Consider the following 72,089-nt stretch of genomic DNA (forward strand, 5'->3'; position numbering starts at 1 on the left):
AAACAGAAATCTATAAATAAGTAAATTAGAAAATAATGAAGTACATGAAGATTTTCTAAATATACTGAATATACGGTTATTAAGAATGTCAATCTTCAAAATTCTTAGTAAATGTATTACGTTACAAAGATTCATGTAAACTCTTTTTGTACTGTGAAAATTATATCACTAAAACTTGCTGTAATTCTAGGTGGGTGTGAGACTACTAGGATTGTGTCCCAGTCCTAAATGTTATTATTAAGTATGGCCATAGAATCCGTGTTAGTGAAGTGTTATTGTTCAGTATGGCCATAGAATCCACGTTAGAGAAGTGTTCTTGTTAAGTATGGCCATAGAATCCGTGTTGAGAGGATTATTGGACTATGTGGCCAGGTCGTTCGTGTCAATACGGGTGTTGTGCAGCGGCTCACAACACCTTCCCGGCGTCTCACCTCTTAAAAAAGACGATCATTGAATAATAGATGATGCCTGTGTCACATAAGACCTGTTGACGTCATCCATTACAGATATATATTTTTTCCTTCCTTCGATGGATCTGACTTCAATAAGTACCAGTAGCTATGAGTCTAATTCCTATAAGAACCAATAACTGAGTCCAATTGCTATATGAACCAGTAGTATTTGATGGATAGATCATAAACCAGATTGCATTGATAGACGTGAATAAATATAAGACAGGTGAGTCAGTTGAGGGAAGGAAAAGGTTAGCCCTTCATGAGCACGATGATTTAAACACTCGAGCATGATGACTTGATGACAAAAGGGGTTATGTCATCATACTCAAGGTTACCAAAGATATTGGTAAACTGGTGTTCAACAAAGACGAGGATATCTTTAGAGAGCTGCGAGTGTTGGGTAAATTATCTTGGAAAACCGAGCTTCTGAAGAGTAGCCCCCCACAGCTTATTTCAACTGATAACTAAACACCCTAACGCTAACTGGGGGTTAGGCCAGGATGTTTAATCATTAAGGGAATAAAGTTTAAAAAAAATTATGGTGTCTAATATTCAGATCTGAAAAAAAAGGAGACAGGTCTTTCACATGTGTGAAGAGTCAGGTATAGGATTGGCTGAGCCTTGCCAATCATATCGCGGTAGAGGTCTGTACTGGCTCCCTCACTTGAGGACAATGAAGGTCGAGTGTATCCCGGGGAAGCCAAGCCTGTACATCGTGCAGGTGACGTCCGGGTCACCACAACTGTGTTTTTTACTGTGTGTACCATCACTGATTACTGTTTTATATGAGAGAGAGAGAGAGAGAGAGAGAGAGAGAGAGAGAGAGAGAGAGAGACACTCTTGTCTGTTTAATTAAGGTGGTCGTGTGATGTGATAAGTACGGTTCACACTAGCCCGTTTTGACAGCCACCGCTGACTTAGTACTGTCAAGCTATCGATGACGTCACGAAAACGGTGGTCCGTTTAGACGGGGGGAGTTAAAATGTAAACAAACATGGACGATGATAACCTTTACTGTGCCTACCTCCTCACACGCGGACCCCAGCCTGGGGATTAGGATGGTTACCACAGTTACTAATTGAGAGGCCACTTCGTGTTGAATTTTACCTTATTTGTCAAATGGCCACCCACAAGAGGTGGCCATGCCGAGGGAAAGAGGCCAGTGGCCTGTGTAGGATACCTCCATTGTTCCTGATATTTTTGTCTTGGGTAATAATGAAGCCCAACACTGTTCTTCACTCCACAGCTTAGGCTGGTAGAGGCTGTCGCTTTATGGAGGGAGAAGCAGATTGAGATGCTTAATTTTATTTATTTATTTACTTATTTAGTATATAGTATTTATTTATTATTAATTAAGGTTAGCTTGGATTAAAACTCATTTCCACATAAAAGGAGTACAGTATCACCTTTGGGAAAAGGAATAAAATAAACTGCAGAAAACATGTTTTCTGTTCAGTGGCGCCGTGCCTTCAAGATCTGAATATTATCATTATTATGATTTTTTAATTTCCTACATAAATAAATTTTAAGTGATTTTATTCATAAAACTGAATTTCATTATTTGACTAAATTTTAATGTGAATGACTAATTTCAACACCATACAGACTGGCACCACTGGTTTCCGTCTGGAGGAGATGAAAATGGTTATTCTCGCTTGTGTCGACGGGCATGTTAGAGACGGGCAGCAGACATTACCGGAGTCACACACTACATCCACCAAACGGGCCGGTATGACGTCATCGATGGCTATTTGACGTGAGACACGGAGGCAAAACGGGGTTTAGAGGAGGTGGAGTTGAGGTTACCACAGTGTAGTGATGGTTTGTCAGACCACAGCTTACATCTCAGAAACAGTCCAGACTTGACCCGACATTAGGGGGGTCAAAGGTGTAGGGTGGCTCGCGGCTGACCAAGGGTTATAGGTCAGCCAGGCTCCCCTCTCATATCACACGGCCCACCTGATGATTTCTCCAGAAGATACAACTTATAGTCTCTGAAAAAGACCAGACCTGACCCTACATTAGCGAGGGCAAATGTAAGGAGACCCTTCGCCGCCCCCCCCGATCAGCTCAACCTGACGGCTCGCCTCCCAATATATAGGACGTCCTAGTCCTCCCTCTGCCCAGACAGGCAGCCACAGAGAGAGAGAGAGACAGAGAGAGAGTGTGTCTTGTAACCAAGAAGGGCGAGCTACTACACCACCAGGCCTGCTCGAGAGAAGTCAGGGGCCGGAGGCAAGCCGCCTCCGGCCGCCTCCGGTCAGGAGCGAGTTGCCCTCAACACACCAGCGCCCAGCTAAGCAGTCTCCCATAGAGACAACCCAGGACCACCTGCTAGGCCTCCCCTAGATCACGTGAGTGTTTGTCAGAGCTTTCCATGGGATGAGTTACTTACGTGGGAAGTGTATTCATTTCATGTTCGTGTCCGAGAATCAGTGTCTAGTAACGTAATATGATGTCCTAGTAACGTAAACATAATGTCCTAGTAACTTCAATAGAAGGTGTTATTAATGTGTCCATGTCATGTTCGTAATTAATACAGAGTTGTAACGAAGCGGTGTTTGAGAAGTCGCCCTTAAGACGTAAGATAAGTGTATTGACAGTGTAAATAACTATCAAGGCCACGCTACCAAAATCTTCCTCTCTTTATACTCTTATACTATCAATATTCTACCTATATGTAATCTTCTTCTTGTGAGATTCGTCTCATTACAACAGCGACCAAGGGTAGTAGGTAAGGCAGGCACACAGCATCAACAAGCGGCTGGCAGCCGAAAGATAAATATGAATCTAAGGATCGTATATAAATCCCTTTCGCCTCGACCAACAACACGACTACAGTAACACGTGACAATGGTGTCATCCCACTTGGACGATTCCCAGAAAGACGATTATAGCTAAAAAAAAAAGTTCTTATAAATACTGTATTTATCACCAGCGAGAATGTGAACAGAATGACCACTTCACATATTATATTTATGAACGGCACATTCAAGTTAACACTAATCTTCTCAATTCGAAAAGATCATATGGCCAAAGAAGACATTGTATTTAATCCAATTAGTATTTGTTCGAAAAAAGGCTAACAAAGTACTTGGGCTCATACAAAGGAGTATTAGTTACAAGACTAGCGAGGTTATCCTTGCAAGACCTCACTTGGATTATACAGTTCACTTTTGGTCACCGTACTACAGACTTGATATCGAATTCCTAGAAAGCATATAGTATAGGAGGATGGCGAGACTAATCCCGGGCATTAGGAACCTTGAGGAAAGAGACAGATTAAAGCATCTGAATTTGCACTCCCTCGAGAGACGTAGAGTGAGGGGCGATATGATCGAGGTGTATAAATGGAAGTCAGAGTTAAACAAAGGTGATATGACAAAGGTACTCAAACTATTCAAACAGGAGCGAACTCGTAGCAATGGTGTTAAAAATGTCAAAATTAGATTTAGGCGCTAATAGGCCAGCTGCAGTTTTGTACATTCTTATGTTTTTTATGAGAGCGGGCTTATGGCTGCTCTACGTCTCATAACCTGAATAGTCGTATGTTGTTATTACTGATATAAATAACAATGAATTTCATTATTCCTAATAAAATTGATATTTTTTATTATTCTCTATAATAAAATATTCTTAATATAATTTATAATATACTCGTATTCCTGTAATTCATTCATCCTAATATAATTTTATATTCCTCTAATAAAAATGGTATTTCGAATAGAATTTGTGATGGATGGATGATCCTTATCTATAATCATACAAGTCGGAATCGCTTTTCCGAGAGTCGTCTAAGTGACATGTAATTGTGAGAACATCCACTAGCATATGATAAGACATTACCGGATAACATATGGCAGGATAACACAGGACACGACAACAACAGGTATTACAGAATGGATATAGAATCCTTGGAAAGAATTCAGAGGAGAATGACAAGACTAATCCCGGGCATTAGGAACCTTGAGTATTGAGACAGGTTAAAGCATCTTAATTTGCACTCCCTCGAGAGACGTAGAGTGAGGGGCGACCTGATAGAGGTGTATAAATGGAAGGCAGGGCTAAACAAAGGGAACATTACAAAGGTACTCAAACTATCCAACCAGGAGCAAACTCATAACAATGGTTTTAAATTAGACAAATTAGATTTAGGTGCGAAATAGGTAAACACTGGTTTGGTAACAGAGTAGTGGATGAATGGAACAAGTTAACAAATAACATCATTAACTCGAATGCGCTGGATAGCTTCAAACATAGGTTGGATGCTTATATGAGCAATAGGGGTTGGGTGTAAACGGGACTGCCCAGTATGGGCCAATAGGCCCACTGCAGTTTCCTTCATTCTTATGTTCTTATGTTAACAGATAAACACATAGCATGATAACACAGGACATGATAACAACAAATAAACACAAGACATGATAACACAAGGCATGATAACCGATGATTCACAGATTCTTTAAGACGCCACCATTATATCACCCTACACAGACCAGTCGATGGATCCAATGACTGTAAGCCACGAGTAGCCACCGCCCTCCCTCCCTGTAGTCAATGGGTGTTGTGTTCATATCGATATCTTGAATTCGTAATCACCTCAAGTCAAGAATGTTGCTTAAGTCGGAATATAGAGGAATTTCGTATAACAAAAGGCTGTAGGTAGAGATAATGTAGAGTCTTGACAAAAGGCCAATGTTTTTTTTCCGGATTATTAATAGTAGAGGAAGCTATCACTGGACCTCCTGATTCTCATATTCAGTCACACTTTACTTCCACACTCACCTGACTGTCACACTCGCCTGTATTCTACAATCTTACACCGGAAATGAGTAATCAAATCCTATTGTTTCAGTGTGTTTTGTTTATTCCCGTGTAGATGATAAAATACAGTAAATTAAAGTGACTCCCCTGTGGACAATCATCTTTGTGAAGGAGAGTAGCTTTCGTGCAGCGTTGGATGGGGTCGCCCCCACCAAGAGGGTCGTGATTGAGGAGTCAGCTGCCTAGTCCTTCAGTTCTGGTGCTTATATCGCTTATTTCAACATCTTATGACTTCTTCTGTCACTCGTATTATAAAGGGAAAAAGTCTGCTGTCTTTCTTTAACAGACACCAGAAGGAGACAAGAGGCCTTAATATGTGGTGCTACTGCAAAGTGCTTGAAATTAGTTTTACTAATTAAATGAAAACGTACTAAGATTGGCTAGAACAGCACGAAGAACAATGAAAGTTTATATAAAAAGAAAAGTGAGATACTTTGGTCATACAATTAGAGATGATGGTAGTGATGCTAATGAGTAAATTGAAGATATGAGGGAAATGCTGAGATAATATAAGAAAATAAGAATGGAGGAACCTGCAGCGGGTCTATTGACCTATACTAGGCAGCCCCGTTTACACCCATATCCGTCCAACCTATATTTGAAGCTATCCAGCGTGTTGGAGTTGTTGTTGATGATCGGTAATTTGTTCTACTCATCCACTACTCTATTTCGCGCTCATACCTAACTTTTTTTTATAATTTAAAACCATTGCTAAGAGTTCGCTCCTGGTTGGATAGTTTGAGTACCTTTGTTATATCACCTTTGTTTAGCCCTGACTACCATATATACACCTCGATCACATCGTCCCTCACTCTACGTCTCTCGGGGGAGTGCAAATTCAGATGCTTTAGTCTGTCTTCATACTCAAGGTTCCCAATGCCCCGAATTAGTCTTGTCATCCTCTTCTGTAGTACGGTGACCAAAACTGAACTGCATAATCCAAGTGAGGTCTCACAAGCACAAGACATTATTTTAGGATAACTTCGCTAGTCTTGGAATTAACATTCCTTTGTATGAATCCAAGTACTTTGTCAATCTTGTTTCGAGCAAATGCACATTGTTGTGTTGGTTTAAAATTCTCTATAACGCTGTTCATTTTGTATCTGGTTTCTCTGTTTACATCTCCTAGGCTAAATACTTTACATTTATCCACATTAAATTTCATATGGCATTTTTCAGACCATAAGATTTTTTTTCTTCTAGATTTTCCGGTAGTTTTGCAAAGTCCTCGTCAAATTTAATTCCACACCCTATTTTAGTGTCGTCAGCAAATTTACTTATGTTGGGATTTATGAATGAAATTGAAAGTTGTGGTCCTCAGAGAGATACAAAAACTAGGAAGATTAGCAGAGAGCCTGAAAGCCTTTGGAGTGGCGAACCATAGTCGCCAACCCTCAGACGTTGGGGGTGTCGCCTTGATGATTAATTCCTATAATGTGTTTGGATTTGGGGGGTTTCAGAAGTGGCTTATGATTCGACCTGTTCTAAAATCTGGAAAATCGCTGACCTTGCCACCCCTTTCAACTCACCTACACTGACGTCACCGACGCTGGCATCTCTACTGCCGATGCTGAGAGGCACTGAGGGTCTCCTAAAGTAGGTGATGCGTACCCAGACACACGCCGTCACCTGGGGTTTCGTCAGTTGTAGGTCCTCCTCGCTCACAAAGCTGCCGTTGTCGGACAGTAGGTGTGGGGACAGGCGGTAGTGGACCCCTTCCTCCCCCGACCCCGGCTCTGTAGACGAAACAAGAAGCGTGTGACTGCTGTGGGGATAAAAACAAACAAGACTTTTCAACTATTACATGGCCGAAGATAATCTCAGCAGTCTCCATCATACATGCATTTTAAATAATTGGGCAGCGTTGGGAAAATATTTTGACAAGTAAATATATTAAGCTGCGCAAGAAAGTAGAACCAGTTAATATAAAGTGCACCAGATATCACCATAAAGTATTTAGAATGTGTGAGAATGTATAGAAATTGTATGTTTCATTAATAGATATTCAAAATTTCTGAAAGAGTTCCAGTTGTTCCTCGTAGGGGTAGCGACAAATGGTTTCATTGGTACTGTACGCCCACGAGGCCACAACGCCTTCATTTTGGATTTTAAACTTCCTCTTTAATTGTCTTTCAACTTCACTTAATATTATCTCATTTTGATCAAATTTCATTAAGTGAATGACCACGATGAGACACCAGGCAGGTTCAGTGACATACCCGTAACATCCACGAGTCATTGTGTTACTCCTGTCACGTACTCAAGAGCCTCCTGTCACCGGTCTCACGTACAGTATATTGTCGCTAAAAAGTGATGGAACATATATAATATTGAGAAAATAATTAGATACTTTCTTTGAATAAATTATGAGATACTTTAACTACTCGAGTGTTTTCCTTTATAGTAAGATGAGACAGTTACCCGACACATACTGGATCCCATCAAAGTCCTTCACTCTCGTTATCCTGACTACTTAATACCTCATTACCTGTACTTGGCACCCCCCTCACCTGACACCCCCCACCTGACACCCCCCCACCTGACACCCCCCACCTGACACTTCCCCACTCTGACACCCCCCCCACCTGACACTCCCCCACCTGACACCCCCCCACCTGACACCCCCCCACCTGACACCCCCCCACCTGACACCCCACCTGACACTCCCCCACCTGACACCTCACCACACACACCCCACCTGGACACACCTCTCTAATTTGACACCCCCCACCTGACACACCCCACCTGGACACACCCCCCACCTGGACACACCCCCACCTGACACACCCTCACCTGACACACCCCCACCTGACACACCTCACCTGACACACCCCCCCACCTGACACCTCTCTACCTGACACCCCCCACCTGGACACACCCCCACCTGACACCCCCCCACTGACACACCCCCTCACCTGACACCCCCACCTGACACCCCCCCCACCTGACACCCCCACCTGACACCCCCACCTGACACCCCACCTGACACCCCCACCTGGACACACCCCACATCTGACACACCCCATCTGGACACACCCCCCACTCCTGACACACACCCCCCCACCACCTGACACCCCCCACCTGACACCCCCACCTGACACCCCCACCTGGGACACCCCCCACCTGACACCACACCACTTGACACCCCCCACCTGACACATTCCCCCACCTGACACATTCCCCACCCCACACATTCCCCACCTGACACATTCCCCTCACCTGGACACATTCCCTCACCTGACACATTCCTCACCTGACACCCTCATGTGACACACCACCTCATCTGACACACCACTGGCACACACCAACCTCAACTGACACACACCCACCTGACACACGCCCACCTGACACACGCCCCCAACTGACACACACACCACCGACACACACCTCACCTGACACACCTCACCTGACACACCCTCACTCTGACACACCCTCACCTGACACACCCCTCACCTGACACCCCTCATCTGACACACTCACTTGCACACACACCAATCCCAACCACACACACCCTCACTCTGACACACCCCATCACCTGACACACCCCATCACCTGACACGCCCCCTCGCCTGACACACCCTCGCTCTGACACACCCCTCGCCTGACACACCCCCTCGCCTGACACACCTCCTGCCTGACACACCCCCTGCCTGACACACCCCCTGCCTGACACACCCCTGCCTGATACACCCCTGCCTGACACACCCTCGCCTGACACACCTCGCTTCCACACACCCCATCACCTGACACACCCTCACCTGACACACTGACACACCCCCTCACCTGACACACCACCTCACCTAGTCGTCAACATTAGCCGACGGGTATAAAATATTTCTCCCCCAGTCCATTACACTCAAAAATCCAGAAATGTTCCAAACTAGTGCGTCATTGAGGGCTGTGTCGAGTTACCTTGGCATTTCCACATTTTGTAAAGGAGTTTGTGGGTTCACACATTCTAGTGAATTATTACGAGGATAATATACGAGGTGATGTCTCCAAAGGGGCCACTGTGCCTCGGGGCCATCTTTGTTCAATCGTTCCAGGGTGTGACGTGATGTTGATCTGACCTTAAGATGACATTATAAGCTGTGGCAATATGTTCGAAGAAGTTTCTTAGAATAACATTCTAAGCTGTGATAAGCTGTTAGAAGCAGCTGCTTAGAATTATATTGTAAAGTAAGTCCACTTGCCAGGATAAACTGCATTTGTTTATATTTGGTGGTCAGCCGACAGTTCCATAAAGGCATTAACTAGATAGGTGCTGTGTACGAGTCCCATCTTCGTACAGGTGTCATGGAGTCTTGGAGAAGATTTTGACAAACTCAAACACAGGATAAATGGTCTTTCTTTCTCTACGGGAGATATACTGTAGATTGAGTGTGTGGGGGTGATTGAGCTTACACATGCACACACACACACACACACACACACACACACACACACACACACAGTAAGTACCATGAGAGGCCATGGATGGCCCTCTGACTAGGTAAGGTCCCTGACCCAGATGCCACCGGTCAGTGCTCCACACTATCCGAAACCGATGACTTGCCTGTGTGCGCCCATGTGTACGTGTGTGTGTTTTTGTTTATTCGTTGATTTTCTTGTTTGTTAAGTTTGTATGTGTGAATGTTTTCTTTCAGGTTCGAAGGGTTTATGCATTTTTGGTGTTTTATATTGTGTAATTTTGTTTGTGTGAGTAAGATAATAATAATTAGTGGTTAAAAAATACAGCAGTCATAAACTGAATAAGTAAGATAAAGATGAGAAGGTCATTTAACAAGAAGTTTAAGCGTAGTAAGAGTCCAGAAGGAAGATGGGCAAGATAGTGACCACAATTTATTTACGAATTGTTGATGATTTTTACAATGATAAAAATTGGGCTGGTTGTGTTGCGATCAGTACGAAGTCTCGCGTGTGTGTGTGTGTGTGTGCGCGCGCCTCCAGGGACCTAGTGCGTGTAGTCATAGTCAACGCGACCGACCAACTGTGAACCAGATGAAGGTGGGAAGACCTGTGTGAGGAGATCAGCCGCGTCAAGAGCCATCGCGCCACAACCCTGAACCTAAACTAACCTACCCTAACCTATTTTATTCTGCACTACCCTAGCAAAACTAAAAAAAAATATAAGTTAACCTAATTTAACCTGTACTCGCATTAATCTAACCCAACATAACCGACTTAACCTAACCTAACCTAACCAACCTACTTACGTAACCTACCCTAACCAACATACCCTAACCAACATACCCTATTCATCCTAACCTATTCAGTTTATTGAACTTTAACCTTGCCAGTTTATCTACAGTGACTTAACCCTTCTACCTAACGTATCCTATCTATCTTCTCTAAATTAACCGAACCAAGTAACCATGCAGTCTACTTAACCTTATCTGAACAAATCTCCCGAAATTAATCTAAATAAATCTGTCATTAAATATAACTAATCTATCTAAATAAACCTAACCAGTCTACCTATCCTAACCAATCTAATTTAACCGAGTAAAGCTACAGTATATAATTTAACAAAACCAATCTTTCAAAATTAATTTAACCTATATCAACATTTAACGAACCTTAACCTAACCTAATCTGTGCTTCCAATACCGTACGACAATTCATTGCTTAAATTGCTAGGGAACATTAAACTGCTAGGAGATGTGAGCACGGGGGTCGAGGAGACTGCAGTGCACACGCTGAGACAAAACGAATGGTTATATAGAACTCGTGCTTGGAATGATGATAAAGCTAAACTAGTCAGAGAGTTAAAACCTAAATGCAATATTGAGAGGACTCGGTTTACGACAAAGTTAAATGTCTACTCAGCAAACAGTAAAAGTATGAACATGAGAAAATAAGAATGGAGGAATCTGCAGCGGGTCAATTGGCCCATAATGGACACCCAACCGCTATGGATTATACGGTATATCCATCCAACCTATGTGTGAAGCCATCCAGCATATTCGAGTTAATGATGTTTGGTAACTTGTTCCACTCATCAACTATTCTATTTCGAAACCAATGTTTACCTATCTCGATCCTAAATCTAAGATTGTCTAATTTAAACCCATTGCTACGAGTTGGCTCCGGGTTGGATAATTTGAGTACATTTGTTATATCACCTTTGTTACATCACCATTGTTGAACCCTGGCTTCAATTTATACACCTCTATCATATAGCCCCTCACTCTACGTCTTTCGGCAAGTTCTCTATAATAAAGGTTCCTAATGCCCGGGATTAGTCTTGCCATTCTCCTCTTTATGGTTTCTATGGATTCTATATCCACTCTGTAGTACGGTGAACAAAACTGAACCGCGTTATCAAGTGAGGTCTCGCAAGCTCAAGGTATAGTTTTAGGATAATCTCGCTAGTCATGTAACTAACACTCATTTTTATGAACCCAAGTACTTTGTTAGCCCTGTTTCGAGCAAATACGCATAATTGTGCCGATTTCAAATATATAATTATTATTACCCACTGAATCTTTCTCAAAGTCCGATTTCTCTATATCAACGTTGTTCATCTGATATCTGATTTCTCTGTTTACATCTCCTAGACTAAGTACTTCACATTTGTCCACATCAAATAATTTTCAACTGCCATTTTGATCTTCCTGTAGTTTTGCCGAGTTTTCGTTAGATTTAATTACACGTTCTATTTTAGTGTCGTCAGCAAATTTATTTATGTTGCTGTCTACGCCGATATCTATGTCGTTTATGTATACGATAAATACTAGTGGTCCAAGTACTGAGCATTGGGGTACTTCACTTGTGACGTTATCTCAATCTGATTTAGTGCCATTAATGCTGACTCTCTGTTTCATGTTCTGTAACCATGCCCTATCCAGTCTAGAAGATCTCCTACAATTCCATGAGCTTCCGATTTATATATTAGTCTCGTATTATTTTTCGTGTGGAACCCTGTCGAAGGCTTTGCTAAAGTCAAGGTAAACCACATTATAATCGTGTTCGTCATCCACTCATTACAAAACAGTTGAAAAGAATGATAATTATCATTTGAAAAAAAAATTCATGAGGTGCGGGGTTTCTTAGCTGATTCTTTATGAATTTTGCGTGCTGATTCCAAAAATGCCATTCATTTTGCCCAATCAGGTCAGATTTTTATGCTATGGGAATTAGGAAAAAATCGAAATTCTTAAATATGATTGTATGTATATTATGTATGCTGGATTATGTATTATGTATGTATATTATGTATGTGCTCCATTTATATTTATTCAGCCTAGCTAGCAGCGTGTGGCAATGTTATTACCATATCCCACACGCTTAATTAATGTGCCTGGCGATGTATGGAAGCTGCTAATGTATCACTTGCCATACGTCGTCTATGGTAGTTGACCAGGACCTTAGCTAGGGAGCAGTGCTACCCACCTCTGTGTACATACTCTTATCCAGTAAACCGAACCTACAAAACTATACAGGTGTTTGTGTTCTCTCCTGTATATAGAACTTATTACCCAGAACATCTAACATGGCGCAGTGCGTAGTTTTACTGGATTATTACGAGTGATTAGTGCAAGTTTGTGGAAAGCCGGCTGATGGATCCCCGCCTTGGGTCAACCCCGCGTCATCCCTCGAAGAATTTCGCAACTTTGAGCAGTGTCAGTGACAGTGATTTTCTGTGAAGTGTTTAGTGCATTGTGTGTTTCGTGCCATTCATGTGTGACCTTGTTCGAACGGATTTCCAAGGTATACGGCATGTTCTGGGCATTTGTGGGGTGTAGAGCTCAGCGCACCCTCCTCTGACCGTTTACAGAGAGCGACTGAGCTACTCCTATCTCCACCCCCCTCCCTCACAGCGCCGCCTCCACCCCCCCTCACAGCTGGGGCGAGACGCTCTGCCTGCCTGGGACACACACACATACATGTACTAACACTTGCTGACCGCGCGGCTTCATTATATATATTTTATATATATAACCTACTTATCTGTGTATTTAATTAAATTTTTCGTCTGAAATCTTGTTGATACGACGGGCTGACCGGTCAACACTGATTTAAGACACAGTACACAGATAAAGTAGTTATGTCTCATGCCTTACGTAGCCGTGGACCCAGCGCCTGGATGAGTCAAGCGGATGATAGTCCCCCAGAGATGGATGACCAGGCCGGCCCAGCTCCCACAACATCGCGCAGCCCTTCACCTCAACATTCAGCGTTATCTCCAGAGATAATTGCCTTAATGAAGTTTATGAGAGATGAGAGACGCGAGGATGAAGCTCACAGACGTTTGGCGGATGAGCACAGAAGGCAAGCAGAGGCAGAACGAGACCACCAACGGAGAATGGAAGACAGTGCACGGTTTGAAGCCTTGATATCTCGCCTCACTGTTAACCAAGCCCCTGGCTCTAACACTGCCTCGGTACTGAATGGTTCAGATACCTCATCCATGCTTCCTTCACGCCCCCCAGCCCCACCTAAAGCAGCAGCTCAAACACCGCCCATCTTGGAGCCTGATGTAAATTTCCAGACTTTTCGCGAATGGCGGCGGCGGTGGGCTGATTATGCTACAATGGTGGATCTCCAGAGTTTGTCACAGCCTAAACAACTCATCCAGCTGCGTATGTGCCTGTCCTTGGAAGTTCAGCGTGTCTTAGAACATACGTTGCAGGTACCCCCAACCTCTTCGCTGTCTGTAGAGGAGGTACTGGACGTTCTACAACGGCACATCAAAGGACAGCAGAATGAAGCTCTGCGCAGGAGGGAATTGTTTAGCTGCAGACAGATGGAGGGTGAGTCTTTTGACGCTTTTTATGTACGTCTTAAGAGAGCCTCGGAAGAGGTAGATATATGTTTAGGCCACCACCAGCAGTGCGAGGAGACCCAGTTGAAGCAGGTGATCCTGATGGGTGTTAAGGACGAGGAACTTGTCCAACGCCTCACCTCCCTCGACTCTTCCTCTTCTCTTCAGGATGTGTTGACGATATGTCGCTCCTATGAGGCTGCCAGGTGTGCCACCTCTGCCATCCGAGCTCCCCCTACAGCTGTACGCGCTGTTTCCCGGTACAAGAAGGACAAGAAGTCTGCTCCTACGCCTTCGCCCACCACGTCCACGCCCGGTTCATTTTGCAACAACTGTGGTAAGCAGCACGGAACACAGGTATGTCCAGCTGCTCAGTCTACCTGCAACAGTTGTGACCGTATGGGCCACTGGTCGCTCACAGTGCGGTGCCCAGCTAAGTACGTACAGTGCAATGTGTGCGGTCGTCTGGGCCACTATGACAAGTGTTGCCCTACCCACGAACCCAAGGGACAGCGTCGGCGGAAGCTTCGGCGCCCTTCTACCAGTGAGGGCCGCCCACAGTCGCCAAATCAGAGGCACGACGACCCTGGACAAAGCCCGACCCATTTTAGGAGGGTGTACTCCTCGCATCCCAGGACCAAAGTCCCCCAGTACATCAGCGTCATCGTGACCTACGGCGGTGTGTCATCCCGTCTTCAGATGTTGCCCGACACCGGCGCTGATGCTACAGTCATCGGTCCCCAGCATTTGCGATGCTTGGGGCTCTCTCCAAGCGATCTAGGACCGCCTCCCGAGGACCTCTGCATCATGGCAGATGGTTCACAGATGGCCCCAGCCCTGGGTTCACTCTATGCACATGTCACCTTTGGCAACAGGTCGTGTCAGGCCTGGATTGACGTGCATAATGGTGTCCCGACTCCCTTGCTGTCCTACAGACATTGTCAAGAGTTGGCCATCATCTCCCAGGACTTCCCAACACCGATTCTCGAGGTAAATTACGCCAACAGGGTGCATGAAGGGAGCAGCAACTACCCTGCTGCCGCCCTACCCCTACCTCTGGCCAGTGACACCTCTCCTTCGGTAGTTGTCCCTGCTGCATCACGTCCCCACGCCTTGGCTCGCCTTCACGACAGTCACCGTGGAGCTGAGGCCACCAAACGACGTGCACGACAGACTGTGTTCCGGCCTGGCATCGACCCCGACATCTCCAATGCTGTCCAGGTGTGTAAGCCCCGCCACGTATTACAACCCAGCCAGCAGCAGGTACCCTTCATGAGTGACGACAACCCCACCCGCCCCTTTGAGTCTGTGTCGGCCGACTTTTTCTGTGTGTCAGGAAAGTCCTTCCTGGTTATCGTCGACCGTCTCTCTGGTTGGCCGGTTGTCATCAAGGGCGGTAATGACACGACGTCTGCCGCCACCATCAGCAAGTTCCGCCACTACTTCCGTGACGTGGGCGTTCCTGTACGCCTGCGAACCGACGGAGGGCCTCAGTTCACAAGCCGGGACTTTGCTGTGTTCCTCGACCGATGGGGAGTCCGGCATGTGTTGTCATCGCCCCATTACCCGCAGTCCAACGGCCACGCTGAGGCTGCTGTCAAATCCTTGAAGCACCTCATCCTTAAGGTGGCCCCTTCTGGGAATATTGACTGCGAGGCCTTCGACCGGGGTCTTCTTGAACTCCGCAACACACCCAACTACACCGGACGCTCCCCTGCCCAGGTTTTGTATGGACGCCCCCTTCGTTCTTGTGTCCCTGCTCACCCTCAATCCTTCTCCAAGGAGTGGCAGGCCAAGACAGAGGATTGTGATCGCCGAGCCGCCGAACGTGTTCAGGACGTCGTCGCCCGCTACAACGACCACGCCCGTTCTCTCCCCAGGTTGAGTGTCGGCACCCAAGTCCGTGTTCAGGACCCGACCTCCCTACGTTGGGACAAAGTAGGCGTAGTCATGGGTCTCGGCAGGTCACGGGACTACCAGGTGCGGTTACCCAGTGGTCGTGTGTGGTGGAGGAACCGCCGTTTTCTCCGCCCCGTAACAATGCCTTCTGCTGGCCCCGCCACCAGTGTTGAGTCCCATACCCTTCCCAGTGATGAAGTCCCTCGACGCTCAGAACGGATCCAGAAGAAAAGGTCCGCTCAAGACTTTGCTATGAGCGTATAGGGGGGAGGGAGGTGTATGTATATTATGTATGCTGGATTATGTATTATGTATGTATATTATGTATGTGCTCCATTTATATTTATTCAGCCTAGCTAGCAGCGTGTGGCAATGTTATTACCATATCCCACACGCTTAATTAATGTGCCTGGCGACGTATGGAAGCTGCTAATGTATCACTTGCCATACGTCGTCTATGGTAGTTGACCCGGACCTTAGCTAGGGAGCAGTGCTACCCACCTCTGTGTACATACTCTTATCCAGTAAACCGAACCTACAAAACTATACAGGTGTTTGTGTTCTCTCCTGTATATAGAACTTATTACCCAGAACATCTAACAATGATGTCAAAATTTTTATGCAAAATATATCATAAGAAATGTAACCACAACACATAGGACCAAAATATGTCAACTACATAGATGCCTTTACAGTTAGACATGCATAAATGGCTGTCGCAGAGAATTTCTTTGGTGGTTGGTGTCTGGGGCGTCCCGTTTCAGACACCAACAGTAGTCGGCGAGCATGTTGATATCCCAGCGACCCTGGTACCGCTCCTCCATTACACGGATATCTTGATGGAAGCGTTCTCCTTGTTCCTCACTCACATCACCACAGTTCTCTGGAAAGTAGTCCAAGTGGGAGCTGAGGAAGTGCATCTTGATGGACATGCGTGCACCAAGAACTTTGTAGCTCAGAAGTAGGTCCTCAACAACTCGTTCATACTCTGGACTTCTGTAGTTGCCAAGAAAATTGGAGACAATAGACTTAAAGGTATGCCAGGCTTTCTTCTCATTTACATCCATGCTGCAATCAAACTTGGGATCTTTGAAAAGCTCTCTGATCTGAGGGCCATCAAAAATTCCTGCATTCAGCTTTGCCTCACTGACTTTTGGAAATTTATCTTTCAGAAAATTGAAAGCCTGGCTTTTTTTGTCCAGTGCCTTTACAAAGTTTTTGAACAGACCGAGCTTGATGTGCAGTGGCGGAAGAAGAATGTTCTGCGGATTCACCAGAGCATGGGCAACAACATTGTGAGAACCTGGAGTAAGTCCACTTCTTGCAGGCCAGTCACGTTGCATGTAGTGCTGCTTGTCTGCTCGACTATCCCACAGACAGAGGAAACATGCCATGTACCACCAGATGAAAAAGAAATTTAATTGTGAGAAAATATATGTAAAAAAACACGGACATATACTCTTTTCCTTTGCGTCACGGCGGACATTTAAATGGCCGGCGAGCACGTGGGTGTATTTAAATGCATCGTAAGGGCATTAAAACTGACCGAAATCTTTTCTGTGAGGCTTGCCAATGTCTCGGATGATTTTTTTAATGAACGAATATGAGGACCCCATTTTGAGCGAAAAATGCCAATATTTTACCTGAATCTCCGCTTAAAATGCTATAGCACAAAATTCTGACCTGATTGAGCAAAATGGATAACATTTTTGAGATCAGCATGCAAAATACACCCAGAAAAGCTTAATAATACACAAACCTCAAAAACTATGCAGGGCAGTGTAATAGATTTGTCAGACGTGAACGCCCACTTGTTAAGCCATGTTGGGAATCCTTGATCAATTTGTGTTTCTTGAGGTGATTTCGAATTAAGTTTGAAATTATTGCTTCCAGCAATTTACCTACAGTACAATGAAGTTAAACGAATTGGATGGTATAGTTAGATGATAGTGATCTATCTCCCTTCTTGAAAATCGGTATCACATTCGCTATCCGCCAGGATTCTGGTACTACACCCGATTTTAATGACATGTTAAACATGTTTACTAAGGGCATACTCAGTTCTTCCTTACATTCCTTGAATACTCTGGCAAATATCTCATCGGGCCCTGGTGACCTATTAGGTTTCAGTTTATCTATTATTTTACTAACATTTACTAGTCACAACTATCTCACTTAATCTATTTTCTTCATTGTCTCTGTATATAGCGCCTCGGGTATTGTGTTCAAACTTTCGTTTGTGAAGACTGAAGAAAATATCTTAAGATACTTGCTCATTTTTCCGCCGTTATCAGTTAGTTTGCTGGGTTTTTTTTTATGGGATTAGCCCACCAGGGCACAGATCAATGACCCACATCAGTACCTGGGAGCGAAATTATAATAATAAATAATAATAATAATAATAATAATAATAATAATAATAATAATAATAATAATAATAAAGGACCAATCTTGTCTCGCGTTTTAGTTTGATACATTTGGACGAATCCTTAGGGTCTGACTTCGTCTCCCTTGCTACCTTCAGTTTATTATTCTTCTTTGCTTTTCTTATCTCTGTCTTAACCTTATCTATAGCCTTCCTTTGTCCAATAACATTCTTTAAATAATTATTTATCCCAAAGAGTTGTTGATAATTTTTACACTGGTTGGGACTGGACTGTTCTTGTAGCCATCAGTACGTGCTCGTATGGGCTGGTTGTGGTTATGGTGTCGAACAACAATTCGCGGACGAGGGGGTTAGCGTGCGTGCTTGTTTAGGTTTGAGAGTATGAGATTGTAAGTACGTGCATGTGTATGTGCGTGTGTACGTGCGCGTGCGTGCGTGCGTGCGTGCGTGCGTGCGTGCGTGCGTGCGTGCGTGCGTGTGTGTGCGCGCGCGTGTGTGTAGATTAAGGCCCCAGGAGCCAGATACATCGTGTCCGGCGGGATGGCATCATTTATTCACGGTGTGGCTTCCGGTTGTGTAACACAGGAGCTCCTATCGTTAGTCAATACTGATAAGAGGCGGAGCGCGGATCTATATTCCTGTGGGGACTAGGGAGGGTGTGGGGGTTCTGTTTGAAGGGGGTCATGAGAGGTCGTCGTATAGTGGAGGAGGTGGAGTTTCATTATTTTATAGTGCTTAAACGTCAGGTAAAACAACCTGGGGAAGGCTAATTTTCAACTCAAATAAGATTGAGAAGGCGAATAAGAACATTAGACCGGGGGAAACTGCCCAAACTAGGCAGTCCCGTTTACACCCAACCTCTATCGCTCATATATCCGTCCAACCAATATTTGAAATTACCCAGCGTATTCGAGTTAATGATGATGTTTGGTAACTTGTTCCAGTCATCCACTACTCTATTTCCAAACCAGAATTTACCTATCTTACGCCTTATAATAAATTTATCGAATTTAAAACCATTGCTACAAGTTCGCTCCTGGCTGGATAATTTAAGTACATTTGTTATACCACCTTTGCTTAACCCTGCCTTCCTTTTATACACCTCGACCATATCGCCTCTCACTCTATGTCTCCAGAGGGAGTGCAAATTAAGATGCTTTAATCTGTTTCTTTACTCAATGTTCCTAATGCCCGAGATTATTCTTGTCACCCTCCTCTGTATGCCTCCTGGGGATTCGATATCCATTCTGTAGTACGGTAACCAGAATTGAACTGCATAATCCAATCAAGGAAGTTTAAATACTGTTGTCAAATCGTCATACAAGACTGATGTATATAGAACAGTTTTGTCTTTGATGGAGAATTACAGTAATAAACATTGATGACGGCTGTGATAATGTGGTCCAGTCGCCTTACAAAGTTAAGAATCATCAAGACAACCTCAGTGTCAAAGTTTACTGTAGACAAAGTTAGAGGCATCAAGAAGACAGCCCTCAGTGTCAAAGCTTACTGCCAACAAAGTTACCCTGAGTCTTATAATACCTAAAACATGTTTCATGAGAGTAATCTACCTTTGTGGCTTACCTCCTTCATATACTTAATGGCGGATCTTATCTGGTTGAACTCGGATACTCTCTTTCTTACTTTCCTTCATTTTTACCTTTAATTTCCTTGTTCTAAACCAATCCCTCCCCCACCCAATACCACCCTAGTGTTTCCAATCCAAATCCCTGCCCTACTATCCGTTTACACTAATAATAGTTCCTCTTCCTGAGCTACAGATGGATCCAAATATTCCCATTGTGAAAATAGACCTGGCAGTAATTACAGATCACCTGGGAATTATACACCCAGCTTATTTCACCAAATAATTAAACATCCTAACCTAACCTAACCTATAGTAACCTAAACTAATCTAACTTAATAATCTCCTAACCTAACCTAATCTAATCTAACCTAAGCTAACTTAACTTATTCTGAATTAACTTATCCTAACTTAACCAAATCTAAATTAACATATCCCAACCTAATTTAACTCTAACCCAACATCACCTAGTGCTAACTAACCTAACCTAACCAAATATAATCTATTATATACCCCAGGTAGTGTTAGGGTATTTACAGTAATCATCAGGTGAAATAACCTGGGTTGTTTAATAATCATCTGTAATTCCTACTGTTAATCACCCAAGAGAACCATATAAACGCGGTAACGATTGAGGCATCATTTGTGGCGCTTCTGCGTAATTTACCCCCAAATGCCACAGTGAGTTGACCTTATGGCGCCACATTGTTTGACTGCCAGAGATTGATAGAGCAGATTGTTATCGCCTCGCTTGATAAAATAGAAGGTAGTGGAATGTTTACCTGCTATATTTCGTACTAAGGTGTTAAGGTAACTGCGTCATTTTGTAACCGCATCAATCCATACGTTAGATGCATCTTATCGACAGCTTATAGACGTTACAAAGACATACGAAGAACATTTACCTAAGGCCTATTGGTCCATACGAAGCAACTTCTGTTTACACTCAATCATTTCCTAAATCTTTTCTGAATCGTTTTCGTTAAGTTTATCAAGAGTCATATGGCTGTATATTCTGTTGTTAGTCGCACAGAAGCCTGAGAGTGACAGGCGCACATCAAGGCAGACACACCCATTCCTTGTCTACCAAACTTTACCCATCAAAATGGAGATATACTGTATACACCATGCCAATACTGCAATCAGTTAGTTCGCCGGAGACAAGAAGCACTGCTGTGTGATGGCTGCCAGAAAGTGCAGTACAGATATATCAAGACCTACAGGCAACGTTGCTAAATTCAAGAAAAATGACTGAAGATGTAAACCACTGCCAGCAGCACCGCTCTACACTACAGTACCTGACCATCAACAGTAACCATCGCCGTCATCACCCCGGTAGTGCCCGTGGTGCTCTACTGTGCCATATCACCATACCAACTATACCAGTGGAAGTAGACGGAAACAACACCAATACACACGATCAAATAAATGTTTGTCATACAGTGTCAATATACACTTCTACCGGAGACAGTTGCACGAATTAGTGACTCATGGCTGTTCTTTTTAATGAGCCTTTAAGGCATCTGGAGAGAATACCAAGAAACTGGCTAACGTACTGCCCACTAACAGTTTGCTAAGGTGTATATCCGCACTGGCATTCTTGTCACATGGTGCTAAAGCTGACCGTGTGAAACTGCAGCAGCTTATGACACGCATTTTCGACACATGGATTAACATCACTACTTGATCTCTTAGCCACTGGAGCGTTTATCGTCGCTGTGAGAACCAACGACAGGCCTGGCACTTGACATTATTAGGGACCTGCCACGCTTTGCCATAAACAGATGAATTGTACCGGGAATTTTTCCCCCCACACACTCATCATTCTGTCGCTTTATGTAACTTGCTGGCAAAACCTATGGTCCTTCAGGCTTTTACGCCCTTAATGCACGAGTGCGGGGCAAATTATTAAAAAAAAAAAATCCAACAACGACGTTGAGGGATGGCACCGCTGACTCCGTTCAAGAAAAGGAAAACCAAACTACCATTCTACATTTGTATCAACATGTTGCAGGACCAGTCTAACCTCCTCGAAATACACCTCCGTCTACTCATTGAAGAAAAATGCAGATTCCAACGAAAAAGCTATCTCAAAATGCAAGGGAAAATTTTTACCATCTAGGATGATGAATCTGGCAAAGAAACATCACAGTTGGCTGTATCAGTAAAATGACTGTGGACTGTGTTTTTATTTGGTTATAAACAGTGGGACAGACAGTGAAGCGATACAATAAATGATACAATGAAGGAATCAAATTTTCGTTAACATTGGCTGCACAGTTAACTGAATAAAAGGTATAGTATTTAAGAGAGTGGTAACGTTAGGTTGTTCTTTAGTGAATATTATCTATCTATCATGAGTGCAGTCGCGGAAAAAATCCTCTCGTTCCTCTGAACTGAGACTCATGAACTTATGAATCCGAGACATCACATATTGTTGGGTCCAAAGATGGTGCACTCAGTGATGTCTCGGATTCAAAGACTCCTGAGTCTCAGGGCTCACGGATTGAACAGAGGACTGACAGGCCGTTTTTCCGTGACTGTACTGTACATCTTAGTGCTGCCCACAGTAACCATCTAACGTTTGCTTCGTGTGCCATATGTTTTAGTAGTAATTTCAGTGTTATTGTAAAACGGAACGAAACAACTATAGGGGACAAAATATATTATTATGAAATGGCGCTGATACGAAAGACCTCTAAAGGGTAAAACAACAGTATTATCAGTGTTAAGTGTTTTGTAGGGACAGCTATTATATCATGTTTTAAGGAAAGTGTCTTAAGTTATTTGTTTTAGTTGCTGTTGTTGCTTTTAGGTGGTGTTGGTGAGGTTGTTAGTGTGTTTATGCGAAGTTGTGACAACACCTGTGTGTCAGCAGTAGCAGGGCCAGGGTGTAGCGACAACAACACCTACCTGCTGGTGTGGTGGTGTGTGTCAGCAGTAGCAGGGCCAGGGTGTAGCGACAACAACACCTACCTGCTGGTGTGGTGGTGTGTGTCAGCAGTAGCAGGGCCAGGGTGTAGTGACAACAACACCTACCTGCTGGTGTGGTGGTGTGTGTCAGCAGTAGCAGGGCCAGGGTGTAGTGACAACAACACCTACCTGCTGGTGTGGTGGTGTGTGTCAGCAGTAGCAGGGCTACGACAACAACACCTACCTGCTGGTGTGGTGGTGTGTGTCAGCAGTAGCAGGGCCAGGGTGTAGTGACAACAACACCTACCTGCTGGTGTGGTGGTGTGTGTCAGCAGTAGCAGGACCAGGGTGTAGCGACAACACCACCTACCTGCTGGTGTGGTGGTGTGTGTCAGCAGTAGCAGGGCCAGGGTGTAGCGACAACACCACCTACCTGCTGGTGTGGTGGTGTGTGTCAGCAGTAGCAGGGCCAGGGTGTAGCGACAACACCACCTACCTGCTGGTGTGGTGGTGTGTGTCAGCAGTAGCAGGACCAGGGTGTAGCGACAACAACACCTACCTGCTGGTGTGGTGGTGTGTGTCAGCAGTAGCAGGGCCAGGGTGAAGACAACACCACCCACCTGCTGGTGTGGTGGTGTGTGTGTCAGCAGTAGCAGGGCAACAACACCTACCTGCTGGGTGTGTGGTGTGTGTCAGCAGCAACCCAACACACACTGCTGGTGTGGTGGTGTGTGTGTCAGGGTTTATTGCCAGCAGGGCCAGGGTGTACCTACCTGCTGGTGTGGTGGTGTGTGTCAGCAGTAGCAGGGCCGGGTGTAGACAACACCACCTACCTGCTGGTGTGTGTGGTGGTGTGTCAGCAGTAGCAGGGCCAGGTGTAGTACAACAACACCTACCTGCTGGTGTGGTGGTGTGTGTCAGCAGTAGCAGGGCCAGGGTGTAGGACAACAACACCTACCTGCTGGGTGTGGCGGTGTGTGTCAGCAGTAGCAGGGCCAGGGTGTAGCGACAACAACACCTACCTGCTGGTGTGTGGTGTGTGTCAGCAGTAGCAGGGACAGGGTGTAGCGACAACAACACCTACCTGCTGGTGTGGTGGTGTGTGTCAGCAGTAGCAGGGCCAAGGTGTAGACACAACAACACCTACCTGCTGGTGTGGTGGTGTGTGTCAGCAGTAGCAGGGCCAAGGTGTAGACACAACAACACCTACCTGCTGGTGTGGTGGTGTGTATCAGCAGGACCAGGAACAGGGTGTAGACACAACAACACCTACCTGCTGGTGTGGTGGTGTGTGTCAGCAGTAGCAGCAGGACCAGGGTGAAGGTGTAGCAGGAGTGGGGGCCGGCTTCACTGTCGTCCATCATCTGCAGCACAATAAAAGACACATTAATGTACTGACACCGTAGTCAAGCGGCCAGCGTCTGAGGTATAATGTAGTTTTAACAATATATGTGTTTGCCTTTTAACATGTATACTCGTAATGTATACTCATAGTATTAACCGTACATGAGTGTATTATTATAAACTTAAACATTATTGAAGAAGCGACAATTAATTCGATTAATCAAAATGTTACTAAAGTAATATTAATTAAGTGGTAGTTCAGGCAAGGATTACGAAAAAAAAAAATCATCGGTAGTGTAGTTTTCGGAATGTTTAATAATTAATTGATGTTATTTGTCAGTTTTTTCTTTAGATATGACCGTCAATGTACACTGTATACCTACACCGTCAATGTACACTGTATACCTGCACCGTCAATGTACAATTGCTCTGTTTGTTGAATCAATGTTAATATGCATGACGATTCCTCTTATTAAATATCAAGCTATTTTCCCCGCACAGTCAGCTAGATATCAGCTATCACCAGCTCCATCACCGGGGTATAACGCTGTTGGCAATTATCATAACCTGGACGGACACAACACAAAACATCATAAAGAATAATAGCAGTATCCCGGTAGTGTTCAATAACCAAGGTTGGGTGTGAATATTCTAAGAGTGCAGCGTGACTTCAGCTATGGTTTACCGATGAGAAATATGACGAGAGTGGTGTCATGACGTCTTGGAAAATCATGACGTCAGAGCGGAATTATGACGTCAGAGCAGAATTATAACGTCAGGGCAGAATCATGACGTCAGAGCTAGATCATGACGTAAGAGCAGAATTATGACGTCAGGGCAGAATCATGACGTCAGAGCAGAATCATGACGTCAGAGCAGAATCATGATGTCAGAGCAAAGCCATGACGTCAAGTGGAAACCATAACTCAGTAGAGCCGTGACGTCAAGCGAGTGTTGCCATCACTTCGTCAACAGTGAATATATTGAACTTTTAACACTATGTCATAGATGAATTGTTCACTAACAAAAGAAAATAGGAAAATTTGAACATCGTTTATAATTTATTTGGATCACTTGAAGAATAACCACCCTAGAGTTATTTAAACCTATCCTAACCTAATCTACCGTAACCTAACCCTAACCTAAGCCAAACTAACCTCTCTCAAACCAAACCAATCCAAACCTAACCTAACCTGACCTGACCTGACCTGACCTGACCAGACCTGACCTGACCTCTTTAGGGCAGTTAATCATGCGGTTAATTAATCTGGGGTGTCTAATCCTTAGGTGATCCACTTATTCTATTAGAAATTGTCAACAAGTGAAATATAACCTAAGCTGTTGCGTCGCCAGGGATGTAATTACCTCACCAATCAATCAATCAATCAATCAATCACAATCAATCAATCAATCACAATCAATCAATCACAATCAATCAATCACAATCAATCAATCACAATCAATCAGTCACAATCAGTCAATTCACTGTAGTATATAATAGTTCGTAGTGGTTTCCTCATTCTCTGGTCTGGTGAAGGACGAGACGAAGAATATAGAACTTATTTTATATTACCACTTTGACTTAAACTGTAATATATTATTTGTTTGTTTGCCTCACGTTAATTGTTTGTATTTAATTGGAAAACAACAAAACAATTCGCTCCGTTTTCAAGTTCTTAAAAAATTTTCTCATTCTTCTTCTGTTTCTTCTCTTATTTCTGTTTTTTTTTAATATATCACCATTCTGTTCAGGTCGTAATTACTGTACTGTAGTAACTTTGTATAGCCAATGACCAAGAAGTTATGCCGAGGGTGTTTACAAAATTGATTGTGATTGGTCGATATGCGTTATGTAGCGCCATTTCTTCACCAGTCAACGTGCTCGTTACATTTTCACCCACGATCCAATATGGCCGCCCGAACACATACAAAAGGGGAGCTAAGGTACTTTACAATTTTTTTTTTTTTACGGGAATTAGTCCACCCGGGTACAGGTCAAACGGCCCACAACGGAGCCTGGGAGACGAGAAAAAAAAAAGAACGGAAAGAAATTGTAAATATAGAGAAAAAAAAGGTTATACTGTATTAATCTACACCACGAAGATGCCGTATTGGTGTATTGTAACTGTGGCGGATACATTTCTTTATATCGAAACATTTCGTGTTGGTTTGTAACGTCAAGACATAATACATAATTAATTTAAAACACACATGGCAAGTTTTGAAACGAGCATGGGTCTGTTGTCGATAAAACTAAAACACACAAAAAAGGGGGACAATTTGTTGTTAATGTGGCCACGAGAAGTCTTGACTGTATGCATGATGTAAATATTAAAAATTTATGGCAAATCTATATCAACGTTCTTTAGGTACAGTAGAGCCCAGGTACGAGGAGTTTAATAATAATAATAATAGGTCAGATTAACTTATTGTACGTTAGGTTAGGTTACGGGAAGTTAGAGTTAGTTACAGTGACAGAATTAGGACCCCACATTTTTTTCAGGCACCCAACTTAAAATGTAGAAAGGAAAATAAGAAAATATAAAAAGCTATATATTTAGGTATATTTTTATTATGTCACTGGTTGGCTGTTAGTTTTTCTGTCTGAACTGCATAGGGCTCCCACAAGCCTAAATCCGACGCTGGTTGGTTAAGTTAAACCAGATTGAATTTGGATTGTAACGTCTAATTACCCATTGTAATCACTGATGAATGGTCCTGGGTTTAGAATGGTCCTGGGGTTAGAATGGTCCTGGGATTAGAATGTTCCTGGGGTTAGAATGGTATAGGGGTTAGAATGGTCCAGGGGTTAGAATGGTCCAGGGGTTAGAATGGTCCTGGGGTTAGAATGGTCCAGGAGTTAGAATGGTCCAGGGGTTAGAATGGTCCAGGGGTTAGAATGGTCCAGGAGTTAGAATGGTCCAGGGGTTAGAATGGTCCAGGGGTTAGACTGGTCCAGGGGTTAGAATGGTCCAGGGGTTAGACTGGTCCAGGGGTTAGACTGGTCCAGGGGTTAGAATGGTCCTGGGGTTAGAATGGTCCAGGGGTTAGACTGGTCCAGGGGTTAGAAGGGGTTAGAATGGTCCAGGGTTAGAATGGTCCAGGGGTTAGACTGGTCAGGGGTTAGAATGGTCCAGGGGTTAGAATGGTCCAGGGTTAGACTGGTCCAGGGGTTAGAATGGTCCAGGGGGTTAGAATGGTCCAGGGGTTAGACTGGTCCAGGGGTTAGGGTTAGAATGGTCCAGGGGTTAGAATGGTCCAGGGTCCAGGGTTAGAATGGTCCCAGGGGTTAGAATGGTCCAGGGTTAGACTTAGACTGTCCAGGGGTTAGAATGGTCCAGGGGTTAGAATGGTCCAGGGCGGTCAGGGGTTAGAATGGTCCAGGGTTAGAATGGTCCAGGGTTTAGACTGGTCCAGGGGTTAGAATGGTCCAGGGGTTAGAGTGGTCCAGGGGTTAGAATGGTCCAGGGGTGGTCCAGGGTTAGATGGTCCAGGGTTAGAATGGTCCTGGGATTAGGGGGGGTTAGAATGGTCCAGGGGTTAGAATGGTCCTGGGATTAGAATGGTCCTGGGGTTTCCAGGGGTCCAGGGGTTAGGAATGGTCCAGGGGTTAGAATGGTCCTGGGATTAGAATGGTCCAGGGGTTAGAATGGTCCAGGGGTTAGGAATGGTCCTGGGATTAGAATGGTCCAGGGGTTAGAATGGTCCAGGGGTTAGAATGGTCCTGGGGTTAGAATGGTCCTGGGGTTAGAATGGTCCTGGGGTTAGAATGGTTCTGGGGTTAGAATGGTCCAGGGGTTAGAATGGTCCTGGGGTTAGAATGGTCCAGGGGTTAGAATGGTCCTGGGGTTAGAATGGTCCTGGGATTAGAATGGTCAGGGGTTAGAATGGTCCTGGGGTTAGAATGGTCCTGGGGTTAGAATGGTCCAGGGTTAGAATGGTCCTGGGGTTAGAATGGTCCAGGGGAATTCCTGGGGTTAGAATGGTCCAGGGGTTAGAAATGGTCCAGGGGTTAGAATGGTCCTGGGTTACCCAGGGTTAGAATGGTCCAGGGGTTAGAATGGTCCTGGGTCCTGGGGTTAGAATGGTCCTGGGATTTAGAATGGTCCAGGGGTTAGAGAATGGTCCAGGGGTTAGAATGGTCCAGGGGTTAGAATGGTCCAGGGGTTAGAATGGTCCAGGGGTTAGAATGGTCCAGGAGTTAGAATGGTCCAGGGGTTAGAATGGTCCAGGGGTTAGAATGATCCTGGGGTTAGAATGGTCCTGGGGTTAGAATGATCCTGGGGTTAGAATGGTCCAGGAGTTACAGTTTTGTTGTTAATATAAAAATACATACAATAAATGTTTTGGGCTAAGTATGCAAACACAAAAACACCAATTGTCTTTTCTCCTTTTATTAAGAAAATATTCTATGCACAGTTAATGTAAGATATCAATGTAACTAACACTATGAGTGTTAGTGTAGCTGAAGCGAGTTATAACGAGCATCGTGAACACACATGTGGTGTGTCTGAGAGACTTGCGATGACTGAAGTAACCAGCGAATAACCTGATGACCCTGCTGGACAGAGGTGCGCCGAGGTCATTTAAAAGATAGTGAGGTTACGTGACATACTGTACATCACTTGCTTCAGTATTAGAAAGTATTTACTAGACAGTATTTACTAGACACTTGCTCATGTTTAATTACCGTAGGAGATGTAATTACATAAACAATGTTTGCAGCCCATATTTATATAACCATTACTGTCTGTTAGACAGGAGCTAATACAGGATACGCTAGGTTAAATCAGGAGGTAAATTATAGTCAGAGTTAAGTTAGGTTAAATTGTATTAGGTCAGGGGAAGTTAGGTTAAGTTATATGTTGGTGTGGTCATGAGTCATCCAGCAGCCAGCCTTGAACTTTAGTGACGGTTCCCTTAAGACTTAAACCTACCTCCCTTCCCCCCACCCCGCCCTATACATGACCTTTACCACACTACCGACTACAATCTGCTCGTAAAGTCTACAGGGGGATCGGTGGTAGAAGCGGTACCGTTCTTGCCTCGCAAGCGAGATGTCATGGGTTCGATTCCCGGGCCGGTGGAAGTTGTTTGGACTTACTTCCTAGCCCCCATTAGTCCCTGTTCACCTAGCAGTAAAGTAGGTACCTGTTGTAAGTCGAAAGTTGCGAACTCGTATTCAGGGAAAGTTGTTGGAGCTTCCAATAACTTGATGACATAAACCATTGACTCTTCAGGCTTCTACGGCCTTGACTCCTCAGGCTTCTACGCCCTTAACTCATGAGACATAAAGGCAAGCATGAACTTAGCATGCTTCCCGGTTGGGCGCTGTAAACGCTTCTGCGCTTCACCTTACACAAGGATGTAGGGGAGTGCCCAATAAATAAATAAATAAAAAAGTCTACAGCCGATATTGAGGATGACCGTAAAGTCTAAAGCCGATATTGAGGATGACCGTAAAGTCTAGAGCCGATATTGAGGATGACCGTAAAGTCTAAAGCCGATATTGAGGATGACCGTAAGGTTTAGAAACATATTCAAGGTGTCCGGAAGAATTTAAATCGTTATATAAAAGGTTATCCCAAAAATTATTGAAACTGACGTGTCCGAAAAAAAAAAGACTCAAGGTGTCCAGAAAAAAAAAACTTCAGCCTTAAGGGTATGAACAACAACAACACGTAAAAGCAATATAGTGTCCGAAAATTAAATACATATTAGTGTATGAAAGAAATTAATATTGAGGTTGTATGAACAAAATAAAATGCTTAAGCCTACACTACCTACAGCATGTCCAGAAATCAATATACTGTATATGGTGTCCGAAAAAGCCCAAACAATATTCATAGACAAAACAAAACATGCCATCTTTGAAAAAAAGTGTATAGAAAAATTAATATATAATGTGTCATAAGGACTAAAATAAATACAGGGTGTCCTCAAAGGTACAAAGACAGGTTATAAAAAATAAAATAAAATAACCATCAAAACAGTGTCCGAAAAAATATAACTTTTATATACAGTGCAACAAAAAAACAGTGAATTCGATCTACAGGGCAACCCAAAAATAAAATAAAATAAAATCAGTAAAGAGGGTGTACAAAAATATTAAAACCGATAACAAATAGATGGGGATAACACAGGGACATAAGAATGGAGGAAACTGCAGCGGACCTATTAGCCCGTCCTAGGCAACCCCGTTTACACCCAACCCATCTCGCTCATATATCCATCCAACCTATATTTGAAGCTATCCAGCGTGTTGGAGTTAATGATGATGTTTGGTAACTTGTTCCACTCAACTACTCTATTTAGCAGTGTTTGCCTGTCTCGCGCCTAAATTTAAAACCTTAGCTACAAGTTCGCTCCTGGTTGGAAATGTTTGAGTACATTTGTTATATCACCTTTTTTAACCCTGACTACCATTTATACACCTCGATCATATCGCCCCTCACTCCACGTCTCTTAAGGAAGTGTAAATTAAGACGTTTTAACCTGTCTCTATACTCAAAGTTCCTAATGCCCTGGACTTGTCCTGTCATCTCCCTCTGTATGGTTTCTAGGGATTCGATTTCCATTCTGTAGTACGGTGACCAAAACTGAACCGCATAATCTAAGTGAGGTCTCACAAGTGCAGGATATAGTTTTATGAAAAGTAATTTATAATTGTCAACATTAAATTTCGTCTGACATTTTTCAGACCATGCGATTTTTTTTTAGATCTTCCTGTAGTTTTGCAGTCTTCGTCAAGTTTAATTACGCGCCCTAATTTAGTGTCGTCAGCAAATTTACTTGTGTTGCTATCTACGCCTTTATCTATGTCGTTATGTATATCATAAATAGTAATGGTCCAAGTACTGAGCCTTGGGGTACTTTACTAGTGACCTTACCCCAATCGGATTTAGTCCTGTTAATGCTGACTCTGTTTCTTGTCCTGTAACCACGCCCTAATGCAGTTTACAATATATTTTAGATTTCCACGTGCCTCCACTTTCCGTATTAGTCTTTCATAGGGGATCTTGTTGAAGGCTTTGCGAAAGTCGAAGTATACCACATCATAAAACAATTGAGGTGATTTTGAATGGAGTTTGAAATTATTGTTTCCAGTAATTTGCCTACAATTGATGTCGAACTAATTGGACACTAATTAGATAGTTAGAGGATAGTGATCTATCTCCCTTCTTGAAAATCGGTATCACATTCTATATCCCCGTGGATTTTGGAACTACATCGGTTTTTAATGACATGTTAAACAAGTTTCCTAAAGACGTACAAAGTTCTTCCTTACATTTCTTTACTCTGGCAAACATCTCACCGGGACTTGGTGACTTATTAGGTTTTAGTTTATCTATTTGTTTACTAGTAACGTTATTAGTCACTACTATCTCACTTAATCTATTTTCTTCACTATCTCTGTATATAGTCGGTGTCTCGGGTACCATGTTTAAATTTTTGGTTGTGAAAACTGATGACAAATATCTGTTCAGATTATTGCTCAATTCGCCTTCGGTATACGTTAGTTCGCTGGTATTTGACTCTATTGGTCCGATCTTCCCTCGAGTTTTAGTTTGATACATTTGGACGAATCCCTTGGGGTTTGATTTCGCCTCCCTTGCTGATTCGAAAAGAATGTTAATAGATTAGTTAGACGTGAACATCCGCTTGTGAAATGATTGCTTCCAGTAATTTGCCTACTATTGATGTTAGACGGATTGGACGGTAGGTAGAGGATAGTGATCTATCCCCCTTCTTGAAAATCGGTATTACATTCGCTATCCTCCAGCATTCTGGTACTACACCGGTTTTTAATGACATGTTAAACAACTTTGCTAAGGGCATACTAAGCTCTTCCTTACATTCCTATAATACTCTGGCAAATATCTCATCGGGACCAGGTGACTTATTAGGCTTTAGTTTGTCTATTTGCTTATTAACATCGTTACTAGTCACTACTATCTCGCTTAATTTATTTTCTTCACTATCTCTAGAGATAGTGCACATGTTTCTCTTTGTGTGTATAACATATAAAAATACCTGTATCGTGTCCGGCTTATGGATGTACCGCTAGGTTCGACAAGGAAATTTAGTTCAACAGTGTTTACCTAAGCTTCTTTCAGCATGTGTTACTGTTATATCCCCAACTTTTGACGGAGTAGCATCAAATTTGTCTATGATTAAGCACTTTGGTTGCACTCTCGAGCATGCCAGTCTAAAACCATCTTTTCCACACAGCAGCCAATTTATGTATTTCTTGATCGTTGTCACATGTTAAAGCTTGTGAGAAGTTCTTTCGGAGATAAGAAAGCCTTCATTGATGGTCATGGTAAGTTTGTGAAATGGGAGTACATTGAACAGTTGCACAGCCTCCAAGAACATGAAGGACTTCATTTAGGCAATAAACCGAGAATTGCACACATTGCATGGATAAAGAAAAGAATGAATGTCAAATTAGCTGCACAGCTACTTACTGAATCAGTTGCAAAGTCTTTGATGTTTTGTCTTCATGAAAAAATAAGTGAATTTCAGGGCTGTGAAGCTACTATTGATTTCATTATGATTTTTAATACACTTGGGCATAATGAACTCAAGGAATTTGCATGCCAGTAGCTATAAATGTCCAATTCAAAAAAAGAATGCTGATGAAATCATATTTTCTGAGAAAAGCAGAAACATATATCAGATCATTAAAACTCCCCGATGGTCAAGAGCTACTGAAGTCCAATCGTAAAACTGGTTTTCTTTGTTTCATATTTTGGATACGGAGTTTGCAGAGCTATATGAAAATTTGGTGGCAAGTCCGAATCCCGTTTTAAGCTTTTTGTTGACATACAAAATGAGTCAAGATCATATTGGATTGTTTTTCAGAAAAAATAGAAGCTTGGTAGGATGTAATAGGCAGTTTTCCGCTGCTTATAAAAAGATCATGGTACATAATGACATGGATGATATAATTCGTGGCAACCGTTTACCACTAGAAACTGTACCAATACTGACTGTGCCTAGCAGCTGTGCAAATAATGTTAGGGTAGACACTCTCTCTGCGAATGCTATTATTACTTCTGTTTTGAAACAGAGAGTTATAGATAACGTGTTGTCTGAGTCATCTTTAGCTAATGAGAAGGAGCATGATTATACTTATGTTCCTAGCGGTTTCCATTTGTCCCAGTGCTCCAACAAAATTGTTTCATATATAGCTTGCTTCGTTGTGTTTCCGTTAAAGAAATCTCGACACTGTGAAGCTTGTGTTGATACCTTAACAAGCACTAATGTTGGCCAGATGCATTCTCTGATTATGTTGAAATCCATAGGGGGCCTGATAAATCCTTCGGATGATGTTATAGATATTTGTTAATTGTGAAAAAAAAGTTTAGAGTAACCATGACAAGCAAACAAAATACAGATCTAACTTTAGGAAGAGTAGATTTTCACTGACTTGTTCATTCTGTGTTATCAAGTTACGCTAACAGAGAAGTATTTCCTAAACTATCGCACCTATGGAAAATCACATACATTTAGTGATTGAAGCAGTTGTCGAAAGCTCTTTGCAAGTAAGATATGCATAAGTTGCAGAACAGTGCACTGCTAAGTTGCAAACTCAGGTTAAGATTGAGTCGTTCGATATACACAAAGCTCATTCATTTCAGTGGCCGGTAGGATTATGTGCTATACATAAAGACATCGTATTTACACAGATGTTTATTGTATTATTTGTATATATTTTTGTGAATAATAAAGGTTAATGAATTTTCTCACTAGCTTACACATAAGCAAATGTATTTATGAATGAACAGTAGGACAATAATTCATGTAGACGAGCAGTACGTAAGTCGTTGACTGGTGAGGTCGGACGCGGGCAGCGGGCTCTTGCCAACCACAGTATAACGGCAGCTCGGCTGGCTGGCTTCACTCCCGACAGCGCTATACAAGTACACTGTTCACGCCGCCTCCACCCTATTATACCTCCATGACATACTGTAGACGGTGCAGGTATACAGTGTACATGGACGGTGTAGGTATACAGTGTACGTAGATAGAGCAGGTATACAATGTCCACAGACAATGCAGGTATACAAACATTACACCTCACCACATACCTAAGGCATATCAACCAAACTGATTCCGAATCACCAAAACTTACCAAACAACTTTAAATTGAATCCGTTAATGTTATAAGAATATCAACATACAAAACCGTCCCATAACCCGCAATTCACTTGTTACGTTGATCTAATGTATATCCTCAGCATGGTGGACCCCCTGCTGCCATTCCTCCGTTACAATGATTATTAACATTGATTTAACCCTATTTCCATAGTATTGTTATAGGTAAGGTCAAGTTGTTATGGATGTTTTGCTTATACGATTGTGCAAAAAAGAAGAGTGATATTTTCAGGAACATAATAATTTGGTACACTTGTCAGGCGAACATTACAAGTGCCTTACCCGGTCACAGGTTTATAATGTGGTGAAAAATAACATTGTCCCTGATCGATGTAAATGTGGATAAAGTGATGAAAAACATTAGGTATTGAGTATTTGGGTCGACCTTGTATTGGCAGAAGTTATAAGAGAACTCTGGTTTTAGAGAGAGATGATAATAACACGTCATGTGGACAGCTTATAAACTATTTTGTTCGAGACGAAGAAGAAACTCCATCCATCACTTATCAATTTCTTAGTGTTGTGCGAGTGGCATTTTTTTAGACAGTGCCAGTGTTGTGTGACAGTGCCAGTGTTGTGTGACAGTGCCAGTGTTGTGGACAGTGCCAGTGTTGTGTGACAGTGTTGTCGTTTGATAGTAAAAGTGTGATGTGACACAGACAATGTTGTGTGCCAATGAAATGTGTTTGTATCCCGTTATTTCCATCCAGGTATGATTATAGATACCAGGAACGATGCAATGAGGGTGGGGAGGGGTGTGTGGGTAGGAGGGAGGGGTGGGGTGTGGTAGAGGGGTGGGTGTGGGTAGGGAGGGTGCGGTAGGGTGGGTATGGTAGGGGTGGGTAGGGGTGGTGGAGGAGGAGGGGTGCGTAGGGGTGGGTGTGGTAGAGTGGTGTATTCTCTCTCTCACATAATAAATTCAGAGCTGACCTTTCCCTTGTACAGTCGTCATATTCACATCAGGAGGAAATAAAGACAGTGAAGGCAAGGCAGTTTGGTTTTATATATATCTTCGCTATAGTAAATGATTATGATATTCTGTTACCTCCAGTCAGGGTTATCACAGGTGGATTAGACTATAACAGGTGAAATAGACTACATTACACTACAACAACTACATGAGACTACAACAAATACATTACACTACAACAACTACATTACACTACAACAACTACATGAGACTACAACAACTACATTAGACTACATCAAGGTGAACAATATGAGTTACAAAATACCTGGTTAATGTATGAAATTTTGAGGTCTTCAGGTTTAAGTTACAGGTTAATCCAAAAGTAAATTCATGCGTGTGAACTGTTATGTTATGAAGTGTTACGTCATGTTGTGTTACGTCATGTTGTGTTACGTCATGTGTTGAAGAAGTGTTTTATAAAATTATGTCGTTTAGATCATCCTTCATAGATTCTAGTTCCTAACTTAACCTAATATAAACCAGCGTAACTTAACCTTTACTTAATATAGCCTAACTTAACCCGACCTGATATAGCCTAACCTAACTTAACCTAGCCTAACTTAACCTAACCTAATCAAATCTATCCTAACTTAACTTAGCCTAATATAGCATAACTTAACCTAACCTAATATAACCTAACCGAGCCTAACTTAACCTAACATAGCCTAACTTATCCAAACCTAACAGTTTTCACCACCGAAAATTTAAACATGATACCCGAGGCACCGACTCTATTCAGAGATAGTGAAGAAAACAAATTAAGTGAGATAGTAGTGACTAGTAACGATGTTAGTAAGCAAATAGACAAACTAAAGTCACCTGGTCCCAATGAGATATTTGCCAGAGTATTAAAGGAATGTAAGGAAGAGCTTAGTATGCCCTTAGCAAAGTTGTTTAACATGTCCTTAAAAACAGGTGTAGTACCAGAATCCTGGAGGATAGCGAATGTAATACCGATTTTCAAGAAGGGGGATAGATCACTATCCTCTAACTACCGCCCAATCAGTCAAACATCAATAGTAGGCAAATTACTGGAAGCAATCATTTCAAACTCTATTCGAAAATCACCTGGAGAAGCCTACTTGATCAATGATTCCCAGCATGGCTTCACAAGGACGTTCTGCCTAACTAATTCAACATTCTTTTCATCAGTTTCGAATCAGTGGACGAGGGCAATTATGATGTGTATATTCCGATTTAGCAAAGCTCTTCGACAGAGTCCCCGAAAGACTAATTAGAAAGGTAGAAGCTCATGGCATCAAAGGTGACATCCTTAAATGGATTAGGCTACAGGACAGGAAACAGCGAGAGCATTAACGGCACTAAGTCCCATTGGAGCAACGTCACAAGTGGAGTTCCCCAAGGCTCAGTACTTGGACCATTATTGTTTATTATATACATAAACGACATAGATATCGGCATAGACAGCAACATAAGTAAATTTGCTGATGACACTAAAATAGGACGTGTTATCAAATCTGACGAGGACTCGGCAAAACTACAGGAAGATCTAAACAAATTTTTCCAATGGTCTGAAAAATGGCAGATGAAATTCAACGTCGACAAATGTAAAGTACTCAGTATAGGAGATGTAAACAGGGAAACCAGATACCAGATGAACAACGATGCCATAGAGAAATCCGACTGCGAGAGAGATTTAGGAGTAATGATAAGTAGGAACCTTAAGCCAAGTAAACAATGTGTTTTTGCTCGTAACAAGGCTAATAAAGTACTTGGGTTCATACAAAGGAGTGTTAGTTACAAGACTAGCGAGGTCATCCTAAAACTGTATCTTGCTCTTGTGAGACCACACCTGGATTACGCAGTTCAGTTCTGGTCACCGTATTACAGAATGGATATAGAATCCTTGGAAAGAATTCAGAGGAGAATGACAAGACTAATCCCGGGCATTAGGAACCTTGAGTATAGAGACAGGTTAAAGCATCTTAATTTGCACTCCCTCGAGAGACGTAGAGCGAGGGGCGACCTGATAGAGGTGTATAAGTGGAAGGCAGGGCTAAACAAAGGGACATTACAAAGGTGCTCAAATTATCCAACCAGGAGCGAACTCGTAACAATGGTATTAAATTAGAAATTTAGATTTAGGCGTGAAATAGGTAAACACTGGTTTGGAAACAGAGTAGTGGATGAATGGAACAAGTTACCAAATATCATCATTAACTCGAATACGCTGAATTGCTTCAAACATAGGTTGGATGCTCATATGAGCAATAGGGGTTGGGTGTAAACGGGACTGCCCAGTATGGGCCAATAGGCCCGCTGCAGTTTCCTCCATTCTTATGTTCTTATGTTCTTGTGTAGTCGTTGGGATCCCATGTTGGTCACCTCTTCCGCCTATACCGCCGTTGGGGTTTTACTGGAGCCCTGTAAGCATGTCTGCCTGATGCGGGGCTCCACAGCAGATTATTCATTCGAGGCTTACTTCTGTAGTCTTATACCTACCAAGGTAAATCTGCAAGGTAGCGGGGCAGTGGTTGGTAGTCACCTGGACGTTTCCACATGCCAGTGGGCCTGTGCGCCATTCAACTGGGGCTCACTGTTGCTCCGAGAACCCCTGCTGGTCTAGCCTGGGCCCACGAGACACCCAGTTACCGTGTGATGCCACAAGGAGGCACAGCAGGAGTCATGATGGTGAAGAGGCTGTGTACTGGCAGGGGAGGACTTATGCAAGTTGTTTCCCCTGTTCGACACGAGGGCTAGCCAGCTGCGGTAGCTGATAGCGAGAGGAGGCAATCAGTGTTTGCAACTCAACACAAACATAATGGTGCCACACTAGACGCATTTCACCACCCTGTGCACACACACACACGCGCGCCACTGACCACCCTCCTCCTGCGACCCCAGCTGGCGAGAATAAAGGTACAGTAGTTGCCTCTATGAATGACCCGCCGTGAAACCACTTTGTTCAGACATTTTTTTTTATAGCGTTACATACAGCTGTTGCCAACATTATCAAGGAATACAGGAACAACTAACTAACCCTTCTAGCTAAGCATTACTACCTGGAACACGGTCCGCCAATGGATTTGCTTCCCTGCAGGTACCCTATTTACTCCCTATTGGTTGGACAGAGACAAATAAGTGAAGCAATTAACCAGAGACAAATCCAACCTGACTATCGAAGCCGAACAATCATGCCAGTACACCACGCTCACACAGACCACCAGTACACCACGCTCACACAGACCACCAGTACACCACGCTCACACAGACCACCAGTACACCACGCTCAGTACACCACAGACCACCAGTACACCACGCTCACACAGACCACCAGTACACCACGCTCACACAGACCACTAGTACACCACGCTCACACAGACCACCAGTACACCACGCTCACACAGACCACCAGTACACCACGCTCACACAGACCACCAGTACACCACGCTCACACAGACCACCAGTACACCACGCTCACACAGACCACCAGTACCACGCACACAGACCAGTACACCTCACACAGACCACCAGTACACACGAGTACACACACACAGACCACCAGTACACCACGCTCACACAGACCACCAGTACACCACGCTCACACAGACCACCAGTACACCACGCTCGACACCAGTACACCACGCTCCACACAGACCAGTACACCACGCTCACACAGACCACACACCACGCTACAGACCAGTACACCACGCTCACGACAGACAGTACACCACACGCTCACCAGACCACACGCTCACGACCAGTACACAGTACACCTGGCTCACGCACCAGTACACCTGGCTCACGCAGACCAGTACACCTGGCTCTACACCACGCTCACACAGACCAGTACACCACGCTCACACAGACCAGTACACCACGCTCACACAGACCAGTACACCACGCTCACACAGACCAGTACACCACGCTCACAGACCAGTACACCACGTTCACGTAGACCAGTACACCACGCTCACACAGACCAGTACACCACGCTCACACAGACCAGTACACCACGCTCACACAGACCAGTACACCACGTTCTCCAGTACACCACGCACCCACACCCAGTACACCACGCTCACACAGACCAGTACACCACGCTCACACAGACCAGTACACCACGCTCACACAGACCAGTACACCACGCTCACGTAGACCAGTACACCACGTTCACGTAGACCAGTACACCACGCTCACACAGACCAGTACACCACGCTCACACAGACCAGTACACCACGCTCACACAGACCAGTACACCACGTTCACGTAGACCAGTACACCACGTTCACGTAGACCAAAAAAGTAATACGAAACGAAAGAAAATTAAAAAAGAACCCTTACTTCTCGCAGGCCGTAGGTAAGAATGTGTGGAGATGGCAGTACATTTGTTTTATACTTGACATCTAGTGCAGTGTGTGTGTGGTCGTGGGGCAACTGTGACAGGCCCCAAGTCAGCTGATTTATGTTTGTAAGCAAACCGAGCTTTACTCATTTCCAGGAATATTTTCGTTCATTGTAGTACATTGGTGGTAGATGGTCCTGAGCCACCATTAATATTTGAGCTCACTGGTTGTGTTGCACTACTGGGAAACTGTTGTGTATATTACCTGACTGTATTGTAGGTGTCATACAATATGCAAATTGTACGTTTCATTGGAACTAAATGTAAAATTTAGTGTGTGTGTGTGTGAGGCAGAGGGGGTATACATGCACAGACCCACATACGTGCATTCATACATAGGAAACATCTATGTGTAAGAGTCCGCATACGCGTGCACACACACACACACACACACATGGTTAATGACCCACATCAAACTTATCTTTACGTAACACAAATATTGCCACGGAAGTACTAGACTAGAGTACAGTATTTGCTTCACACAGTTACCCTCGTGAACCTCCCCGCCCATTAGGTGGTCACTTGTCACCCGGAGTCCTGTGCATAGTGTCAGAAAAACGGTGGGTGGGGTATTGAAGTAAACTGTACATTTGGGGTCACGTGAATATTAGACACCCCTCTTATTTCATCTGACTATTACCTAACGTCCCCAGGTAGCGCTTATAGGTGTTAAATCATCGGGCGAAATAAGCTAGGGTGTCTAATCTTCACTTGATCCCTTGCCTCTTATGATGTGACTCCGGTAACCACGTTGTGTAAAGTTACTATTTTGTACTTAAATATATATTATATTATGAACTCTGGTGTTATGATGTGTCTGTATATGTATTATGTAGTCGTCATAGTCATCATCACTTAGTCGTTCTGAAGGTCGTCAGTCATCGTCACACCATTAAGTATAATCCAAATAAAATATTACCTAAAGTAAATTCATGATTACGTGTGTGTGTGTGTGCGTGTGCGTGTGTGTGTGTGTGAACAGAGGAGGAGCAGTAGGTGTTGCTTAAGGTGTATAAATTTACTGTAGACAGACTGTATGTTGCAGGTGTTCTTCATCGGCGTCTAAGAAATCTAAGAATGGCCGTCCGTCCTTCGCTCCTCCTCTTTGCTTCTCCCCCTTCCGTCCTTCCTCTATCCCAGGGGTTCTCAACCAGGGGGGATTTCCCCCCAGGGGGGGATTTCAGGTTTTCAGGGGGGGGGGAAAACTGATTCGGGAGCAAGAGATATGTTCGATGAGAAATCAATCACAGAATTTTGGCCCTTGATGTGCGATTCCTACCCAAAAGTGGCAGAAAGAGCTATCCGTGCATTGCTTCCGTTTGTGTCGACATATCTTTGTGAGTCAGGCTTTTCAACTCTGTTGCAAATTAAAACGAAGCAACGTAGTAGGTTAGAGGTAGAAAATGACCTGCGTTGTGCCCTTTCAAGCACTCCTCCGCGTATCCCAGAATTGGCGAAGAAAAAACAATCACAGGTTTCTCATTGACTGTAATCTTCATCTGAATAAAATTAATTACAAATTTACAATTTCCTGGTATTCTATTGAACTTTTTGTTTATTGCATTATGCTTCAGTTTGGTCTGTTAAGTAATTCATTATAAATAAAAAAAAAACTATTTTACTTTTATTCAAGTTTTATATATCCATCAACATTTTCAATTGGCATTTGATTTGTAAAACTCCACTATAAAAATAATCCATGTAAAATTGTAAATGTATATGTACTAATATGGAAAAAATAAAAGATTTTCAGTATTAAATGCATATTATTTGGAATGCACTTTTTGAGGCAGACAATCTTGGAAAGGAGGGGGGAATGACATTCTGACATATGGTGAAAGGGGTGCATGGGGCAAACAAGGTTGAGAACCACTGCTCTATCCTATCCTTCAGACCGAATTAGGGATGTTTCTTTCTAGCTCCTTCGCCCGACTCTAACCCCAGCCCCTGCACCCCCACCTTGCACCCCCCAGACCACCTTGTGCCCCAGGCCCAAGTTGTACCCTCCAGGCCCAACTTGTATCCCCAGGCGTTTGCACCCCAGACAACATGCCCCCCAGACCTAACTTGCCCCCAGACCCAACTTGTACCCCAGACCCAGCCACCCCCAGACCCAACTGCCCCAGACCCAACTTGCACCCCAGACCCTAACTTGCCCCAGACCCAACTTGTACTAGACCCAACTTAGCCCCGACAACTTGTACCCAGCCCCAGACTTGTACCCCCCAGACTAACAGACCCCCAGACCCAACTTGTACCCCCAGATCCAAGTTTCCACCCTCCAGCCCCTCCAACTTGCACCCCTCAGCACCACGCTCTCTTCCCTAACGCAGCACACAACCAGATATTTTCATCAGCCTTGTTGTGGAAGAGTTCGATTACATATCAAATAAAATCACTCGGGGAAAAGTAATCCGTCTGTGTTATTAATGATGTGTTTTTATTTTTATTTTTTTTTTTAGTTTGCGTTATCAATATTTATCAATACTCCCAGAATCTATAAAATCATTAAGGCGTTATGTGGGTCACCATGGAGACACCAGAGTATTGATGCTTCTGTTGTACACCTTACCGGATCACCTGAAGATAAGGCAGGCATCCCAGTTTATTTCATCTGATGATTATTCTTCCTTACGCCAACCTAACACTAATTTAACGCTAATAAAATCTAACCTAACGCTAACGTAACCCTAACCTAACCTACGCTAACGTAACCCTAACCTAACCAAACATAACGTTAAACCTAACTTAACCTTATACTTGGGTGGGAGGGGGTCCCACCCAAGTATACTTCAGGTGATCTGATTTATACCATAACACTGTTTCCCTTAACTGGAGATAACAGACGAATCTTAAGAGAAATTGGATTAAGCCACGCTAGTCTGTCTCACCTGACACGATTCTTCATGAAGAGACGAATCGGTTCAAAATTATTATGGCACTAGTGAGAACACCGTTAACACGTAGCTAGTTGGCTCGTGGGGATCATGGTGCTTATTTTACTGTTATTATCTTACGGCAATACTGTACAATAACGAATACACTGTAGACTGATGTTTGCCGTTGTTTCTATACACCCGCACATGTCTAGATTCATTGTTTGTATACTTATACCATGTATAGTGTATACCTTCATTGTCTATATACATGCTGAAGGTTTTTTATTTTTTATTTTTTACTTATTTATTTATTTATTTATTATGGTGCATCAAATGCCACAATGTCGAATACGTTCTTTGTCCCTAGATTTAAAACTTTACATATGTTCTGGTAAATGTTCTTTTGAATTTTCTTGGGATTCTAAAACTATTACAGTAATGTGTCCCACCTCAAGGTCAAAGTTGTACCCGCCCAGTTCCTCATTGGATATGGATTGTTCATAAGCTTGTCGCTCTACACCGTGACTCGGAACTTCGGTCCACATTATCCAATATTATTACAGAAGAACGACTTGCAATTGTGGCAGGAGATGTACACGAACTGAGACTCCCTGGTGTTCCGCAGTATCAGCGTAGAGCAAATCAAAATTCAGGTGATGTCACTGTTGATCTGACATTTTAACTGTTGAAGTTAGTAAACTGTGTTGACTCTTATTATCGGCGCGACATTTTACTACAGCATCCAATACAGGGCAGGTCACTGCAACCTGTGTAACAATCCAACAGCATGTAACACTGGCACTTCTATGGACAACCTACAATTAGAAAACTCCAATTCACTAGACATTACTCTCTTCTCCCGTTTTCGCAAGAACTTTGCATTATTGTTAAAGAAAATGGATGAGCCACTTTCACGGTTTGATGCAACTGTATTCGTTGAAACAGCACAAAATCTGCTAGAGGACTGTAGAGCCAACGTTTTAAAGCTTGCGCGTTCAGAGCTCTCACTTCAAAGAGGTGATTATCGGGAGGTTATTGAACTAAGTACAGCGCTCCTCAGCGGAGAAGTGGCTGGCCAGCCAATCACCTTCAAACGATCAAGTGCATTGCACAAGGCCAGATGGGTGGCAAAGTTCTTGTATTCCATCAATATCTGCATGTTTGAGAAACAAATTCAGCAGCTTCCGCCTTACACAATCACCACAAGACAACAAGTGTCGAAAATAAGGGACTTTGTCACCTTTGCCACCTTAACCTGTAGTTCTTGGTGGATGACATGCACGTTTCAGTGGATGCACCATGGCATGACATAAAGCTGTTCCATAAGTCTGCTGCTGCACGAGGCTGTGAACCCGTTAATCTCCCAGAGTGCAATACGTGCCGAGATGGTGCCTCTTGCACTTTTCAGCAACAAGTGCCAGCACAAGAACATCGTGTACTTGCCGACAGTCTCCTGGCAATCAAACCAGGCAATAAACTGCTCAAACCCTAAGTTTACACATGCAGTCATTCTCTCAACAGCACTTACAGATTTGGTTGGTCCGACTCCTGGTTCACTATTCATGTTCTTCAGCTCGACCCTAAATTTCTTACAGATGTTAACGACTGGCCACCACCCACTGCGTACCAGACATCTACAATCAACTTGAAAGAACTATATGTTATCAATGACTGCTGAACGTGGAGTTAAACTCGGTTCATAATATCTACCATCAGCCAGGAGTGAAGAACACTTCCAGAATGTGCTCCAAGTTGTTATACTGGACCGTAAGAAGCTCCCAACCCTATATAAGCGTGACTCAGTGTAGCTAAAATGTTCCTCCCCAATATTCTGCTTATAAAATAATTTCTTAAAATTACAAATATTATTTCATCCTCAAACTGATGGAGTGGTCTTATTCAACTCATGCTTTAATATGCTGGCCGTATTTTATGCCAAGCAGGTAAATCTATCACTGTAAGAAAGTGTAATTCAGTGTGAAGTTGGGTAGAAAAATTATATTCATACTTGAATTTTACTTCTCCCACAGTAAACATTGCGTGATGGCTGATTATTATTAAACGCGGTGAGTCCTGGGAGTTGTGTACTCAACTGTACAAGTGAAGATAATCAAAATAACAAAGGAACATTATTTAAACATCTATATCAAATAAAATATCAAATTATCGACTATTATATATATATATATATATATATATATATATATATATATATATATATATATATATATATATATATATATATATATATATATATATATATATAATCAATCTCTGTATCTTAAAAGAAAACGATCACTTAGGTACTATAAAGAAACTGGGAAAAGGGGAACAATTCCCCTTTACTTCCTCACAAAGAAAATCAATGACTGCATTATTTAGTTCTCGGCGTCTTATTGCATTGCTCTTCATCTTTCATTATTATAGATTTAAGGAACCGTATCGACACTTATACTTGGTGGCCCAGACGTTGCCTAGTTTACCAGGGGTCACTCACACCAACGGTAGCCATGTTGGAGTGGTTTGTGCTTAATAACCCTGCAGGCAGTTGAAGTATTTAAGATATCGTGAACGGTGCTGAATAATCCTGGCAGTTGAATCAACGTAAACTTAAGACGTAGTAAATGATGTTTAATAATCCTGACATTAGAAGTAGCTCCCCACAATCTTTCTCCAGCAGACAAGTTTTAAAAATTCAGAAATATCTGTCTTTCCTGGAAGATGTTACGAGATCACACCTGCAGAAAGCGGAGCCGTAGTACAGGTGAGGCCGCGTACCTTCAATGTACTATACCTGCATAAGATTAGCAACTGTAGCTTATTTCACCTGATGATTAAATATCTTAACGCCATCCCAACCCAACCCAACCCAACCCAATCCAACCCAACCCAACCCAACCCAACCCAACCCAACTTAACCTAACCAAAATTAACTTACCTCCCAAGTAGTGTTAGAATGTTAAATCATCAAGTGAAATAAGCTGGAGGAAAATCTTCTTTCGGTCTCTATATGATTAACGAACTCAGCACGAACACGCATGATGAACAAGATGATATAACGTTGTCTGTTGGAATCGATTCATTCTGAAGATTCGAATTCTGATTTGGATCCAGTTTAGGTGTTGACATAAGTACTTTAATGATGTTATCCTGATGTAATGCTAACGTAACTGGTTGTTATAGTGTCACGATCAGTTATGACACAACCAGTTATTTAGTATGACACGACTAGTTATATAGTATGACACGACTAATTATATACTTTAGTATGGCACGACTAGTTATATAGTATGGCACGACTAGTTACTTGTGGAAGCAGGCAAATGTAGTACCCATATTCAAAAAGGGAGACAGAGCATCAGCGTCAAATTACCGGCCGATCAGTTTGACGTCAGTAGTGGGGAAATTTCTTGAATCAATTATAGCAGATAGCATCCGATCGCATTTAGAGAAAAGCAAATTAATCTACGACTCTCAACATGGGTTTACAAAGGGAAAATCTTGTCTTACAAATCTGCTGACGTTTTTTAGGAAAGTCTTCGAGGTAGTAGATAATGACGAAAATTACGATGTTATTTACTTAGACTTTAGCAAAGCGTTTGACAGAGTACCGCATCAGAGGCTTCTGAGAAAAATTAAGGCCCATGGTATCGAGGGGAAAGTTTTAAATTGGATAAAATCATGGCTCACCGATAGAACGCAGAGAGTCAGCGTAGATGGTATTAAATCTGAGTGGGGCCGTGTAACCAGTGGGGTTCCCCAGGGGTCAGTACTAGGCCCACTCTTGCTCATAATCTACATAAACGATGTAGATACTGGGATCAGCAGTGACATAAGCAAGTTTTCGGATGACACCAAAATAGGGCGGCAGATTAATTCAGGGCAGGATGCAAATGCATTACAGGAGGATCTAAATAAACTGCAGGGGTGGTCTGAAAAATGGCAAATGAAATTCAACAACAGCAAGTGCAGCGTACTTAATATTGGAAGAACAAATGATATCAATGAATACAGCTTTAATAATATCAACCTTGAGAAGTCGACTTGTGAAAGAGACCGAGGGGTACTTGTAAGCCCGGACCTACGGCCTAGAAAACAGTGCGTTAATGTTCGAAATAAGGCAAACAGAGTATTGGGTTTCATATCTAGAAGTGTAAGTAATATGAGTGCAGAGGTCTTATTGCAACTATATCTTGCGCTAGTCAGGCCGCACCTCGATTATGCGGTTCAGTTCTGGTGCCCTCATTATAGAATGGATATCAATTCACTTGAGTCGGTGCAGCGAAGAATGACGAAAATGATTCCGGAACTTAGAAACCTTCCATATCAGGATAGGTTAAAGAAACTAAACTTGCATTCCCTAGAAAGACGAAGAGTGCGGGGAGATATGATAGAAGTATTTTAATGGGTGAAAGGAATCAATAAAGGGGATATAGATAAAGTTCTTATAATATTCGAGCAGGATAGGACTCGGAGCAACGGATTTAAGTTGGATAAGTTTAGGTTTAGGAGGGAGATAGGAAGGAACTGGTTCACAAATAGGGTGGTGGACTAGTGGAACAAGCTTAGCAACTTTGTAGTAAGTGATGGAACGCTGGAAAGTTTCAAAAGGAGGCTAGATAGATTCATGGATGATGGAGAGTGGTAGTAACTCTCGACAGGAGCTGCCATGCACAGGCCAACCGGCCTATTGCAGACTCCTTATGTTTTTATGATGTGTTTAACCCTGACTTTAGCAAAGCCTTCGACAGACCCCCCATGAAATACTAATGCGTAAAGTAGAAGGACGTGGAATTGGACGATATATCCTAAACTGAATTAGGGTGTGGTTATACTGTAGGATAGGAAACAGAGAGTCAGCATTATCATGTTTAAATCTAAGGCTATAAAAACTGACGAAAAATGCCTGTTCAGATTACTGTTCATTTCTCCTTCGTTATCAGTTAGTTCGACGATATCTGGCTGTATTGGCCCAAGCTTGTCTTGTGTCTTAGTTTAATACATTTCGGAGAATCGATAAACAATTATTTAAAGAATATTATTGCACAAATAAAGGCTATAGGTAGGAGAATCAATCGTGGTGACGTTTGCCTCCGAGATTAATGTAAAATATTGGTCAGTAGGATATAAACGGAGCTGCCTGTAGTATGGGTCAATAGATCCCCTCACACTGGTACTTACTTCCCTCTTCACCTGTGTTAACCAACTTGCAGGTGATTAGTCGCTTGATTAACGGCCATCGGGGGAACTCGCCTCTTTATAGTCGAGTCGCGTTCTAATTTTTACGTCATTTTGGTCGCAATTACTGTTTTGGCTATATTCGCCAGATTGGTCCTTTTTCTTGTCCTTGGTAGTGTCTGCTTTTGTACTTCGTGATGTCTGTTTTTGTACTTGGTAGTGTCTCTATTGTACTTGGTGGTGTCTGTTATTGTACTTGATGGTGTCTGTTATTGTACTTAATAATAATAATAATTAAAAGTTAAATACGCTGTGTTACCTTCTATTACGGGGCAAAAATATCGTAGGAGCAATGGAGAATCATGAGCCAGAGTCTCTCTCTCTCTCTCTCTCTCTCTCTCTCTAACCTTAGCTTCGTTAGTTGTCTTAGGAGTTAACATTGAGAGTTCTATCTCTTATAATTTTTAATGGTTGATGAAATAGAGCAATTACTAACCTTGTTACGCACTTAAAGACCTTAGTTGTTTAAGCGCAGTAATAACATTATAACAACAATAGGAGTTGGGAAACACTCGGATATATGCTTTCTAAGCTATAACTGCCCGTCACAGGCTTTCTAAGGTAAAATGTTCCGTTCAAAATGGTTAGTGTTCGACACATTCAGAACTAAAATGTTAGTGTCTGAAACGTTGAGCAAAAATGTTCTCTTTAAAATTCTGTCCAGGCAAGACATTGTGACTGAAACATTCTGAGCTACATCGTTCAGAAATTTTTCAAAAGCTAAAACTTTTACCGTCCATTATATTCTAAACAGTACTGTCAGAGTTGGATACCACACACTACTTAATACTTTACTGTCACTCGGAATCGAGTATGACGATCATCCGGCTATGATACAGTGATACGAGTTATTAAGGATGTCACCTTCGTTGGTGAGCTCTGAGGTGACTCGAGAGGCCGATACGGGATCGGCAGGGCCGTCCACAGATGTTACATGTGTGGAGGGCTACATCTACTGCGGGAGGGGTGGCGGCAGCGTCTTTCCGGCGCTGATGCTGGTCTGCCTCGGTATGCAGTCGGGCTAACTCGAAAGTATTCACACCTTTCCTTGTGATGCTCATCCAAGCATTGCGGTGTGGAGTATATCGTCTCCTAGGTGAGTGGGTCGATTTGGCACTTTTTCGGGTTTGTCTTAAGACTATCCTTTTACCTTTCCCGTTATCCGCAGTCTACTGTCGTCCATGCGGGTAACATGGCCAACCCAACGTAGTTGTTAATGGATAATGGTAGCCTCGATGCTCCTGACATCTCGGCGATCTCTTTCTCTGACAATGATGGAGTCAATGAGATGCCAATGTTAGGATCGTGGGCTTTGCCTAGAACCCTTGAACTTGTCGGCCTGCCTAAACAAGGGGTAGGTGACAGTGAGGTTGTGTGCAGCGCACTTGTTGAGGAGTAGGCCGTTGGGATTACACCTGCCTAGTCCATTTCTCCCTATGTTTCCCTGCCATAAGTCAGCTTCTCTGCTAATTCTGGCATTGAATTTACCTTGAAAAACAATCTTATCTTCTCTGGGGATAGAGGTTTGCACTCTGTCGAGGACGGCGTAAAAAGTCTTTTTGATGTCATCCTCTGCATCCAGTGTAGGGACGTATGCACTGATGAAGAAGGCCTGACGTGAGTGATTCAGTGGGACTCGAAGCGTAGTGATGCGCTCGTTGATCCCAATAGGCATTTCAGTTAGCCTTTGTGGGATGGATTGGCGGATGGCAAAGCCAACTCCATAAATGCGGTTTCTCTCCCCAGTAGCCAGATCCCCGTTCTGTGAGTCGACCCCTGTCTGGGAGCCGGGACTCAATAATGGCTATGTCGATGTTATACTTAGCCAGCTCTTTTGCTACAACTGCAGTTCTTCTTTCAGGATGCTCATTTGTGCAGTATCCAGAAGGGTCCTGACATTCCATGTAGCGACCATAAGAGGTTGTATAGTTTGTTTTTACCTTGATCTGTGATTGTGATTATGTTTTTGACCGCATTAGGATGACCTTACTGAGTGCGGTTACCCAGTCAAGTTAGTAATTTTAGGCAGGCTACGTTTATTCTGCCAGACACAAAGTAAACGATAATCACAACAATATTAACATGGCTGAGCCTTTCGGGTGTTGCAACCCTCTGACAATTACCGGACATTTACTCAAGAAAATTATCAATAATATAAGTGTATCATCTGAGTAAATAGGTGTTAGCAAATACATAATGAACAGTAATTACATTTACACTATTTTTTATATATTTTATTCAGGTAAAATAACGCGACAATTATCAACAGGTATGACGCAGATAACCTTTTTAATATTTTAAACTCGTGGAGAAAAGAACACACGGATGAATCACTTTCACAATGCTTAGTTAGTCAAGAAATTCAATTTTATCCATCATTAAGTGAGAGAGTCAGTCAAAGACAGTCATGTACAGAGCTGATACTGCAGGGTTAAGATTCTGTGGTCTAGTTTTGGATTCGGAATACCTCTTAGGTTGGTTTTAACTACGAGAGCTTCGACACACACACACACTACTATCGCCACCACCACCAATAATAATAATAAAATAATAATAATAATAATAATAATAATAATAATAATAATAATGTTGGTAGTAATATTTATAATTTATGCTCCCGGCATTATCTTGATTCAGTGATTGTCAAACAGGGTGCGTGATGCCCCCTGAGGTACGTGATATATTTCCAGGGATACATGGAGGGTAGCATGGTACTGGCATTGCTGATGGTATTTACACTACCGTATGAAAGAGTAAACTGTCTTAAGTTTGAAAATAAAGGTCAATGGTTAATTAAATAAGGACATTTGTGACCATTATCGCCGAGGTGTGCTTGAGTCCTGGTCTATTATGTCCACATTATGTTACTCAGTTGCCGAAAACTATCACTGAACGATTCTTTTAAAATATTAACGACTAGTTTCGCTCAGTGAGTGCTAAAAGAGCATATTATACGCCCGCCTTTACTGATCACCTTTCGGGTTGATATTATATTACTGCCCTTTAACAACTAAGGTCTTTAAATACTTGTCCTAGGTTAGCGAACTCACTGCACTGTAAAATTTGTCGGGTATAAAAAGGGTAGGTTTAACAAATTAGCCCTTATGTAAAATACTCTTTTAGGGGACACTATCGTTTGCGGGTAATTATGTAAACATAATGAGCGTGGTAAAATCCCGACCATTTTTTGGTATGTAAAAAACACGGCCGGATGGAGATTTATGAGCCGAAAAGGAGGACATGTCTGGGGAAAACCTGACGTATGGTGCCTAAAAGAGAGCCCAGGTTCTCAACTGGTTCAGCCATGTTAATATTGTTATTATTATCCACACTGTATCTGTGTTTTTCTGGCTAAATAAACTGTTTCAATTCAATTCAATATAAAGTTGGGCTTCAGGAATGAACGTGGTGAGGAACACTACCAGCCGTCCCAAACTGTCGTACAGCAAGAGGGTTACACTGAAGGTACTCAGGCAAGTAATAACAATAATAAGAGTGACAACATCCCCAGGGAACCTATCATTTGCGCCAACGAATTTAGAATTAAGGTGACGGACACACACACACACACACACACACACACACACACTCTCTTTGGCATTAGTGCTAAATTTGAGTCCTAGCCTGAGTAGTTCTTCTTCCTGTTGAGTACGGAGATATACCAATACCCATGTACAGACATAACCATTATCTTTAGTAAAATAAGACACTGAATTATCTTGACAGAAAAAGAGACATTGACCAAGAAATAAGCTGTCCATCCCGCCCTTGACCATCATATAGAGAAATTTATAACTGACCTGCTGGGACCTTCAGACCGGCCAGCGCTCAGTGATCAACAGGAGGATGAAATATGAGCTGTGATAACTAGACCTAAATAGAGAAAAAGATTAAGAGCAAATACAATCTGAGAATATAAGAGTAAATATGTTGGAAATACAGAAATGGAACATGGGTATGGATGGTACTACACCAGGGTACCGTGAGTTGATTTCGAAATTATACTAAATTAAGAATCTCGATTGTAAATAAGGAGTTTTGAAGTTTTAATTGGTTGGTAGGCTAAAGTAATTTCTAACCTTTGAAGACTTTAGTTGTTGAAGCGCAATGATAATAAAAGTGTGAACGTGGTCTGTAAACAAGACAAAGAGACACGAAGCAGGATTCGGCTAACACAGGCGTCTCCCCGAAATAGATTTAATGACATTATTTACGTTTTTTTTTCAATGAGTAACTATATTTACCTTATCCCTCCCCGCCCCTTACCCAGCACCCCGTCCCTTACTCAGCACCCCACCCCCTTACTCAGCACCCCGGCCCTTACCCAAAACCCCGCCCCTTACCCAGCACCCCGCCCCCTACCCAGCACCCCGCCCCCATAACACATCATTGGTAGAGTGTTCACCTCGTTTGGGTTTAATTTTTCCCCAGAGACGACGATTGGGCTTCCTTCTTGTATAATAACAAGAAAATGAGCTCACTGTCAGGGTGCACCTGATTTGTAGAACCTCAGAAACAGTGATCTGAAGAGCATTTTTACAATACTCAGTTTAATATAATAAGAATGTCAGTAATATATGCAAACACGCTCAAATTATTACTTATACTTTTCTGATCAATCAACTTTGGGCAAAAAAAACTGAACGTGTATAGTGGTGGTTTGTGCAAAATCTAGCGCTGCCCGAAAAGATTAGGTAAAACGGATAGAGTTTAGGTTAGTTCACTGCCTTTAGCAATAGTAGTAACAACAGCAGACTCAACCTCTTGTGACAATGCGCGAAGGTACTTGAGGTCTACCACAAATTGAAAGATTTATTCCGAAAATTAAAAGTGCGGTAAGAAATAGAACTTATAATTCATTTAAAAACTTCAGACTTATTTAACCTGCCATTTTCTGCCTTTAGTCTTCATTGTTATGCATCTACATTATTCATTTATACTGTACTGGTATTAAGAAATACAAGTATAATGACACACAGGGGGTTATCGAAAATAGCTAGATTAGGTATATTATTATAGCTTATAATGAACACTGGGACACTGGTAGGTAGCCGCTAGTTCCTGCCCATTGTTGTTATCAGCTGTACTGGTATAGTGACAATGAGTGATTTGAGCACTTTTACAACGAGTTCGTATTAGATTTAGTGGGCCATCATCATTCATGCTAGTGTCTTTCTGCTCAGTCGATGGGATAACTGGTGATAAGAGAAGGCGACATCTTTCTTCGTCCATTCCAAGATCGTGGTTAGTAATATTAACCGTAAGGCTCGAGTTGTAATTTTGCTAATAAATTTTTATGATAAATATGGTCTCTGCAATAGCTGTTTAGACAACTTTCTTTTCATTTTAGTTTCGTTGACTTTTTTCACATTGCATTTCTTTTCATTTTAGTTTCGTTGACTTTTTTCACATTGCATATGCCAGAGCACGAATAAATAGCAGCTATTCTTCTGCGGTAAACATGCTCTTCTGAAATCTGAGAGCGAACTGTTAGAGCAGACATAATCGTAGTGTGGAGAAAAACACAGTTCAGGTTTGTTTGCAGACAAGTGTGATAAAAAATCGATTGCGTGTACCGGGCTTTAGTGTAATTGTCGTTTCTACGTCGTGTTAAACATGAGTTTTGTGGTGAGCTGTTGACCTTTAACGACAAAATAAGACATGCGCGTTACAGCAAAAAGTTTAATGGCTTTGAAAAAGTCCAACTCTCGACATGGGCTGTTGATCCCCGCTCTTACATCATCCTTCGGTAGTGTGACGATGCTCCCCACCTTGGCAGCTTAAGCCGCCGCTCTCAATGTTTTACGTCTGATGTGTTGTACTTGGTATAAAATGTACAAAATTACTCTATATAGTGAGCACTTCAACAAAGGCACAGTCTCATCTCAAGAAATGCCATATTGTAACGTCTAATATTTGGCGCACTCTTAACTTCTTAACTCATGGTCAGAAACCCTCTCGTCACTTCTCAGGAAAGTGAAGGGAAAAAACGATAAAACTTATTTTTTTTTGCTGAATGCATATTTTGTTTCTTCTGAAGCCATGTATCTGACCACAGCACTATGAATGACACACACACACACACAAACACACACATTGTATATGTATAGTAAACTTGAATGTCAATGTACGAAACACAAAGGTATAAACCTGACTAACCTTTATTGGTGTTGTGGCCGCTTTCCTGACTTTGCCGAGAATAACACTCACGATGGTCCTGGGTTGACTCACGACAACACGAGGTCCTCTACCTGTGTGTGTGTGTGGATGAGCGGTAGTGTTGTGCTCCACTCAACGTAAGGTCAGGCAACGGACGTCAGGCGGACAAAGCAGTAAACACCCACCTCTGAGGAGCCTCGAGCGGTCACTGGTAACTGGTTCCGACAAGTTGTAGATGTTCTTTTAGTGGTCGAAGCAAGGGGAGGAGCCACCGCCACGAGCTCCACCCATATTTTTATTTCTTTTTAGCTCCTCCCACAATTTTTTTTAGTATTCCCCGAAACTTTTGTAGCTTCGCCAACAATATATCTACTTCCATTATCATTTATAGATCGTCCATAGCTTTCTCCAGCGTTGCCCACAATTTACCTCGCTCCACCCATAATTTACCTCGCTCCACCCATAATTTATCTAGCTCCACCCATAATTTATCTCGCTCCACCCATAATTGATCTAGCTCCACACACACTGTTTATTTAGCCCCACCCTTAATTTATCTAGATTCACTCATAACTTATTAAATCTGCCCATAACTTAGCTATCCCCGTCCATAACTCATCTAGCCCCGCCCATAACTTAGCTAGCCCCGCCCATAACTTATCTAGCCCCGCCCATAACTTATCCAACCCCGCCCACAACTTATCCAGCCCCGCCCATAGCTTATCTAGCCCCGCCCATAACTTGAGTAGTTCCACCCTTAATTATTTATCTCAATCCATAACCTTTCAAGCCTCTTCCAGGATGTACCTAGCCTAACCATCCCACACCCAGCCCCGGCTATACTCCCCGCACACTTTATCCCCACCATGGAGATAGGAAGCTTGAGGAAGTCGGTCTCTTTGTGTTCTGTCTGACTGTCTATCCGTTTACCCTTACCATATATTTGGTGCTGACTGACATGCTCTTAGTATCTGTAAAAGAATTGACGTTGAGGCACCTGAGCTGTCCTGTAGTCTTTATTGAAGGTCAAAGGTCACTGGTCACTTTATGAGCTAATACCTGAATCATATGGAGAGAGAGAGAGAGAGAGAGAGAGAGAGAGAGAGAGAGAGAGAGAGAGAGAGAGAGAGAGAGAGAATAATAATAAATTATATCCTTATTGACCACACTAAAACCTTTTAAAACAAATCACTGCATACAGTATATACTTGAATAAGAAGCCAACCTCAATACGCTGCTACGTTGAGTGAAAAAATAAGTGGATCTACCTTTTAATAATATTTACATTTATCTTTCTAAGACTGGAGTCCTGTATGGCTTGAGCAAATACATTAAGCGGATAATTCCTTTCGACTCATTGGAGTTTTTAGTTATAGTTTAGCAAAATTTCAGGTACCAATAATTTCTCAATTTACGCTTAATGAATACACGTTAGACAATTCAACTATTTTTGTCATAGAATTTGTTTCATGTAATTTACCCCAAGATCTCGTCATGGCTAGATTTGATGTCGAGAAACATTTGATGGTGGTTTTGACTTTCGTGGCTTAAATAATGAACTAGCCAAAATCTTAAGCTCGCTGCCTCAGAAACACTTTTCTAATTTAAGAACAAACTTTATTCACAAAAGACAGAGTTTGTATTGGATCATGCTTCATGATTTAGACCGACATGAAAACATTTTTTTTTTCATTATGAGATAATTTTAAACCTGTATATTATACGGTAAACGTTTTTAGATGATACGTTTTCAATTTCCAATGTTTCTCAATTCAGCAGTTTTAAAAGTAATTGAACTATAAACATGCCATTTTTCGTTTTCGCCACACTGCTGTCGTTAATCACATGTAAGGCAAGTGTTGCCATTTTTCGTTTTCGCCACACTGCTGCCGTTAATCACATGTTAGGCAATTGTTGCCATTTTTCGTTTTCGCCAAACTGGTGCCGTTAATCTCATGTTAGGCAATTGTTGCCATTTTTCGTTTTCGCCCCACTGGTGCCGTTATTCACATGTAAGGCAAGTGTTGCCATTTCTCTTTTTGCCACGCTGCTGCTGTTAATCGCATGTAAGACAAGTGTTGCCATTTTTCGTTTTCGCAATACTGCCGCCGATAATCACATGTAAGGCAATTGTTGCTATTTTTCGTTTTTGCTCTAATGCTGCCGTCAATCACATATAAGGCAATTGTTGCCATTTTTCGTTTTCGCCACACTGCTGCCGTTAATCACATGTTAGGCAATTGTTGCCATTTTTCGTTTTCGCCACACTGCTGCCGTTAATCACATGTAAGGGAATTGTTGCCATTTTCTGTTTTCGCCAAACTGCTGCCGTTAATCACATGTAAGGCAATTGTTGCCATTTTTCGTTTTTGCCCCACTGGTGCCGTTAATCACATGTAAGGCAATTGTTGCCATTTTTCGTTTTCGCCCCACTGCTGCCGTTAATCACATGTAAGGCAATTGTTGCCATTTTCTGTTTTCGCCAAACTGCTGCCGTTAATCACATGTAAGGCAATTGTTGCCATTTTTCGTTTTTGCCCCACTGGTGCCGTTAATCACAGGTAAGGGAATTGTTGCCATTTTCTGTTTTCGCCAAACTGCTGCCGTTAATCACATGTAAGGGAATAGCTGCCATTTTCTGTTTTCGCCAAAGTGCTGCCGTTATTCACATGTAAGGCAATTGTTGCCATTATAAGTTTTCACCACACTGGTGCCGTTAATCACAGGTAAGGGAATTGTTGTCATTTTCTGTTTTCGCCAAACTGCTGCCGTTAATCACATGTAAGGCAACTGTTGCCACTTTTCGTTTTCGCCCCCACTGCTGCCGTTAATCACATGTGAGGCAATTGTTGCCATTTTTCGTTTTCGCCCCCACTGCTGCCGTTAATCACGTGTAAAGCAATTATTGCCATTTTTCGTTTTTGCCACACTGCTACCGTTAATCACATGTTAGACAAGTGTTGCCATTTTTCGTTTTCGCCATACTGCCGCCGATAATCACATGTAAGGCAATTGTTGCTATTTTTCGTTTTTGCTCTAATGCTGCCGTCAATAACATATAAGGCAATTGTTGCCATTGTTCGTTTTCCCCCTATTGCTGCCGTTCATCACATGTAAGGCAATTGTTGCCATTTTTCGTTTTCGCCACACTGCTGCCGTTAATCACATGTAAGGCAACTGTTGCCATTTTTCGTTTTCGGCACACTTCAACCGTTATTCACATGTAAGGCAATTGTTGCCATTTTTCGTTTTCGCCATACTGCTGCCATTAATCACATGTAAGGCATTTGTTACCATTTTTCGTTTTCACCACACTGTTGCCGTTAATCACATGTAAAGCAATTGTTGCCATTTTTCGTTTTCGTCCCTCTGCTGCCATTAATCACATGTAGGGGAATTGTTGCCATTTTTCGTTTTCGCCAAACTGGTGCCGTTAATCACATGTAAGGCAATCTTTGCCATTTTTTGTTTTCCACCCACTGCTACCGTTATTCACATGGAAGGCAATTGTTGCCATTTTTCGTTTTTGCCACACTGCTACCGTTAATCACATGTAAGGCAATTGTTGCCCCTTTTTCTTTTTGCCACTCTGCTGCTGTTAATCACATGTAAGGGGAATTGTTGCCATTTTCTGTTTTCGCCATACTGCTGCCGATAATCACATGTAAGGCAATTGTTGCTATTTTTCGTTTTTGCTCTAATGCTGCCGTCAATCACATATAAGGCAATTGTTGCCATTTTTCGTTTTCGCCATACTGCTGCCGTTAATTACAGGTAAGGCAATTGTTGCCATTTTTCGTTTTCGCCCCACTTATGCTGTTAATCACATGTAAGGCAATTGTTGCCATTTTTCGTTTACGACCCTCTGATGCCGTTAATCACATGTACCTCAATTGTTGCCATTTTTCGTTTTCGCCATACTGCCGCCGATAATCACATGTAAGGCAATTGTTGCTATTTTTCGTTTTTGCTCTAATGCTGCCGTCAATCACACATAAGGCAATTGTTGCCATTGTTCGTTTTCCCCCTACTGCTGCCGTTAATCACATGTAAGGCAATTGTTGCCATTTTTCGTTTTCGCCCGACTGCTGCCGTTAATCAAATGTAAGGCAACTGTTGCCATTTTTCGTTTTCGCTCCACTGCTGCTGTTAATCACATGTAAAGCAAATTTTGCCGTTTTTCGTTTACGACCCTCTGATGCTGTTAATCACATGTAACTCAATTGTTGCCATTTTTCGTTTTCGCCATACTGCCGCCGATAATCACATGTAAGGCAATTGTTGCTATTGTTCGTTTTCCCCCTACTGCTGCCATTAATCACATGTAAGGCTTTTGTTGCCATTTTTCGTTTTCACCACACTGGTGCCGTTAGTCACATATATGGAAATTGTTGCCATTTTTCGTTTTCGTCCCTCTGCTGCCATTAATCACATGTAAGGGAATTGTTGCCATTTTCTATTTTCGCCAAACTGCTGCCGTTAATCACATGTAAGGCAATTGTTGCCATTTTTCGTTTTCGCCCCACTGGTACCGTCAATCACATGTAAGGCAAATGTTGCCATTTTCTTTTTAGACCACAATGCTGCAGTTAATCAAATGTGAGGCAATTGTTGCCATTTTTCGTTTTCGCCAAACTGCTGCATTCCGTGAATTCTTTATTACCCATAATATTTAACAGTGTTCGTTAAGTGACAAATACAACATGATAAATAATCCTCTAGGTTAAGACGACTTGTTAGTTATTTAGATTGTAAAAGCCGATTACTCAATGACGTAAGCCAGCAGACGACTTTGTCCAATCAAAGTTATTTCTATACGTATCCTTGGCTGAGTTTTAAGTTGTGTTTTATTGGTGGCGATGTGACAGAAGCTGTGTTTGTTTATGTTTAGCTGGTAGGACGCTGGTCGACCCTGTGACAGAAGATGTGTTTGTTTATGTTTAGCTGGTAGGTAAGCTGGTCGACCCTGTGACAGCTGTGTTTGTTTAGGTGGTAGGAGGCTGGTCGACCATGTGACAAGTTGTGTTTGTTTATGTTTTAGTTGGTAGAAAGCTGGTCGAGTCGGTCGACCCTGTGACAGAAGCTGTGTTTGTTGCTATACTTACTAATCTTTAGCTACATTTAACACCTCTATGAACACAGTCTGACGAACTCCCTAACACCATTTTTCTTTGACACTCAGCTCAGCCACCCCGTCGCTCGTTCGGTGCTGGCTGGTGTACGACTAGCCTGGCCCTAAACATAGCTCATTATCAGCTCTCAGTGATTCTTGTTTTATTGTATTTATTCATTTACCTATACCACAATGATGTCTGTTGGTAAGAAACACGAGAATAAAACTCCGAAATGTGGGAAGTTTTCACCTAATAAGAATATTAACAGCATCAGACTGGATAAAAAGCGGGAGTTAGCACAGTAGACATTGATGAAGCTCTCTTTTTTCGTGGAAATACAACTGTTGTAGCTGCCTTTGACAACCCACAGTTTATTACAAAGTCCTTGAAGTCATAGTGCACGAGTAGGTGTAAAAAACATTTCTGGTGGTGGTGGACTTTGCCATTTTTTTTTTTTTTTTCGGAAACTTATGGAATTGGCCGTCCACCTCACCAGACCGAGAACACCATATGCAAGTGACGTAATAAAACAGCCGAAATGACGACGTACACACCCCCTTTAAGAAGAAAAGACTCTATCGGACTGTTGTTTTCAGGTAAGCCGGAATATGAAAATTTATGTAAGGTAATATTTGACATACTGAAAATAAAACAGGAACAAATAGTTGGCTTTCAAGTTTTAAGAAACAATAAGGTGGTGATGATATTTGGGGAAAATACTGTTTTTGACAAATTTTGTGAGGAATATGAAGACGAAACTATAAGAATTCCTAACTGTTAAAGTGATGAATTTTAGTAAAACTTTAACTTATGTATCAGTTAAAGATGCTCCCTTTGAAATAGGAAATAAAATTATAATGAACATCAAAAGTAAATATGATAAAGTGGAAGGAATGAGGCTGAACAAGTATACAAAAGGACCAGCAGCCGGACTGTTGAATGGGACAAGAACCTTCAAGGTAAATTTAAAGAACAACATTCCATCATTAGTAACAGTAGGTGGCCCTAGTTTAACTTTCCTTTATGCTGGACAGAAGAAAACTTGTTATAAATGAACATTTTTAATGAAGAAGACTTCTCGGCGATACAACTTTCCGGTGAGATCCACAGCTCAAGGGCAGATAAGGAAGGAGAAGAGAGTGTCACAGCAAGTCAGGTTCCAGCAACATCCCGGTATGGGGTAGAAAGGGAAGAATTGCCTGCTGTAGATCCAAATGGTACCACACACCCAGGTGGTTCAGAAAATGCAGTACAGGAAAGGCCCACTACATGTGAGGCCGAGATACATACAGAGAGGAATAATGCGGATCAAACTGAAGGTAAAATATCTTATGAAAATATGGAATATGATAAAGCAGATGACATGGAAGCAACAAATATGACAAGGACAGAGTGCGAAGTGGCAAGAGGTGAAAACATGGATAGAATGGAGGAAATTGTAGAGGTTACCTGTATTATGTCGCCAAGCAGAAACAAGAATGATGCAGACAAGAAAGATCAGAACAAACCTGGGAAAATGAATAAGAAATGAACGGCGGTGATGATGAAAAAATCAGGTAAAAGTGAAAAAAGATGGAGGAACGAATGGTGATATTTCAAATATTTCTGGAAAAAAGGATCGTACGAGGCAAAATAAAAACAATGAAAACCAAAGTGATTTGAGTGGTTAAGTGAACAGCCACACAGAAAATGGATTAGAATGTGGGAAAAGAAAAAAAAAGTTGATGGGAAGAAAATGGATCCAATTGGAAAAGATGAGTCATGGTGGGAAAAGGTTGAACATGTACAAAGCTGGACAGTACGAGCAGTTAGTGGTAGTAAGGTGATGTTGAGTAAGAGGGATGGAAAAGAAATAGCCAAAAAGAGGTGAATAAAGGGAATGATAGTACTGATGAAGAAGGGAAAGAGACGTCAAGAGGAAAAAAGTAAATAAATGATATTTTTTTTACATTATTACAACAATAATTATTTTGTATATAATGTTTGCAACATTAAATGTCAATGGTCTAAGTAGTTTAGGTAAGCAAATGCAACTGTTATCTGTTGTTAAGTACTATAATATTGACATCCTTATGATACAGGAACATAATGTTAAGATCCAGGGAAATTATATTACCTAAATGATTATTTCGAAATTATTATAAACAGTACACATTTGTTAAAAGGAGGAAGGCCTCAGGGCTGTGTATTCAGGTCTTAACTGTTATCTTTATATTCATGGGGTAAGTGTTAGTGCAGGAGACTGGAGCACCTGGAGAACACCCTTTACGTACACTAGGGACAAGTTGTACAACCACCGCTCTTACCACATCAGACCCAAGCAGTCAGAGGCAAAAGGTTACCAATCATGTGAACGATTTGGTAATTACCGTCCATCTTGGAGTAGTTACATGACACAAGGTACTTTTTTAGTTCTTCGTTTAATAAGTTGTCTTTTGTACTCATTCGTCTTGCTCAGCTTTAATTATTTCTGATAAAAGCGCGAGGTTGTCGTGATAATAACGATAGAAGGCTCACCGTGGTGAAATCTAATTAGTAATCTTTTCTTCTGGAAGATGTCGCTACCAGCTTCTTGCCGTTTGTTGACATGCTGAGTCCGGAAGTGTCAATATGGCTTCGTGACGCTGTATTCCTCTCCTCATTTGTCGAATAAAAGAATGCGTTATAATTTCCAGACTCATTTACATTATAGGCTGATATTTCATATTGTAGGTTACACCAATGCTATTACACATCAAATTTGTGTAAAGCTCAAGGATTTTATTGCCATTTTCGGTGTTTCGGAGACGTCCATATCTCTTGATCGTTTTGTTTGGAAACTTTTGCACAGCTTTACCGTTTTAAAATGTACTATTTGTTTTCATGCTATTACATGCCATAACAAATGTACACATTAACTACAGTTATAGCTAAACTTAGCGTAAATATTAACACATTAGAACTTATGAACATGTTTTCTATATATATAATAAAATGGGTGTATTATTATCTGGTCTGTTGTTAACCTTCAAAGCGATACATGACACATCCTCACAGTTAAGACTTTAATAAAAAAATTAAAAACAAACTTATTAAAATAACGGAAATTTCTCCAATCAACATAAGTCCCCTTCCTTTGAGTCGTTGGTTCGAACTTTATGATTCGGTTGGTTCGAAACTGTCCCGGTCTGGGAACGCCAAGACCGGTGAACCATCTGATTAATTTGTTTCCAGCAGTGAAGTGTGCGGGTGACGGTCTTTGTACTCTACACTCTCAACTCTATCCTAGCCGTATAAGACATTTTATTTGTGTAAGAAGCTAAACCACGGCTCAACACATACGCCAGACGCAGGATCAGGTAAGCTATTAATTAGTGATGGCCGGTAAACTGATGGTGGGATGATTTATTACACCCGTAGGTGGGCAGCCACGGGTTATGTTGGGGAGAACGGCAGGCCAGGGAGGGAGGGAAGGATAGAAGGAGGTAGGGGGCGACGGGGAGGAGAGATAATTAGCACACAAAACACAGGGGAGGGGGGGAATGTTAAGGTAAAGAGGGTAAAGGTTTTTGACAGGCACGGCAGCCATTTGCATTCTCTCATCGCTGTTTTTGAGCCGATGTTCCGTCCAGGTGTACTGTAGGTGTTCACTAGTGCCACATACGGCTTCACTGTCGCCTCGGGGAGACTTGTTATTGTAGGTAATGGCGTCTGGGCTCTGAGATGTAAAGTGAGGAATTAAAAAAATAGGACAATATTGGGTTACGTGAGACAAAAAATAGTGTGAAGTTAATTAGGTTTTGATAAGGTGAACTTGTGTGTGAAATTTAGGTTCGTAAACTATGAAAAATTCAATAAAGGGAGGGCGGTGACGAGCCAGGGAGGGAGGGACGGTATTGTTGGTGTAGGGAGGGAGGGTACTGTTGATCTAGGAAGGGAGGGTACTGTTGATCTAGGAAGGGAGGGTATTGTTGATCTAGGAAGGGAGGGTATTGTTGATCTAGGAAGGGAGGGTATTGTTGATCTAGGAAGGGAGGGTTTTGTTGATCTAGGAAGGGAGGGTATTGTTGATCTAGGGAAGGAGTGGTACTGTTGATCTGAAGGATGGTATTGTTGATCTTAGGACTCTAGGAAGGGATGTTGATCTAGGAAGGATTGTTGATCTAGGAAGGATGGTATTGTTGATCTAGGAAGGGATGGTATTGTTGATCTAGGAAGGGGAGGGTACTGTTGATCTAGGAAGGAGGAGGGAACTTTTGATCTAGGAAGGAGGTACTTTTGATCTAGGAAGGGAGGGTATTGTTGATCTAGGAAGGATTGTTGGGTATTGTTGATCCTTGTTGATCTAGGAAGGGAGGGTATTGTTGATCTGGAAGGAGGGTATTGTTGATCTAAGAAAGGGGGTATTGTTGATCTGGAAGGGAGGGTATTGTTGATCTAGGAGGAGGGTATTGTTGATGTTGTTAGGAAGGAGGGTACTGTTGATCTAGGAAGGGAGGGTACTGTTGATCTAGGAAGGAGGGGTTGATCTGTACTCTTGATCTCTTGATCTAGAAGGGAGGGTACTCTTGATCTAGGAAGGAGGGTACTGTTGATCTAGGGTACTGTTTCTCTAGGGAGGAGGGTACTCTTGATCTAGGAAGGAGGGTACTGTTGATCTAGGAGGGAGGTACTGTTGATCTAGGGGAAGACTAGGATTTATGTGATCTGTTGATCTGGGTATTGTTGACCTAGAGGGAGGGTTGTTGATCTGGAAGGAGGGTATTGTTGATCTAGGAAGGGAGGGTACTGTTGATAGGAAGGGAGGGTACTGTTGCTCTAGGAGGAGGGTTGATCTAGGAAGGAGGGTACTGTTGATCTAGGGAAGGAGGATCTAGGAAGGAGGTACTGTTGATCTAGGAAGGGGAGGGTGATCTCTTGATCTAGGACGAGGGTATTGTTGATCTAGGAAGGGAGGGTACTGTTGACCTAGGGAGGGAGAGTACTGTTGATCTTGGAAGGGAGGGTACTGTTGATCTAGGGAGGGAGGGTATTGTTGATCTAGGAAGGGAGGGTATTGTTGATCTAGGAAGGGAGGGTATTGTTGATCTAGGAAGGGAGGGGTGGGTGGTTAGATGGAAAACACACGCATCATCTTAAGTACGTTCTAGAGTATCTAGACTCTCGTACCATAGCCAGGATTATTTTTTATAATTTTATTCTAGCTGGGAAACCCGGCGTTGCCCGGGTCTGCCTTTGAGTGGGAGCTCATAGCTCATGTCCATGACCACTCTATCAAATACACTGCATACACATCACAATTCACTCCATATCCACTACAGTGTCGTCTACACTATCTGCTACATTATCGTCTCCACTACACTAAATGCAGGTTACACTACCATTTTTAGATGAGGGTCGGCCACTGGGCCCCCCCCCCCTTACACTACTATCCACACCACGTCAACATATAAACGTAAGAATGGAGAAAACTGCAGTGGGCCTATTGGCCCATACTAGGCAGTCCCATTTATACCCAACCCCTATCTCTCATATGTGTCCGTCCAACCTATTTTTGAAGCTATCCAGCGTGTTCCAGTTTATGATGATGTTCGGCATCCTGTTCTACTCATCCACTACGCTATTTCCAAACCAATGTTTACCTATCCCGCGCCTAAATCTAAATTTGTCTAATTTAAAACCATTGCTACGAGTTCGCTCTTGGTTGGATAGTTTAAGTATCTTTGTTTATCTCTGACTTCAATTTTTGCGTTTCAGTCAAATCGACCCTCACTTTACGTACCTCGAGGGAGTTCAAATTCAGATGCTTTAATCTGTGTCTGTACTCAAGGTTCCTTATGCTCGGAATTTGATATCTATTCAGTAGTACGGTAACAAGAACTGAATTGTATAATCCAAGTGAGATCTCACAAGCGCAAGATATAGTTTTAGGATAACCTCGCTAGTCTTGTAACTAACATTTCTTTGTATGAACCCAAGCACCTTGTTAGCCTTGTTTCGAGCAAATACACATTGTTGTCTTGGTTTAAGATTCCTACAGCGTAGGGTCACTTCCCCCACAGCGTAGGGTCACCTCCCCCACAGCGTAGGGTCACCTCCCCCACAGCGTAGGGTCACCTCCCCCACAGCGTAGGGTCACCTCCCCCACAGCGTAAGGTCACCGTAGGCCACCCCACAGCGTAGGGTCACCTCCCCACAGCTTCACAGCTCCTCCCACAGCGTGGTCACCTCCCCCACAGTGGGGTCACCTCCCCCACAGCACCACCTCCCCATGGGTACCTCCCCCACAGCGTAGGGCCACCTCCCCCCCACAGCAAGGGCCACCTCCCCACAGCGTAGGGTCACAGCTCCCCCACAGCGAGTCACCTCCTGCAGCAGTAGGGTCAGCTCCCCCACAGTCGTGGGGTCACCTCCTTCACAGCATAGGGTCACTTCCCTCACAGCATAGGGTCACCTCCTTCACAGCGTATGGTCACCTCCTTCACAGTGTAGGGTCACCTCCTTCTGGCATAGGGTTCACCTCCCACATCGTACGTAACAGCGGAGGGTCACTTCCCTCACAGCTTCACAGCGTAGGGTCACGCCTCCCCACACATTCAGTCACTTTCCCTCACAGCGTCACCTCCTTAGGGTCACCTCAGCGTCCAGCATAGGGTCCCTCCCCCACATCGTGGTCACTTCCCCTCACAGCGTGGGGTCACTCCCTCCAGTAGTCGTAGCGTGGTCACTGCCATCACAGCAAGGGTCACCTCCCCCATCACAGGCCAAGGTCACCTCCACAGCGTACATCGCATGGTCACTTCCCTCACAGCATGTATGGCCACAGCAGGTCCTCCCCACAGCGTACGGTCACTGCCATCACAGCAAAGGCCCTCCTCTGCACTCCCTCCCCCATCATCGCATAGTCACTTCCCCTCAGCGTAATGGTCACTCCCCCACTTCGCGTACGGTCACCTCCCACAGCGTAGGGTCACCTCCCCACATCGCATGGTCACTTCCCCAGAGCGTAGGGTCACTCTAACATCGTGCAGTGTTACTTTCCATCACAGCGTAGGGTCACCTCCTTCACAGCGTAGGGTCACCTCCCCATCGCACATCGCATGGTCACTTCCCTCACATCGCATCACTTCCTCACAGCGTAGGGTCACCTCCTTCACAGCGTGTAAGTACGGTCACCTCCTTCCTCACATCGCATGGTCACTTCCTTCACAGCGTAGGGTCACCTCCCTCACATCGCATGGTCACTTCCCTCACATCGCATGGTCACTTCCCTCACAGCGTAGGGTCACCTCCTTCACAGCGTAAGGTCACCTCTCCCACATCGCATGGTCACTTCCCTCACAGCATAGGGTCTCTTCCCCCACAGCGTACGGTCACCTCCCCCACAGCATACGGTCACCTCCTTCACATTGTACGGTCACTTCCTTCACAGCGTAGTTCCCTGCCTCACAGTGTGTATGTGGGGGGGGGGGGGTTTCTTCACCCGCTATTTTCGAAGCTTAAAATGAGGACAAATACATTTTCTCGTTGCATAAAATATTTCAAGATGTAAAAAAAATATCGTATTGTCCTGTATTGTGATATAGGACAATGGCCGCCTTACCTAGTGCAGAGTTTTATGAATGTAAATGAACCTTTTATTAAGCTAACGAAAGTTTTAAAAATTAATAAATATTTTTGAGCCAAACAAGACATCCGTCGTCTCTCGCATACTGTACAACAAGAACGGAAATTGGTTAATACCTCAGGGACTTGGTCAATAAGGACCCCGGGTCGTCAGGGGCTTTACAGCGACAAGACAATACTGAAACTTATTTATAGAATGTTCATTGTCTTGCTACTTTACGTGTTCAACTTAAGACATAAACATTTACCAAGGTCTAAAGAATCTTCTATAGACCTTGATATTTACCTGACGGTGAATACCTTGTTCACTAACTGACACAAAGATGGTGCTGATGACGTAGATACTCGAAGCAACATCACTTGTCATCCATATTGTATTATAAAATTTTACCTACAAAAATCACACGTTTTAATACTTATTATATTGAGGCAAGTGATTATATCATGTGGTGTTGGGAGTGATTATACCATGTGGTGTTGAGAGTGATTGTACCATGTGGTGTTGGGAGTGATTGTACCATGTGGTGTTGGGAGTGATTGTACCATGTGGTGTTGGGAGTGATTGTAGGAGAGATATGGGTTTTCGGAACTTTTGTTTAATTTGTCTCAACGAACCAGTTCACGTCTAGCTCTAGTGATATACACAAATATTTACATTTATTGTAGTGAACCTCCTATTGTTCTTAATGTCCCGTAACTTACACTCCAGCACGAGTATCACCATCGCCTTACATTCCTCTTCCCCTACTAGGCTCTTTATGATGCGAGCGACAGTTATTGTTTCTAGGTATAGGTCGTGACGCTTGTGCTGGGTGACCCGTACAAGGTATAGGATGTTGGACTGATCAAACCAAACATATACTAACCTCACCTCACCTAATCGTATTATCCTATATTAAGAACATAAGAATGGAGGAAACTGCAGCGGGCCTATTGGCCCAGAATGGGCAGTCCCGTTTACACCCAACTCCTATCGCTCATATCCGTCCAGGCTATATTTGAAGCTATCCAGCGTATTCGAGTTATTGATGTTTTGTAACTCGTTCCACTCGGCCACTACTCTATTTCCAAACCAATGTTTACCTATCTCGCGCCTAAATCTAAACTTGTCTTAATTTAAAACCATTGCTATGAGTCCGCTCCTGGTTGGATAATTTAAGTACCTTTGTTATAATTATCACATTTGTTTATCCCTGACTTCCATTTATACACCTTAGTCATATCGCCTCTCACTCTGCGTCTCTCGAGGGATTTGATATATATTCTGTAGTACGGTGACCAGAACTGAACTGCATAATCCAAGTGAGGTCTCACAAGCGCAAGATATAGCTTTAGGATAACCTCGCTAGTCTTGTAACTAACACTTCTTTGTATGAACCCATGTACTTTGTTAGCCTTGTTTCGAGCAAATACACATTGTTGTCTTGGTTTAAGATTCCTACTTCTCATTACCCCTAAATCTTTCTCACAGTCGGAGAAAGTGAGGTGTTCACTGGGTAACAAGTGATAAGAGCCTGCCTTCTCCCTCCTCTTGCTCAGAGCGTGAGAGTCAAGGAGGAGCGGTTGTTGTATTTGCTAAATCAGCATGACCTGGCTCAACCTCTGATGAAGTTATAAACTTCAGCATGTTGATGTACCTTAACAACTGTAGTGTTGAATAACTACTGAGTCATTGTTGAATAACTTAGTGAATAATTTGGTATTATACATTTAAGCATTATACATTTGGGTGCATTTTTATTTAATGTAAGGCTGCTATTACAACATTTAGTTTGAACTTTTTTATGAACCAATCGGCTATTAGTATAGAAGAGGGTCGTGGCTTATGGGCCAGGTTAGCATGGAAATACTATAGTGACGTCACCCCAGTCGGATTTAGTGCTGTTAATGCTTACTCGCTGTTTTCTGTCCTGAAATGACACCCTAATCCATTTTAGAATATCTTCTCTAATTCCATGAGCCTCCACTTTCCGTATTAGTCTTTCGTGGGGGACTCTGTCGAAGGCTTTGCTAAAGTCGAGATATACCACATCATAATTGTGTCCATCATCCACTGATTTAAAAACAGTTGAAATTAATGATACTAGATTGTCAGACATGAATGCCCACGTGTGAAGCCGTGTTGGGAATCGTACAACAACTTGTGCTTCTCCAGGTGATTTAAAATTGAGTTTGAAATTATATTTTCCAGTAATTTGCCTACAATTGATGTTAAACTAATTGGACGTTAGTTTGAGGATAGTAATCTATTTCCCATTTTGAAAATCGGTATCACATTCGCTATCCTCCTGGATTCTGGTACAACACCCGTTTTTATTGACATGTTAAACAAATTCGTTAATGGCATACTAAGTTCATCCTTACATATCTTTAATACTCTGGTAAATATCTCGTCGGGACCTGGCGACTTAGTTTTAATTTATTTATTTGTTTACTAACATCGTTACTAGTCATTAGTGTCTCGCTTAATCAATTTTCTTCACTATCTCTGTAGATAGTCGGCGCCTCGGGAATAATAGGCAGTCGGTGCCTCGGGCATCAATAGATAGTAGGTTTAGTGTGATAGTCTCCATCCTGTTCGTGTATTATGCCTCACTTCCTTCTTTCATCAATCACATTAATTTGTCTGTATATTCACGTCGTTCACCTCCCTCCCGACGCTCCAACACTGCCGACTGACCCTTACTGTATTTACATACATTTCGTCTGTCCATATTGTCAACAGTGCCTCACCCTCGCCCCTCATCATGATAAACACTCGACACTCTTGGTGACAATAGTGCTGCGTGACAAGTGGGCCCCACGCTAAATAGTTACGACCTACTTGTACTATGAAGATTAGAACCCATGAGAACTGGGGCCCAAGTTCAAATCACTTCAATCCTAGTTGGCCCCAACATAACCTAACCTAACCAATGAGATAGGAGGATTATTAAGATCGGGCTCCCAATCCTAATAGGTTGTTTTGCGGCTCTGTAGAAATGATTGCCTGTCAGGTTAGGTTGGAGGCCCTATAGAAATGAGCCCTAATCGTATCAGCCCGTTACATTAGGTTAGGGTTCAGTAGGGTCTGGGGAGTCATTACGTCACGCGTCACCTGCTTTAACACACTATGATTACGTCAAATGGCCTGATGGAGCAGTACTGAGGAGCGTTCACTTGTACGAGTCACTGTTTGTCTTAGTGTGAAGGAGCGGGTAAACTCAGTACATTAATGCTCTTGTACTGTACTTCATGTTGGTTAGCGTTACAAAACCTCTCCAGCAGGAACAGTCAACAACGCAAATGGGAAGTTACGTCAGTCGAACGGTCACCAGCTTGTTATGGCTCGAGTGACAGTGTGAGAAAGGTTGAAGGAAAAGGGCAACATGAGCTTCTGCATCTTAACCTAATCTAACTCAACCCAACTATAAGCTCTGGTCAGGTTAAGTTGGTTCATGTCATATACTTTCATGAAGGACTTAGCGTCGTTGACTCCGCCTTGTTGGGGGGAACTTCTCATACATTGTAAATCATGACCGCAAGTGTGACTGTCTTCGCTACACACCGACACCCCATACAAGGCATACATCCATCTCCATCCATCATGCAAAAGAGCCCATGTGTGGAGTGGTGTGAGTGAAGAGCCATCTCCCTCACACCACTCCACCACCACCGACTTCTCCGTCCCTCCCCCTCACCCATCATAATTTATGTTAAATCCACTATTCACTGTCCTCCCTAACCACCCTTCATGGCAGAAGACACCCTTTTCCTCCCTTAACCATTTGCATTAATTAAATGTTCCACACTCGTAATAGTCACCTCCTTGTTAACCCTCCTTCCTTCTCCCATGTTGCCATTTACATAATTTCTCCTTCCATTTCCTCCCTTGTATCATAGTAAAACCTTCCTTCTTTCCTTTTATAATTTACGTTAACTTCCTACACTTCCTTCACACCATCTTATATTTTCCATCTCGTGCCTGTGTCCCCCCCCACCCCACCCCGTCCATGAGCCCCGCCACAGAGCAGAGCGGCTGGGAATGTTGTGGGCGGAGAAGTAAAAACGTCTGAGTAGTTTACATACTGGTGGACGTGTATGGTAGACCTGATTTGGGAGTTACAGCCGCTGTGTGACTGTGCGACTTTGTGAACGTGCGAGTTTATGAACGTGCGACTTTATGAACGTGCGACTTTATGAACGTGCGACTTTATGAACGTGCGACTTTGTGAACGTGCGACTTTGTGAACGTGCGACTTTGTAAACGTGCGACTTTGTAAACGTGCGACTTTGTAAACGTGCGACTTTGTAAACGTGCGACTTTGTAAACGTGCTACTTTATGAACGTGCTACTTTATGAACGTGCTACTTTATGAACGTGCGACTTTATGAACGTGCAACTTTATGAACGTGCGATTTTATGAACGTGCGACTTTTTTGAACGTGCGACTTTTTTGAACGTGCGACTTTATGAACGTGCGACTTTATGAACGTGCGACTTTATGAACGTGCGACTTTTTTGAACGTGCGACTTTATGTATGTGCAGCTTGGAAAAGTATAACTTATGAACGTGCGACTTTGTGAGCGTGCGACTTTGTGAGCGTGCGACTTTGTGAATGTGCGACTTTGTGAATGTGCGACTTTGTGAACGTGCGACTGTATGAAAGTGGACCTCCTTTGGACCCTGATCCAAAAAAGAAATGAATTGCTCCCTAAATGTTGGATAATCATCCGTTTCTTCGTCAATGGCTGAAGCATAGATACCTCTAGCTGCCAGACTACCGGTTTTGATAAGGCTTCGGACGTATGAAATTTTATCTACGTCATTGGTGCCATCGTTATTTCTCATTACATCTTCGCATTTACGCAAAAATGCTAAACTAGTAAAATCAGGATCTTCACCAGTAAACTCTTGTACCTTAATATTATTTAGAAGTAGCCTTACCGTTTGACCGGCCGTTGTAGGCAGTGTGTTAGTAGGACCACCTGTTGCCATTTTTGTTGTGTTAGTTAAGGCACCAGCATTAGTAACATATGAAGGCAATGGGTAAATGTTACCTGACCTTCACAGCTAGCTAAAGAGTCGGTAGGTGTTAACTCTATTTGGCTAATTTGTGGTAATTCTTCCTCACTATCAGTTGCCACTAGGTCCTGTGAATTATTAGATGACTGGCTATCAGAGTCTGAGTCACTAATTTCCTGTTTGATACCCAAAAATTTTGGAAGAGAGTCCATGTATAGGACTATTTATCACTTCACTCACCATATAAAGACTCACTATGTTGCTCACTCATAGAGTAATGCAAAAAAAAAATCTATAATGAGTTATGGAAATGAAGAGAAAACCTATGTTATTAGTTAAATGTGTTTATCTACTTTCACCTTTTTGTGCATTGTGCACGTAATATATATCTTTATATTGACTACATGTGAAGACTTCT

General features: G+C 42.7%; 1 protein-coding gene across 1 annotated transcript; it reads right to left on the minus strand.

Moving 5' to 3' along the window:
* Window positions 1-6,731: 6,731 nt before the first annotated feature.
* LOC121867882 lies at window positions 6,732-54,143 on the minus strand. Its single transcript, XM_042368006.1, has 3 exons — window positions 53,947-54,143; window positions 24,103-24,193; window positions 6,732-7,015 (listed from the first exon to the last, which is right to left on the minus strand). Exons 2-3 carry the CDS (start codon window positions 24,191-24,193, stop codon window positions 6,747-6,749), a joined length of 360 nt encoding a protein of 119 aa, XP_042223940.1. The 5' UTR covers window positions 53,947-54,143; the 3' UTR covers window positions 6,732-6,746.
* Window positions 54,144-72,089: the final 17,946 nt, after the last annotated feature.

The sequence above is a fragment of the Homarus americanus genome, unplaced genomic scaffold (genome assembly GCF_018991925.1).
Source record: "Homarus americanus isolate GMGI-L3 unplaced genomic scaffold, GMGI_Hamer_2.0 scaffold37032, whole genome shotgun sequence".
Lineage (NCBI taxonomy): Eukaryota > Metazoa > Arthropoda > Malacostraca > Decapoda > Nephropidae > Homarus > Homarus americanus.

Bases quoted from the DNA above. Each gene is read 5' to 3' on its own strand.
- LOC121867882 (XM_042368006.1), bottom strand. From the start codon at position 24,193: ATGATGGACGACAGTGAAGCCGGCCCCCACTCCTGCTACACCTTCACC. The intron at 7,016-24,102 runs GTAGGTGTTGTT...TTTCGTCTACAG, and splicing joins ACACACCACCACACCAGCAG to AGCCGGGGTCGGGGGAGGAA.